The sequence below is a fragment of the Eumetopias jubatus genome, unplaced genomic scaffold, assembly GCF_037043125.1.
Source record: "Eumetopias jubatus isolate StellerSeaLion01/CBP00866 unplaced genomic scaffold, mEumJub1_p1.0 scaffold_27, whole genome shotgun sequence".
NCBI classification, from domain to species: Eukaryota; Metazoa; Chordata; class Mammalia; order Carnivora; family Otariidae; genus Eumetopias; species Eumetopias jubatus.
This window is the reverse complement of record NW_028274833.1, coordinates 797,943-870,031: the sequence shown is the minus strand read 5'-3', so window position 1 is coordinate 870,031 and position 72,089 is coordinate 797,943. Positions and strand designations below refer to the sequence as shown.

The 72,089-nt window shown below is 44.5% G+C and overlaps 3 protein-coding genes across 3 annotated transcripts in view; 2 read left to right on the top strand and 1 right to left on the bottom strand.

Moving 5' to 3' along the window:
- Positions 1–6,388, bottom strand: part of LOC148162010 (RNA-binding motif protein, X chromosome-like) — a 10,784-nt gene extending 4,396 nt beyond the window's left edge. Inside the window, exons 1-4 of the mRNA XM_088020465.1 lie at positions 6,280–6,388; positions 5,673–5,779; positions 3,012–3,186; positions 931–1,083 (exon numbers count right to left, since the gene is read on the bottom strand). Of these exons, the coding sequence (XP_087876591.1) occupies positions 931–1,083; positions 3,012–3,186; positions 5,673–5,779; positions 6,280–6,388 (544 nt within the window). The remainder of the gene's footprint in view (positions 1–930; positions 1,084–3,011; positions 3,187–5,672; positions 5,780–6,279) is intronic.
- A 14,936-nt stretch (positions 6,389–21,324) lies between these two features.
- Positions 21,325–32,349, top strand: LOC148162009 (uncharacterized). The gene is given in 13 exon segments (XM_088020453.1): positions 21,325–21,382; positions 21,703–21,865; positions 22,182–22,333; positions 22,336–22,368; positions 22,371–22,385; positions 22,388–22,414; positions 22,817–22,953; positions 25,906–27,729; positions 27,790–28,389; positions 28,392–29,765; positions 30,027–30,291; positions 30,294–31,492; positions 31,777–32,349. Coding segments are annotated over 13 exon segments (6,420 nt in total).
- Positions 32,350–32,743: 394 nt separating this feature from the next.
- LOC148162008 (uncharacterized) lies at positions 32,744–43,270 on the top strand. The gene is given in 8 exon segments (XM_088020452.1): positions 32,744–34,304; positions 34,307–34,407; positions 34,409–34,804; positions 34,806–35,106; positions 35,626–35,794; positions 36,679–36,938; positions 37,106–37,212; positions 43,214–43,270. Coding segments are annotated over 8 exon segments (2,952 nt in total).
- The last annotated feature ends 28,819 nt before the right edge of the window (positions 43,271–72,089 follow it).

Genomic DNA, 72,089 nt, shown 5'->3' with positions numbered 1-72,089 from the left:
TGGTGAACTTTTATCTTCCACATATGACATAACTAAATTACAATAGCTTCATAAATATATGCACTCCTATGATTTCCAATTTAGATTATTTAAAGTTTGTAAGTCTATTTATTTATTAAATTTTATTAAGTCTATCAAGCCTTGTTTAAATAACCAAAACCCACAGTGATCTCTGTTCATCTAGATAACAAAATATTTTCTATTTCTTTATCATGAATACTTAATATTAGATATTTCCTTCCTAATGAGAGAATTCTTGGAAGTAAAGAATGTATCTCACATGTATTTATATATTTCTTAGTATTCTCACAAAATGAAAAGAATGCCTTGCACATAATTATGATTTTAAAACTGAACTTTCTAGTAAGTTTTAGATTAGGACATCACTAGCGCACATACTTTCAAAGAACTCATGCTGAGATTAAGTGTGTATCCATCATCATCTGCATTTAAATCAGATCTTTTTAGTAAAGCACCATCATGGTCCAAACACAGAAATAAAAAACAATATGGCAAGTTGCATTTATTGTTTATAAACTAATTAATGACTAATAAACCCGGTGATCAAAATACACAGCTACGCTACACATCAAAATATTCTCATAGGACATTGTGATTTTCAAGAATATCTTGATCTTGAAATCATGCAAAAAACAAACAAACAAAAAACCTGCTGACCAAAGCATGTTATACCAGGAACTTTAAAAAATGAAGAGGGGTTCTACAACAAATGTAGACTTAATAGGAATGCTTTTCCCCACTGTTTGTTAATCACCTACTACACCTATAATTAGAAGCTGAAGAATTAGATCCTAACCAAAAATAAGTAGTGATCCATAAATACACCCATATACTTTATTTTCCATTGCGCTTCTTGAAATCAACTCCTTAAAATAGATGATTTTCATTCAGAAGGATTCACAGCATTACCTCTTCCTCCAATTCCTCTGTTGCTACGCCCGGGAGCAGAAGGAGCAGATCTTTTAGGAGGAGGACCTCCACTTCTTGAAGATGGGCCTCTTTTAACTGGAAAGCGTCCCTTGGAAGAACTCACGTTGAGGTTAAGAGTACATTCTCCAACATCTGTGTTTAAATGAAATCTTTTTAGGAAAGTACAATCAACATTTTTTAAATGATGAAGGTTCATTGTTTAAAAATCTTTACTAAACAATGTTATGGTCTTAAGGATTCAGATTTGTATAAATAACCTTGTTTTCTTACATGATATACATAAATACAAATCAAAGGCTTATTGTGAAAGTTATTTTGGAAAACCTAGAAAAACTCAAGAAACATTTTATATTCACATTAATGAGACACATTTGGGAAAAACTGAAGGGGTGGGGAAAAATGGTAAATAATTGCTCAAGTAATCCTCATGTCAAGAAATCTACTTTAAAATCATATAATACATAGGCACAAATCAAAATATTTTTAAAAATCTAAAGGAGAAGATACATCAAAAACTCATTACCTGAAAGTGTTAACATATACAATTCTTACAATGCACTTAATAGTCAACAAAAATTTATGTTATGTTCAATTTTACTGGTATTTTAAGAAATGCATATTAAATCATTAAAAATCATTTTACTTTTCTAAACTAGAAAAACGTTTAGATATATTCCCATTCCTTGGTATTGTCATAGGTTAAAAAAAATGAGTATTCTTATACACGGCAGAAATAGGTAAAATTTTTTCAGTATCAGCTTCGTGAATAAAACAAAATTGCTTCTAAATGGGACAAATCTGAGGCGCCTAGGTGGCTCAGTCCTTAAGTGTCTGCCTTCGGCTCAGGTCATGGTCCCAGGGTCCTGGGATCGAACCCCGCACAGGGCTCCCTGCTCAGCAAGGAGCCTGCTTCTCCCTCCCCCACTACCCCTGCTTGTGTTCCCTCTCTCGCTGTGTCTCTCTGTTTCAAATAAATGAAACAAAATCTTAAAAAAATTAAAATAAATGGGACAAATCTTACAATTCTACTTTAGGAGACAATTTCCTAAATATCACACTGATTTTCAAGAACAGAATCTAAACGTTTGATTTTTAAGGACCGGTTAACAGAAGGAACAAAGTTTATTCAACACACAGGAAGTGACCCCATTTCATACTGAGTAAAAAGTCTTCTCTGAAAAGTTCATAAATAGCATTTTCAATGACTCATTCTCCCTCCAACACACACAACAAAGATAAATTCGTATTTGTGTAGCAGTGGCTTTTAACCTTTCTCTGAGTAAAGACATCTTCCAAAATCTAAAGAAAGCTCTAGATATTTCCCCAAATGCAAGTTTCACTAACAAGAGACCAAGGCAGAAAACCTTCGCATTGATGTTTGCACAAACATATATGGAAAACAAATCCTGCAGTCTGAATTTAGTTTGAAATTTATGCCATTTCACTGCAAGGTTATATTTTTGCACACTATTTCAAGCATTTTAGAACTATAATTCCTTAGCCTTTAGAACATAACATAATAAAAAGAAAAAAGGAAAGAAAAAAGAAAAAAAATGTGATAAAATAACACTGTAAAGGAAATATCTATGGAAATATAAATAATCTGAAAAAATCATCTAATAAACAAATTTTCAAAGGAAGGATTACATTCAGTTAAATGAATACATTGATTTTAAATGATTAGGTATACATTTCTAAGGCAGGAATTTCTCTAAATTATCCTTTTGTAAAAATCATAAATTATTGGTCTGGATAATTATTGTAAATTTTCAACTCATCAGTTAGGTCTTGGCAAATGGCAATAAATACAATGATAATAAAACTGAGAAACCAAATTTGTGAGGCCATGTTTTGTCTGAATGGCTGAAGACAAATATAGCAATAAAGTGTCATGTTTTCATCATTAAAAAAGAGTAGTATTTCAATTATGATTGTTAATTCCTCATCTAATGAATCTTAGTTTATTATGCTCATAAAAGATGTAAATAAATACTGATGTATTTCCATACATTCAAACTTACTGTTTTCCAGTGTTCCATCCTTATATTTTAAAACATTACCCAAGTGTCCTCCACATGAGGAACGCCCTCTTGCTCCTCCACTTCCTCCTCTTCCACATCTCACACTTCTTGGATGGCCTCCGTTTCTTGGATGAGGTGGTGGCTTCCATCTTCCACCACTTTCAAAAGATAGTTTGTTGGCTTGCTCCACTTTAATTGTTTTTCCATCCAAAGACTAAAGACATTAAGTAGAATATCGGTAACATTACACCAATTTAACAAATTTTACAAATCTACTCATTACTGAAACTAAAATCAAGTTCAAATAAGAAAATAATGACCAGGTCCTTCACCTGCCAAATATGAGACATTTAACTAATAATTGCCTTCCATTAAGTCATCCAATACAACTGTATTATTAAAACTTCTTGAAATACCATCCAGCATCAAAAAGAATAGCTCTCACATTTCATGAAAATATACATTTTCTAATGTATAACTCACTTTATTTTTGGCTTTCTAGCATTTAAATTTTCCAGTGTCCCGAAGGTATATAAAACAATGTGTACTGTCATTTAGAAAAAAAGTTACTATTACTTATTCAAAATGATTGTTTATATTCTGTACAACTTTTTGGTATCTGTTCTGCTAAAAATTAAAAGGAAATAATCCTAATATGATTGCAGCTGTATTTACCGTAGTTATATTAACTTTCTTTGCTTTTCTCTTTTAATAGAACATTTATTTGGTCTTTAATGTTTTGCTATACTCTGTTCTTACCCAGCTTTGCTTTAAATATGTTCCTAGAAAACAACTTTTTAATATAGTACTTATTCTCATTTTTCAAATTAAATTTCTTAACTTCCCGAAAATTTCAGAATTGTTTATCTTTCACAGGGGCCAACACGATTTTTAATAACATAACTTTTAATAATTATCCCACATAAAACATTCTGGTCATTTTGTGTTACATACGGAAAAGAGTCTTAAATCCTAAATTCCTACCAAGACTTCTGGTAGGTATGGGCCCTAGGCCAATAGAAATAGCCACAAATAGCAGTCCCCACACAAGGGACTCATTTGGTATTTCTGGGTCCAAAATATTTCCTGCAAAGTTATTCATGGCTGCTTCCTTTATAAAACGCAGGATTCAGCTAACACCTCTTGATCTTCATGGATAAAAACACTGTCCACTACCCGTACAAGTTCTAACTAGATTACTAACTTTATTTCTTATCAAAGTTCTTGTACTAACCATATTAATTCTTATTTAAAGAGTTCTTATCTTTCATCCTCAAATACAAGAAAACAGGTACTTTGATTTACAACCATCACTCAGTTGCTTTATCAAAGGCTAATACCTAAGCACTCAATAAAATGTCTGCTGAAAAAAATTAGAAATAAAGTCTATACAAACTCACGGCCTTGTTCTTAAAAACCAGAACACAAAAGAATCATCAATTGCTTTAAATAATTTACCTCTGTACACAACACAAAAACCTCAGCCAAATCCAACTTCTACATGCTAACAATCATAAAATATAAAAGCAAAGTAAAAAAAGGTCAGTATGTAGTGATAGCCTGCTTTGTACCAGAAACCAATCTACAAGGGAAAAAAGAAAACCAACATATGTATTCCACACTGTGAACTTAAGAAGTCCTGCTAATAATTTAAAAATGAACGTAATCAATACAATAAAAATAAAATAAATTAAAAAATAAAATAACTGAAAAGTTTATAAAATGAACTTAATTTATAGTATTATGAGTATAAAAAGATACTACCTACAGATAAGAGATAAAATTTTGTAGTAAATATGCAATTTGAGTTTTTGAAGCTGAAAATGCTAGGGCTGACCCAGGTCTTGACCAGTCCAAAAAATACTGGGAATAGCTTAAAGAATAATAAAGCCATAAAACAGATTAGGATAATCTAAGAAATGAAGAAACCAAAAATTCTAGAATGGAGTGACCTGGAGTGCGATAAAGTATTCAGTATTTTAACAGAATCACTGAAAAACTTAAAAGTATATAGAAGACACGTAACTACTGGATTTTAAGGTCCAGAAAGAAAAAGAGTATCTGCTTTATTCATTAGTACATTAAAATCTGGATCAAAATAAACCCTCAACCACTATAATAAAATAATCACGTACCAAATTTACAAAAAATACTGGTAACTGAATAAAAACTTACTAAAGAAAGAAGAGCAAGATTAGGTGCAGGTGACCAGATAATTATTTTGATCACCACATCAACAGTTTACTCATTATTATTTTTTTTCCTCAAGAATTGAATGCCTGTATGAATGTAAAGTTTCTGCTCAAGTATTAACTTTTTCAAGAATTGTTTTCCCCAAAAAACAGGAATTAATCTTTCCTATTTGTCTTCCTAAGCTTTTATGCTACAGAAACACTTCCATGAATTTCAATAGCTTTTTCTGTTGTATTATTTTGTGCAGGTGTTTTTTTTTTTTTTTTTTTTCAATTTTAAATCCTGGAATACTAACATAGAAATACATTAACATACACCGCTAAAGCTAATGTTCATTTCACTCCTTCCAACCACGCTCTCCAGTATTCATGTAACAAAAAGAAGGGTGACAACTAAAGAATTTTGGCATATGCATTATGTGTCGTAAAATACTAGAAAAATAAAAACAATCTAAAAATACTATTCAATGAACAACAGAGCTGGAAAATTTTTAAGAGACTCTCTTACCTTCCAATTCATATCTTTGGCAGCATGTTTAGCATCAGCAGGGCTCTCAAATGTAATAAAATCAAAGCCTCTGGACTTATTTGTTTCCCGATCCTTCATCAGAAGAACTGTAGTGCATATAAAAATTTAATTGGATGTTACATAAAAGTGAACCTTCTTAATATTTTGAAAATTACCAATCCATCCTTGGATGATTTTTTGAAGTCCTTTTTAACTTAAATGATATCCTGGATAGAACAGTAAAAAAAATTTGCAAGTTATTTTAAAATCTTTACATTTTACATCATTATGAGTTGCTAAAAATTAACAGTGAGGAACTCTACAGTTAGCCTATCTTATCCCTTTTCAAAAGCCCACCTCCACAATATACATATTTTATTTATTTGCTCTTCCTTTTTCCCCTTCCCAATAGTAAGAGACTTGTAGGTGTACCCTTTCATTCATTGCTATTATGCTATCCCGATATATAACACAAATACTAATATATTAAAAAAAGGTGCTCAAGAAAGTTTCAAAAACAAAAATAGTTTTAGCTTAGCTGTTCAATTATATATATTTAATATAATTTACTTTGAACATTTACATAGATGTTGGTTTCAAAATTTACCTTCCACTATGTGACCATATTTTGCAAATACTGCTTCAAGAGTCTTTTCATTAGTCTCGATACTGAGGCCTTCTATAAACAGCTTCCCAGGTGTATCTGCTTCTAACATTTTGCTGTTAAATGCTTGAAAACATATACACATTGCAAAAAATAAATTATAAGCCAAAAAGTTGTATTTTATCAGTGTATGTGAAATTTAGGTGAAATACCGTACATAAGCTCTGTTTTGTTTCTTAAAATGAAACTTGGGTGTCTGCTTGTCTCAGTCAATAGAGCATGTTACACTTGAAAAAAAAAAGATTTTACTTAATTATTTGACAGAGACAGAACAAGAAAGGGAACACAGGGGGAGTGGGAGAGGGAGAGGCAGGCTTCTCGCCCAGCCAGGAGCCGGATGCGGGGGTCGATCCAGGACCCTGGCATCATGAGCTGAGATGAAGGCAGATGCTTAACGACTGCGCCACCTAGGCGCCTCTAGAGCATGTACTCTTGATGTCAGAGTCATGAGTTCCAGCCCCACACTGGGTGTAGAGATTACTCAAAAATAAATAAAAACTTAAAAATGAATGCCTGGGCAGTTCAGTCGCTTAAGCAGCCGACTCTGTATTTTCCCTCAAGTCATGATCTCAGGTTTTGGCATCGAGGCTCATCCCTCCGCTTCCTCCCGCAACTATCTCCCCTCAACGTGCTTAAGATTCTCTCCTCCTTTCCCTCTGTCCCTCCCCCCTTAGAAAGAAATGGAATTTGTAACCTAAAGAGCAAAATGTGCAGTGGCTTAACAAGAAAAATGCTCCACTATCTACAGACATCTGATAAAACCTTGGGTGCAGTATGCAGGCTTCGCTTTTAAAAAATAGTGTGGATTTTTTTAAAGACTTTACTATTTATTTTATTTTATTTGAGAGAGAGAGGGCAGGGAAGAAAAGAAACACAAGCAGGGGAAGCAAGAGAGGGAGAAGCAGGCTCCCCGCTGAGTTAGGAGCTCCACGGGGGACTCCATCACAGGACCTGAGCCGAAGGGAGGCGCTTAACCAACTGAGCCACCTAGGTGCCCATAGTGTGGATTATTTTTAAAACCAAAAAAAAAAAAAATGCATTTCTGTATCTAAGTTAACATTTTAAGTTTTCTTAAGTGCACATAAATACGTTAATTTTATTTAGTTTCCCCTCGCCCCTCTTTCCATTTATCTTGGTCACATATCAAATAGTCTTTCCTTATAGTAATGTCTCTCTCAAAAGATTTTTCAAATGCTAAGTCATAAAATTAAGGTACGAATTAAAACCTTCGTTAACGGAATTTAAGCCGCGATTACATAGAGAGAAAAGACTTTAGCAAACATTGGCTAAAGCAATTGTGAGATTTTTACCGGATGCTAAAAATTTGAGAATCCTGTGAGGTGAATCAATATTTGGTATCTGATCAGTAAAGTAGAAGTTTGTACTCACAGCGGTTAAATAGTGTGCATATATTTTTCAGTTACCCCCGCATTCAGAGAGAAAACTCGTTACAAAAAAAAAAATTCCACATGAATCAAAATGTCGCGCTGGCTATATATCCGACAAACAATCCGCGAGGACGCGCCATAATACAACCGAGAAAAGCCAAGTTAAAACAACAAAACATGTACATCAGGTCATTAAAAAAGCTTCTCAGCCCGACTATAGGGTTCTCTATAGTCGCACATTCCGTCTCAAACTAACATCCATGCATTTTTAACTCATCTCCCCACCATTCACGAACAAACCTCGAGAACTTCACGGACTTTCCACGGCGGCTGCAGGAACACATTGCCGAGCGAATGAAAACCGAAAACGTACTTTCCAATAAAAAGACACCTAACTCCTCTAGATATTCTATGCACATATATTTTTAACTTACATAATGTGTTCTTAAGATACACTGAAAACGCCTGAGAGAAAAATCAAAGTCTGAATTACCACAATTTATCAATTTATAAGACATGATATAGCACTGGCTATTTTTCCTGAGGTACAAATTTGTCTTTCGTCCCTAAAACCCCGAATTCCTCACCTTTTTTATCTCCAGCTCACCTAACGGCTCGCCTCAACCCTCCGCTAAGCGACCACCAGCTCATCTGACCGCTGAGAACAACTGCGCAACCAATTTAACCACGCTAAGGAACCCGGATGTGACTGGATGACGAGCCACAGAGGAAGTAGGGAATAAGGAGGGTGGGTAACGTGGAAGAGGAGGGAGCCGAGAAACTCCTGAAGGAAAAGCCTGAGGAAAGACAGAAAGAAAAAATGTATTTTCTACTTCCCTTTTATTATTTACTTCTTCCAGTTAAAGTAATCCATGTAAAGGAGAAACTAAATTTTTCCTATCAAATAATCATCCTTATCATTGTCTCAAATATTGGCAGTACACTATCACATGGCGTCTGGTAAAATTTTTAACACTGAAAAGAAAAAAATGATAACAGTGATGAAAAATATAGTAAGAGAAAGGAATAAAAATAGTAACAGTATTTAAGATTTCAAAGCTTCAGTATCTTTGAACTTCACGGATTTGAAAAATGTCATCTTCAATTATCCTCAATAAGTATATACATGTAATGTGTGACCAAACATCTAAAATTAAGAAAAACAACAAATCCCTGAGCTCAGTTTTTCTGACCTCAATCTCTGTGTAATAAACACAATCCTTAATAAATAATTATATGTGGTAAAATGAATTCCTATTCCTGAAAAAAAATACTGTTATTAGCTGAGATTATTCCTTCAATTATTCCTTTTAGGAATTCACTTGCAAAATGCAACCTGAGGGAACACACTCAAATAACTACAGAATAAAACTAAAACTTATTTTTGTGAAATACTCTAGAATTTGTCAACACGTATTTTTTTACTTTTTTTTTTTTTTTTACTTCAGTACTTTCACTAATAGTGTGCCTTAAAAAGCAATAGAAAGGAATGACAAAACACCAACACACATGACTGGAGTGGAGAGTAAATTAACAATAGAAAAAAATTAAAAAGAATTATAAAATCTTTGGCATCCTCTTGTAATAATTTATCTCATTTCAAAATGAGATGGCAGATGATTTAAAAAACATAATATTTCAAGAATTATCCAAGAAGAAATAGAAATCCTGAGATAATTATTTCATCGTGAATTCTAAGGGCTAGTCTGAAAAATTTATGCTGTTGATAAATGGAAATAAACACACACACATACATACAATTTTTATAGTATTTTGCTTTTCATATAACTCAGGTGACAAAATCTAAGTATGTCAATTCATTTTACAAACATAACCTCTAAAAATAAGACAAAAGAACAATATGATAATACAAATTATAAATTATGTCAACATAGACATAATTTGTATTTATCTCAAAATTTAGAGCTTAAATGATACTATAGATACCAATTTCAGTGCTCATATCTATTTTAAGAAACTTATGTCTGCTAATTTTTATAATATTTCTCAATTATGAAGTACTGAGAATTTTGATGTGTACTATTATAATGAATATACTGTGGATTATATTTGGACCAAAACCTTAATTTCTCATTTCAGTATTTTTCCTTCAGGTAAAACCCGCCAATGAATTTATGCACAAAAGGTAAAGTTATTTTTATACCTATATATTATTTTAGAAAATTGTTTTTAATGACAGATTGGTAAACCATTATTTTTTTTTAAGATTTTATTTATTTATTTGATAGACAGAGACACAGCGAGAGAGGGAACACAAGCAGGGGGAGTGGGAGAGGGAGAAGCAGGCTTCCTGTGGAGCAGGGAGCCCGATGCAGGGCTTGATCCCGTGATCCTGGGATCATGACCTGAGCCGAAGGCAGACGCTTAACAACTGAGCCAACCAGCTGCCCCTTGGTAACCATTCTAACATTATATCCCCACATGTATTATATTCTTACCAGAAATACATTAATTTTCCCATAGCCAGATCAACATTAACAATTACTTTTTTCTCATTTTGTATAGTTAATATGTGCCCTTTCTTGGAGAAATGGATTTTATTCATGAGTTTTACTAATAATGCTATAAGTAATTAAATAATGTATCACTACCAACTGATAATTAATACAAATGAACAACTACTATATAATGCAGTGAAAGGACCTCACTGGGAAAGCACACATAGAAATAATACAATGTGTTTGGTGCCATAAAAAGCATGAGAAAATGCTCCAGTTATTTTTAAAAGGTTATGCAAATAATAGTGACTGTCTCTTTTTTTTGGCTTTTACAACAAAGTTTATTAGCTGTTCTACTCTTTCTCATAAATGGAATGGATAATGTGGATAATCCTTTACAAACCAGTACTCATTTAAAAAACTGTAATGAGGAGGCTGTGAAAAACACATATTTAATAAACAACAACAGTGACTGTCATTTTGTAAACAATTATCAGGATCAGTTTTTTAGATAAAATATCTAAAGATACTGTCTTAGCCGGTTAATGTTTGGAACTCCTATAACATGTTCATTTTGCAAGAAAGGAAACAAAAAGAACTTCAAAACTTTTTCACAATTTCAGGGATCTATCTCTAGAAAAATTATGATTTAAATCTAATGATTAGAACCAGATACTTTGTTGTAAAAGAAAACTGCTAAATCATATATATGGTAAAAATTTACCGAGATGTGTTTTGAGCAAGACTTGAGAAAACGGATTATAACTTATTAGACATGGGGTGCCTGTGTGGCTCAGTTGGTTAAGCGTCTGCATCAGGCTGAGTTTATGATCCCAACATCCTGGGATCAAATCGTGGGGCAGGCTCCCTTGTCAGTGGAGGTACCCCACTCATATTCTTTCTCTCTCTGTCTCAAATAAATAAAATAAAATCTTAAAAAAATAACTTATTAGACATACGATATAAGGAGGATCTTAGGCAGAGATAGCATTCGGGGAGTTGCGGGATTACTAAAAATAGCGCGGAAGAAGACGAAAAAGGGAACATTGTAAAATGTGATTTGCCTGGAAAAAAGTACAGAAGCATGCAATGTTAAAGGCAAAAGACAACCTGCAGGAAAATACTTTTGACCGGAAATATGAATGTCTACAAAATAGAATGCGTCTGTTGATTAACACAACATTATAAAGTAGTCATGCTGACCAAGAATCTAAGCTTCAAAATGTAGGAGTTGTGTGAAATTGAATAAAGTACTTAACCTCTTAAATTCACTGAATCAGCAAAACAGAGATAATAATGGAATTATCAAATAGGACTGTTGGGGTAAAGTTAAATAATGTCCTGAGCACACCTTGAGCACAATACCTGAAACATAATAAAGACTCAAACAAAACAAAAGAAAACAAAGGGTGGAAATTATATGATTACCTTTCTATTAAGTGGAGGCCTAAAAGCAACACATTATTTAGGGACTGGTAAACACCATCGAAACTAAATAAGATGAGAATTGAGAGGGAGGCAAACCGTAAGAAATGCTGAACTCTAGGAAGCAAACTGAGGGTTGTTGGAGCAGCGGGTGAGGAGACGGTGGGTAACGGGAATGGGCGTTAAGGAGGGCATTTGATGTAATGAGCACTGGGTGTTAAATGTAACTGATGAATTACTAAATTCAACCTCTGAAACTAATTTTAAAGAACTATATTTTAAAAAGAATTAGCTGCTTTATGGGTGCCTGGGTGGCTCAGTACTTGAATGTCTGACTTCGGCTGGGGTCGTGATCCCAGGGTCCTGGGACTGAGCCCCGCGTAGGGCTCCCTACTCAGCGGGAAGCCTGCTTCTCCCTCTCCCACTCCCCCTGCTTGTGTTCCCTCTCTCACTGTGTCTCTCTGTCAAATAAATAAAATCTTAAAAAAAAAGAAAAGAGAAAAAGAATTGGCTGCTTTGGTTGTTTTGCATAAAATGAATCATTATTATGTACTTTCACTAATAATATGGATAAAAAAGCGATAGAAAGGAATGACAGAACACCAACACACATGATTGGAGTGGAGAGTAAATTAACAATAGAAAAAATTAAAAAGAATTATAAGAAATATTTGGCACCCTCTTGTAATAATGGATCTCATTTCAAAATGAGATGACAGATGATTTAAAAAACATAATTTGTCAAGAATTATCCAAGAAGAAATAGAAATCCTGAGATAATAAATTCATTGTGAATTCTAAGGGATAGTCTGAAAAATTTATACTGTTGATAAATGGAAATAAACACACACACACACATACAATTTTTATAGTATTTTGATTTTCGTAGAACTCAGGTGACAAAAGTTAACTATGTCAATTCATTTTAAAATCATAACCTCTAAAAATAAGACAAAAGAACAAGACGATAATACAAATTATAAATTAGGAAGAGGACCAGTTCCTAAATGGAAATAAATACTGCATACCCAATGTTAGAATAAAAGTAAAAATATAATAATTATTTTCTGCTGGATGTTAATAGGAAATGTCTTCCTTTACTTTTAACTTCGTTAACTCATTTGATTATTGCCACTATACTATGAACTACTATCCTCTTTTTTAAAACGAATTCTTATTCTCATTATAATCATTTCTTCTGGTTTGAAGAAAAAACCTGAAAAATCCTTGGAAATACATGAAGAATGTCTTGAGTATGTGGAGATGAGTATTATAAGGTGCCTTCAGTATGACCTTAAATAATGTGAAAATAATATTGAAAATGTGACTGGGTGTGCCTTGGTGTCTCAGTCAATTTAGCTTGATTTCAGCTCAAGTCATGATCTCAGGGTCTTAATATCCAGCCCCACGTTGGGCTCCCTGCTCGGTGAGAGTCAGCTTGGCCCTTTCCCTCCACCCCTCCCCTCACTTGAGCTCATGCCCACTCCTATGCGCTCTCTCTAAAATAAAGAATGGGTTGGGGCGCCTGGGTGGCTCAGTCGCTAGGCGTCTGCCTTCAGCTCAGGTCAGCACCCCAGCGTCCTGGGATTGAGCCCCACATCAGGCTCCCTGCTCCGTGGGAAGCCTGCTTCTCCCTCTCCCACTCCCCCTGCTTCTGGTCCCTCTCTTGCTGTGTCTCTCTCTGTCAAAAAATAAATAAAATCTTTAAAAATAAATGAATAAATAAAATAAAGAAGGGGTGCCTGTGTGGCTCAGTCAGTTCAGCATCTGCCGTCACCTCAGGTCATGATCCCAATGTCCTGGGATCGAGTCCCACATCAGACTGCCTGCTCATCGGGGAGCCTGCTTCTCCCTCTCCCTCTGCTTGTGCTCTGTCAAATAAATAAATGAAATCTTAAAAAAGATATAAGAAAAACAAATCGTTTAGAAAAAGGTGATTGAAAATATTAAAATTGTCACATATATACACCTAATATGAATGTACATGTATTTACTTATATACATTTCTATGTGGGGATATATATGTTATGTCTAAGTATATGTGTACATACAGTTTTTATGCATAATAGTTTTTATGCATAATAAAAATATATAGGGGTGCCTGAATGGCTCAGTCATTAAGTGTCTGCCTTCGGCTCGGGTCACGATCCCAGGGTCCTGGGATCGAGCCCCACATCGGGCTCCCTGCTTGGCAGGAAGCCTGCCTCTCCCTCTCTCACTCCCCCTGCTTGTGTTCCCTTTCTCACTATGTCTCTCTCTGTCAAATAAATAAAATCTTTAAAAAATAAATAAAATAAAATAAAAAATATATAATAACTCATATATATGTATGTTGCATTTCCAGTCAGATTTTACAGTTTGTTTAAAAAAATCAACATTTCAAAAAAAATCAACAATCAAGAATAGTTTATTTTCTTATTTTTTATTTTTTTAAAAGATTTATTTATTTATTTTGAGAGAGTGAGAATGAGAGAGAGAGAGAGTACATAAGAGCGGGGAGGGTTAGAGGGAGAAGCAGGGCCCTCACCGAGCAGGGAGCCCGATGCGGGACTCGATCCCAGGACTCCAGGATCATGACCTGAGCCGAAGGCAGTCGCTTAACCAACTGAGCCACCCAGGCGCCCCACAATCAAGAATAGTTTAGAGAACATTGTGTATTAAGGAGGATTATAGAGTTATAGTAAATGAAATGACTTGTGTGTACATTATCAAGAGTGACAATCAAAAACTGTGTACATAATAATAAAAGAACAACTGATATGTTACATTATTAGAAGATAAAGCAGAATCAATATATTTTGCTAGGGATTTTGAAGAAATATTGTGAGTAGAGGAAGGTGTTGAATTATATTACATGAATAAATATAAGGAACAAAATTCAAACAATAAGGAACTATATAGGATAATTAACCTGGCTTAAAATCAAATAGAAAAAAATAAGAATTGAAGGGGAAAGCTTTTTTAAAAGACTCTTTCTTAATAAAATATTTTATTTATTTATTTGACAGAGAGAGTGGACAAGCAGGGGGAACTGCAGGCAGCGGGAGAGGGCGAAGTAGACTCCCCACTGAGCAGGGAGCCTGATGTGGGACTTGAACCCAGGCCCCTGAGATCATGACCTGAGCCAAAGGCAGACACCCAGCTGACTGAGCCACCCATGTGCCCCTTAAAAGACTCTTAAACGTATACAAGCCAATAACAATGTTCAATTCTTATTGGATTCTATTTCAAAGAAACCATTGAAATGTTTGCCATGTATAAGAAAAAAATAATTTGAGTACACATTATATTGAATGATGTTTTAGAGATTATAGTTTATATGTTTTCAGGTCCTCTTCTGGTCATGCAATAACCAAATGCCTACAGTTTCCCATTACTTACCTATGTACTTGACTTGGTGAACTATATATAATCAATCTTTTCTCCTGCTCAGAGTCCCTTAAACTTTGGCTTGCCCATTTTGGTCAAGCACTAACATATCAAGGTCAAGACATATTTCCTAACAGCCCATTCTGAGTATCAGCTCAGAAACATTTCCTATTAAAACACCCCTATTTTGCTTCCTGTTCATCAATCTGCTTATCCCCCAGGAAGTTCCTATGAGCTCTGTTTATCCCTACCTCTTTTTTATTTATTTATTTTTTATTATGATGTTGTGTTAATCACCATACATTACATCATTAGTTTTTTTTTGTTTTTTTTATACACCACATCTCTTTTTTCTTAAATTTTTTATTGTTATGTTAATCACCATAAATTACATCATTAGTTTTTGATGTAGTGTTCCATGATTCCTTGTTTGCGTATAACAACCAGTGCTCTATGCAGAACATGCCCTCTTTAATACCCATCACCAGGCTAACTTATCCCCCCACTCCCTTCCCTCTAGAACCCTCAGTTTGATTTTCAGAGTCCATCGTCTCTCATGGTTCACCTCCCCCTCCGATTTCTCCCCCTTCATTCTTATCCCTACCTCTTATGAAAAGACTTTTTCTGTTTGATTTTGAGATACGTGTGGATTCTAACATTGGAGCATTATTATATTAAGCAGTTTTGTGCTTTCTTAAAATGAAGTCTTTACTTACATAAATCCCAATTTGTTTTTTGTTTGTTTTTGCAGTTTTCTGCTGTTTTGAGTTAGAACAAAATGCTTATGGCCTTTTAGTCTTCATCCTCCTGACAGTGCTGCCAAACTTTCAGGACCCAACTTTGGATTTATGGTTCTTAACTGAAAAGGTATAAAACTACTCTGAGTGGAAGGCCACTCCAGCTGGAAACCTTAAAACTGAGTGCCCGTGAAGTAAACAGCTTTCTCAAAAAGTTGGAAATGAGTGGATGACGTCAAGAAGGGCTCAATTTCTACCCCAGGTACCAGAACAAGCGCACACACCACAGGAGACTCTTCTCCTCCAGTACTCACTTTTTATCTTTATTTGCTGTTCTTTCATCTCTATTCACTCCAGCATCCCTTTGCTAGCCATGTAATTTTTCCCATTGCAAATGTAGCTTCCCATAATGACACTTACATTGTACCATCTCTGGCTCTTCCTGCTCACAATAGCTGCTTTCCCCTTAAAAATTCCTAAAAATTCCTCTGTCGCTCCAAAGATGCCCAAATCTATGGAATGCCTTTACACAACACAGAGCAAAATCTCACAGTCCTACTTCTGATTCCTGTTATTACTTTGTTTCAGGAACCTCCATTTCCCCCCAATCTCCTACACCCATATCAGATTTAAAGGCATCCATTTTGTTGACACTTGAAGGGGGCTTCACATTTTCTCTCTAGACTTTGAAAGGAACCTCCATAAACCTCAATACTTTTTAGAAAGGGCAGTGTATACTTCCACTGTAATATAACCAAGAGTCCTTTCAGAGATACAGGCATTTTCGATTACACTACTTTGCCAATACAAATACTTACAAATGCAATACAGATACACTCTTATTATGGGGGGCAAAAGTACATATTCCTTGCATTTTTATATTGTCTAATATACCCAGATGACCTTAAGTATAATTTCACCTTTCCTTGAGACTATGTTCTAAAAACAAAACCTCTAGAAATTTCTCTCCCTAATTAGATGGGATAACATCCATCCAGAGGAATCAGATAAACTCTAAAATACAAATACATTGACAATTTTTCTTAGAAGCCCTAAGTAATTGCTAATAAGGTGTATCTGCCTACTAATTGGGCTGCCATCTATTATTGTACTGATCCTATTTGTTTCTATGAAATCTTTAACAAGACTGCCTTTTTTTCTTACTTTAACAACTTGTTTACTTGTGGTTTAAGTTTTCTAGGCACTAGGTTATAAAAAAAATAATCTGCAAAACGTGTGACAATTACAAGTTAGGTACAGAAACCCACCTAACTTGGATATGACCTCTGTTGCTTACCTTGTTTTCAAGAAGCCGTAGGGAAAGAGAACAAACGGGGACACCTGGGTGGCTGAGCCGGTTAAGCTTCTGCCTTTGGCACAGGTCATGATCCCAGAGTCCTGGGATTGAGCCCCGCATCAGGCTCCCTGCTCCGTGGGAAACCTGTTTCTCCCTCTTTTCTCTGTCCTGCTCTCTGTCAAATAAATAAATAATATCTTTAAAAAAAAGAAAAAAGAATGAGTGAGTGCATGTAAATCTAAAAGAGTTCACTGCACCAACATATTATCTATGGGCCACCTTTGGAAAGAAGTCCTTTCATCTTCCGTGGTCTGATTCAGGAAATAACTATGACTGTGAGCAATTTTCCAAAATCACCAATATCATCATCATAAAATTCCAAAACCTCAGTGAAGGTCCTTCATAATTGTCTGGCATTGGACATGATTCTGCCTTCATGAGTTGGAGATAACTGCTATATAAGTTTCCTGAAACCACTCTGATGTCTGCCATCAACCACACATTCACACGGCAAACTCGGAAGTTCATTATAATAACCATTACTCTCCTCGTTCTGCCATCTAACACTTTGGGCTTCATGTCCTAGGATTTTCTTCTTTGGCTCCCTTCAAACTCAGTTGTTACTTTTACATGCTTTTCCAGCCTTAAGTAATAGTCCTGTTTCATTATATTCCAAGGTAACCTTATCAACAATTGTCAGTCTAGCAATACACACCACAGAAAGTAGAGCTAGTCTTTTGAGGACAACAAGAATATGAAGACAAATGTATGTTCCCCTGAAATGAGTCTGAGATCTCAGGTTGACTCTGGGTGAACTGAACTGGGTTGGGGACTTTTAAAGTGGGTTTAGGGCTGCTTGAGGTGAGAGGGGGATCTTATTGAAGTTGGTCTCAAGTTCTGTGTTGAGCCTGGGGTCCCCTAATTCCCTATATATCTCTTTGAGTAGAGTTTGATTCCGTTGGAATGGGTTTATGCTCTTCTGGGGAGGGTTTGGCAAATTAAGAATTTGTTCTGGGTTCTCTGGACTTAAGTCTGGGTCCCCTGATGTATCTGGGGTCTCTGGCATGTTTCCTGAGATGCCCAAATGTATCTAGTTTACTGATATGAGTCTGTGGTTCCCAACAATAGGTTTGAGGGCTCTTGAAATGGTTCTGGATCTCTTGAACTGGAACTTGGGTCTTCTAAGCTGAGGCTAGTTCTTTTGCTTTTGTCTGAGCTTAGTTTGCACCCCTTTCTTAAGATTTTATTTAAATTCCAGGGTGCCTGGGTGGCTCAGTCGTTAAGTGTCTGCCTTTGGCTCAGGTCATGATCCCGGGGTCCTGGGATCGAGTCCCACATCGGGCTCCCTGCTCCTTGGGAGCCTGCTTCTCCCTCTGCTTCTCCCTCTCTCTCTCTCTCCCTCTCTCTCTCTCCTCCTCTGTCTCTCATGAATAAATAAATAAAATCTTTAAAAAAAATAAATTCCAGTTAGCATAAAGTAAGATTAGTTTCAAGTATGCAATATAGTGATTCAACACTTCAGTACAACACCTGGTGCTCATCACATGTGTACTCCTTAATCCTTATCCCTGATTTAACCCCTCTCCCCTCTGGTACCCATCAGTTCTCTGTAGTTAAGGGTCTGTTGCTTGATTTGCCTCTCTCTCTCTCTTTTTTCCCCATACTCATTTTGTTATGTATCCACATATGAGTGAAATCATATGGTATTTGTTTTTATCTGACTGACTTATTTTGCTTAGCATAATACTCTCTAGTTATATCCACATTGTTGCAAATAGCAAGATTCCATTCTTTTTTTAATGGCTGATTAATATTTCATTGTACATGCATACCATGTTTCCTTTATCCATTTATCAGCAGATGTGCGCATGAGCTGTTTCCATAATTTGGCTAATATTGATAAACATCATGGTGCTTGCATTCCCTTGAATTAGTGTTTTTGTATTCTTTGGGTAAATTCCCAGTAGTGTGATTGTTGGATCATTGGGTAGTTCTATGTTTACTTTTTGGGGGGAACCTCCACACTGTTTTCCAGAGTGCACCACTTTGCATTCCCAACAACAGTGTAAGAGGGTCCCCCTTCCTCTACATCCTTGCCAGCGTCTGTTGTTTCCTGTGTGGTTCCTTTTAGCCATTCTGACTAGTGTGAGGTGGTATCTCATTGTAGTTTTGATTTGTATTTCCCTGATGTTGAGTGACGTTGAGCATCTTCATATACCTAGCGGCCATTTGGATGTCTTCTTTGGGAAATGTCTATTAATGTCTTCTACCCATTTCTTATCTGGGTTATTTGGTTTTTGGGTGTTGAGTTTGATAAGTTTTTTATAGATTTTGAATAGCAACCGTTATCAGTTATGTTACTTCCAAGTATCCTCCCCTATTCCATCGGCTGAATTTTAAATTTGTTTGATCATTTCTTTATAGACTTTGGATACTACCCTTTATCAGATATGTCATTTGTAAATATCCTCTCCCATTTCATTAGTTAACTTTTTGGCTTGTTGATTGTTTCCTTCATTGTGCAGAAACTTTTTATCTTGATGAAGACCCAAAGTTCATTTTGGTTTTCTTTCCCTTGCCCCCAGAAATGTGTATAGTAAGAAGATGATATGGCCATGGTTCAAGAGGTCGTCGCTTGTGTTCTTCTCTAGAGTATTAAGGAGGGCAGGTGTGATGAGCACTTGGTGTTATATGCAACTAAGGAATCATTGAACACTACATCAGAAACTAATGATGTACTATATGATGGCGAACCGAACATAATAAAAAAGTAAACTTAAAAAAAGAAATTGATCCCATTTACAATTACACCAAAAACTATAAGATACCTACGAACGAACCTAATCAAGAGGAAAGAGATCTGTACTCTGCAAAAGTTGAACACTTCTGAAAAAAAATTGAAAGGGAAACAAAGAAATGGAAATGTTCCATGCTCAGGGATAGGAATAAAAACCATTGTTAAAAGGCCCATATTTCCCAAAGCAACATACACATTTAATGCAGTCCCTATCAAAATACCACCAGCACTCTTCACAGAGCTAGAATAAACTAAACTAAAATTTGTATGGAACCGGAAAAGACTCCCAAGTAGCCAAAGCGAGCTTGAAAAAGAAAAGCAAAGCTGGCGGCATCACAATACCGGACTTCAAACTCTATTACAAAGCTGTCACCAAGACAGTATGCTACTGGCACAAAAACAGACACATAGATCAATGGAACAGAATAGAGAGCCCAGAAATGGACCCTCAACTCTGTTGTCAACTAATCTTCGACAAAACAGGAAAGAATATTCAATGGAAAAAAGACAGTCTCTTCACTAAAGGGTGTTGGGGAATTGGGCAGCCACATGCCGAAGAATGAAACTGGACCATTTCCTTATACCATACACAAAAACAGACTCAAAATGGAATGAAGACTTAAATGGAAGACATTAGATTTTGCCTTTGCCCTTCTTTCTCTGTTTTTAATTGCTGTTCTGAACAAGGACATGGTAGAGATAAAGCATTTTTTAGGCATTGTCAGAATGGAATTCAAATAATAAAATTGCTGACCAGAATGATAGAAAGAACTCAGATAAATTCATGAAGCTGAATTCACAGGTATCTCACGACTCCTATCATATGAAATATATATTTATTCTTATATAATTGATTTATATTTTCTGTCTAGTCCAGCAGAAACTAACCTTAGCTAATATATTCCTCTACTGAATTAAAAAACTTAGGAAGGCCAAGGCTTCTTGTCCTCAGATTTGTGTGTTCAACTTATGGCACACTCCATATGAGAGTAGGTAAGTATTTATTGAATTGTTGCTCTTTGCCCAAGATTGTCGTCAGAGAGAAGGGTTTGGAGCTCTTGAGTTAATTTTCTACAATTGTAGTTTCTATCATTTTCATACTGATTTGTAAGTTATTTTAAACTATTATTGATCGGTATTTCATAACCTTCTGTGTTAGATCATTTGGAACTAATTCTTTTATTTAGTATGTATATGTGGCAGGTACGTAAAGATACATGGTAATGCCAGATAGATTATATTCTTTACAAAGTGTGGGAATGGGATATTTCATTGTCTCACTCCAAAAAATGAAAGTTAACATTGAACTAAATAAAGGTTTGTTTCATTTTTAAGTTACATTTAACTTGTGTAAATATGGGTAACATTTCTAGTTGGGTGATCATGATAGAAGAATGCAGTTATCTCATAAGTAGGTATTATGATATCAGACATTCTATATGCTATAATTTCAATCCCAACCCTGGCATCTACTCGACTAGAACCCTATCTTGCATTCACATCCACTTGAGCCAACATGAGATCTCCACTTGGCTTCTATCAGTTTTGGGGACTGTTTTTTCACTGCTGTGGTGGTAAGTTACAGACAATTGGGAATTTTTTTCTCCTCTGTTTGTCTTATTACTGGGGAAATAATTTTTATTTTCCTTAACGTTTTAAAATATCTTCTGTTTTTGTCCTTGATGTTTATTTCATTTCCTACTTCTTATCATGTTTGTCTTTCATCTAATCTTACATTTTGCCACTTTTATTTATGTTTCTCATTCTTCTCTATATTCTCTTATTTCACATCTTCAACAAGTGAAAGTTAGGATGACAAATCTCAATAATCATTCAGCAAGATGAAGTTTTTCATGTTATATTTACCTTTTCTCCTCCCTAGCTGGCCTTTTAGTATCCAATTCTCAAAAGCAGTTGTTAATCTCATTGACCCCAACGATTGCCCCATTGACAGCATCCAGCAACTTCCCATGGCTAATGTCCATGGCTGAAAACTGCCAGGGCATTATTCTGAGTCGGTGGTGGATCCTCTCCACAGCCAGCTGTCTGAATAAACTGTAAGTACAGCTAGAATCATGGTAAAGGGATCATAGTTACATATACATTTTATATTTCTTTGTCAAAATTAATTTTATTTGCGTTGGATAATGATGCATTCAAGGGACATTGTCTTTGGAAAATAACATATTAAAAATGAAGCTTGGAGTTCTAAAAGTCAAATTCTATTCAGTGTGCAATGTAGAGCATCATTTTACAGGGATGTAAATAGAAAATTGTTGGATTACATTAACATTTCAGGTTAAATGAAGTTTAATGAAATGTTTTTCTCAGTCCAATTTCATTATGCTCTTCTGCACTTTTCTATTCCTTTAGGAAACATTTGGACTCTGACATTTCAGCAGTCATTGACCAAGAAGATATCTTACTTGGCCATACAATATGCCTGCACCCCAGTTTTGGTCCACAAGTTGGAATGGATCCAGTCAAAGGAGACATAGGAGTCATCCTGCTACAGTACCCTATCAGGGTGGGGCGATACCACTTTATCACACTTATAACATCTCTGGAAGAGCTGTTATAACACTGCAGGGTATACCAATATCAGAGTAAGCTCAAGTGTCATGTTCTGTCATATCATAAGTGTAGCTCATATAATGATATAGAAAAAAACAAAGCAAAACAATGCAAAAATAAAACAGGATGTTAAAAAATCTTGTAAATAATTAAGGCCGTATTACTCCACTTCACATGGTGTAAAGAAGGAAAAGTGACAATATCCTGGGTTATAATATTCTGTGTTCTATTACTTAAGAGGGATTTAGGAACAGCTAAAAAATACAAGAAAGTATGAAATAAGTGTGTATGAGATTAGATGGAAGGGAAGGAGGAGTCAGAGTATCTCAGTAATTTTGTGTGATTAAAAGATTGAAAGTTGTACCAACCTAGTAGTAAATCATAATAATATAATAACCCATATCTCATAGTCCTTTCTATCTCTATTCCCTCAGACCACAGTAACTTTGGAACCAGTATCAAAAAGCTGTCAGTTAAGCTGCTGGACCTCTCATTCTGCCACCATCAACATATCCACCTACCTAAAAGTAACAATTTATGCATCTGGAGTCAGCCACAAGGAGACTGCTGGGTACTTACTGTATAAGGGCAGAGTTACCATTGGGGGGAGATGTAAAACTATATGCAAAATGTAAAATGGATACAATTTCATTTATGCAAGATGAATAAGTTCTGGAGATCTGCTGACCAACCTAGTGTATATAGTTAACAATCTTACACTGTACACCTAAAAATTTAAGAGGGTCAGATAACATGTTGACTCTTACTCCCTTAATAAAAAAAGAAAGATTCTTTCCTTTCACATGCAATCCACCGGTGTAATGTTTATGTGATTATATAATCATACGTACATTATGTCAAATAAAGATTCAAAGATATATTTATTCTTAAGGTGACAAACAAAGCAGGAATATTTTCATCAATAAAATTTCAGAATTAGAAATTTTGCTAAAATATATTCGAAGCAATGGGAAGAACAGGTTATCTTTGGATTGGGTTGTTAGAATACAAATAGAACTCAGTTTTACAAAAACAAACCGAGTACTTAAAAGTCTTTGGTTATGAGGTATAATTATTATCTCTCCATCCTGAAGCTACAAAAATATTGTAACTGAACTAGTGATGAGGAGTACCTGCTACCAATATATATTTTTAAAGACTATTGTGACCTTATATTCCCAAAGCTCAACCTAGAAGATATGTAGTAATATTTGTGTTATATACTACATATAGTAATATTTAGTTTGTAACAGATAAAATTTAAGAAGTCACAAATGGCTACAAAGAAATTTAAGGCAAAAAAAGTGAGAGGCAAAAATAAAAACGTTTGAAATTTACAAATAAGGAAGATGTTAAAATCTGTGATGCAAAAGGAATATAGGTGATATCAAATTCTTCTTAATACACATATTGCCAAAACTTTGTCAAGCCCAAAAGAACAAAGAGCTGAAACCAATATTTGAGAAATTTGAAATTAAGAAAGACAAGGTAACCACAGCGTGGTAGACTACAAATTGACAGGGTACATAGAGGAAACAGGCCTGGTCCCTGTTCTTAGAAAATCCCGATTTTCTGGGCCCGGTCACCGGAGTTTATGATTTGATACGAGAGATTAGTGCAGTAATTTAGTAAAAATAAAATTTTGTTCACCGTAGCACATACCCTCCCCAATATCTATCACCCAGCCACCCCATCCCTCCCACCCCCAACCACTCCAGTAACACTCAGTTTCTTTCCTGAGATTAAGAATTCCTCATATCAGTGAGGTCATGTGATACATGTCTTTCTCTGATTATGAGAGATGATGGACTCTGAAAAACAAACTGAGGGTTCTAGAGGGGAGGGGGGTGGGGGGATGGGTTAGCCTGGTGATGGGTATTGAGGAGGGCACGTTCTGCATGGAGCACTTGGTGTTATGAACAAACAATGAATCATGGAACACTGTACCAAAAACTAATGATGTAATATATGGTGATTAACATAACAATAAAAATTAAAAAAATAAATAAATAAAATAAAATTTTGTTAATCTTTTAGAAATCTTTATTGTGAACATTGGAGATAACAATTATATCTACATTTGGATAGATGAAGGCATACTTAAAATTTTGAGAGGAAAGTAGCTCTTCACAATAGAAATAAGATGTGCAAATGTAATGAACATTTAATGCATAGAAAATATTTGAGTTTTAAAATTTGTAAGGGGCACATGATGGTAAAAAAATATTTAAAAAATGAGAAAAGAAAATTCCTTTGGACCAATTATGAAGTAATGGTGCCTGGAGTTAGTTGTTGAAGTCCTTGGAGTCACAGAAAGATTTTAATGCAAAAAAAATATATTTTAGAAGAATCAAATATTTTCTGTTCTGGAAGGTGGGATGAAAGATGGCCTTTAAAATTAAATTAAAGAAGTCAGATTTATTTAGATATCTAACCAACAAAGTCTATTAAAGTACCTTTGTACTCTTCACATTTATTCCTACAAAATGGTATGGCATGAACTGCAAAAACAATAAGGAATCATTCATTCATTAAATATTGATTGCCTAAACATGATTTGGTGCTATGCTAAGATGCAGCAGTTTAAAAAAGCATATAATTATCCTTATCCACATGAAGCTTACTCAAAAGCTAACAATTGTTTCCCAAGAAAATAATGAAGGTGTGCTATTAAAATAGGAGAAATGCAGAAGATCTTTAAAAATGTTCTATTTGACCAAAAACCTAAAGGCTTGAGAAATCAACCCAAGTAAATCCCATGAGGGAAGCCAATTCCAGGCAAAGGATACTACTGTGGAAAAATTTCCGTGAAGAATGAAACAAATATGATGGTAGCAAAATGAACAAAGGAAAAATGTTGAACTGAGATCAGAAACTAATTAATAACACCTTTGGATTTTACTCTGAATATCATCCTGCCTGCCAGGAGGAACAAAGCATGGAATAAGTTTGGGTATGAGAGAATAGCAGAAATGAGAATGGTTTGAAAACAAATGAGGACAACTTGAACCAGAGTAATGACGTGGAGTGATAAGGATAAACACAGTCATTACATATGATTGTGTAAGTTGTGCCCTGCCTAGAAATACTCAGCAAAGGGAATAAGTGATATCCAAATAAAGAATGTTGAATATGTAATTGCTATTTAGAGCATGGGAATTTTCTCTAAATATCCTTTGTGATTTGGTTTTTCTCCTTTAAATGGAGTTACAATTATGTGTGTGTAAGTTATTCTGGAGCTTTAAGAAGTATGTACCAGGTAACATTTATTATTTTTCACCATGTCATATGGATATATGGTAGAAAAATATATAAATCTTATGTATTTCAATGTATTTATTGATAATATGTATATAATATACAAATATTATTTATGACAAAAGTGTAGCCATATATTTTATAATTTATATATTATATATTTACATATAACTTATGTTACATATATTTTAATATATTCTTACGATTTATGTTTGTCTGCCCGTTTGTCCCATATAAATACGGCTTATCTTTTTTCCTCATTCAGGTACAGCAGGGTAGTCCTGTTCTCTGCCTCTGTGGCAACCACTGGGAACTGGTAGGCCTGGTCAGTGAATCCTCAATGGCCTGTTATGACCCTGTTCTTGTCATCAAGACAGCCCCATATTTATCTTGGGTGAAATGGCTTATCAAGACATCTCAGAAGCCACTGGATCCTATTTTTTCCCTACCCTGCAATTTTACTCCTGGGGTAGAACATCGTCCACAAGACAGGCTTAGCCTGAACAGGGGTACTGCCATTTTGACCTCCCACAGACTCTCTGTACAGTCACGGAAGAGAAGATTAGGCACTTTCCCACTGAACAGACAACACCGGAATCCTCCTCCAGTATTTTTTCGTTTAAATAATAGAGACTCTTTTCCTGGCAGTAGACAGTTACACCTTCAAGCTAGTCAGCTCTCCTCAACTAGCAAATTCCCAATGATACAATCTTGGACGTCTCTTGTTATCAAACAGCGGGATCCTTCTGATATTTCTGAGCCCTGGAATACCCCAATAGCTGGTACTTCTGAAACTTTGGTTCTTTCTGGACCCCCAAAGCCTCCAACACCTGATAAATCTATACCCTTGGACCTTCCTCAGAAAGATACAATGAAATATCGGTACCAAAGGATGACCAATTCAGTACACCCCTGGGTTAATCCTTTAGCTGGTATCATTGGGCTTCATACTCTACCATTAGTTAGTTCTGCTATATCCTGGGTTTTGTTTTCAAGTGGCATAGATGGATCCCACCTTCTTTCTGGGGTTAATACTGTACAGTTTCAAGTTCAGTCTAGTAAGGTTCCTTTCCATGGTCAACTTCTAGCTAGACCCTGGCTAGAAATTACCCCTGACATTGGACCTTGGACACATTCTGTACCTGATAAAACTGGAAGAGTGATGCAGATACAATCAAGTGAAGAGAATATTGGAAGCCAAATACACCATGTAGTCGGTAGAGTTCACACTGCTTTTAAACCAGTAACTTATAACTTGAATGCATGGGTTCCTTTAACAGTTAATAAAAATGAATTCTGGACTCATTCCATGCTAAATGCAGATGGATCTCAGTATCCTACAGTAACTCTTAGGTTGGAACCCTGGTTTCAGTCAGTCTTAAATTTAGATGGATCCCAAGAAATTACAGAAAAGACTAATGAATACTGGATTCTCCCTGAATCTAAGTCAGCTCAATTGTGGACTTCTTCAGCACTTAATATGCCTTTCACTTGGATACCATCTGCAAGCAACACTATTAAGTCTTGGGCACAATATAATACCAGTCTGGGCAAAGCCTCAAGTCAAATGGAGAGAATAAGTCCATTGAGTAAACGTGAATCTGTTATGGTCAAACCCCAGATTCAAACTGCAGATACAACCTGGTTTTTGATACATACTATTACAAATGTAATTAAGCCTTTTTTTCAGTCTAAAGCTGATACAACCAGGCCCTGGAGTAAACCTGAAGCTGCCATAATCCAAACCTGGAAGCAGCCAGAAACCCAAGCAAGAAAACCACTGACTCAGCTGAAAGCAGAAATCAGACCATGGTTACAGACTGAAACTGAAAGAATCAGATGCTGGATTCAGCCTAAGTTTCAAATAGTCAGACCTAGAGCCCAGACTGAAAATGGTAAAGACAAACATTGGACCCAGTCAGAAGCATGTATAATTAGATCCGTGACACACACTGAAATTGAAACCTTCAGACTTGGGAACAAGCCTATAGCTGGTACAGCCAGATCCTGGTTTTGGACTCAGTCTAATCAAATGAGAGCAAGGTCTCAGCCAGACTTGCAAACACTCTACCCTTGGACTCAGCCTGAAGTTGACATAGTGAGACCATGGACTCAGTCCGAAGCTAGTAGCATCCAACCATGGATGAAGCCTGAAGCATTGACATTCAGAATCTGGTCGCAGTCTAAAGTTAATACAATTACACCCTGGACAGGGCCTGAAGCTGATGTAGCTAGACTTTGGTTGCAAATACAAACCAATACATTCAGAACATGGAACCAACTTGAATCTCAGACAACCATTGCCTGGTCTGAGCTTGAAGCTGTTAGAGTCAGACCTTGGTTGTATACTCAAATGCATAAATTCAAACCTTGGATTGAGACAGAATTTCAAACAGCGCATTCCTGGACCCAACCTGAAGGTGATATACCCAGGCTTTGGACTAAATCTGAGGCTGACAATGTCAGACATTGGTTCCAGACTCAAGTGGAGACACCCACAATGTGGACAGAGCCAGTATTCCAAGTAGCCCACCACTGGATTCAGTCCAAAACAGAAATAGTTAGGCCCTGGAACCAACCTGTGGCAGACAAGCTAAGAGCCTGGATACAACATGACATTTACACTGTGAGGCCCTTGGATGAGCTTGAAGGTGATAAAGTTAGATTCTGGACACAATCTGAATCTGACATAAGACCTTGGATTCAGCCAGATGTGGGTATAATCAATCCCAGGGCACAAAATGAAGCCCATCAACACCATGGGCATGGGGACAGGCTGAGACTCCAGAAGTTAATCCCTGGGCACAGTCTGAAACCGAAACAGTTATACTCTCAACACAGTGAGAAGCTTCAGCAATTAATCACTGGACAGATATTTTAGCTGACACTGTCACAACATGGGCAAAGACTGAATTTCCAGGACAAAGGCTCTTGATGTATCCTCTGTCTCATATAGTCCCACACTGGACTCAGCCTGAACTGCCAGTGGCAAATCTCTGGACACAGACTATAGATGATACAGTCACTCATTGGAACCAGGGTGAACCTTCAGAAATAAATTCCTCAACAAAAACTGTAGCTGACACAGCCATCTGGACACAGGCTGAATCTCCAGCAGTGAATCCCTGGTTACAGTCTGAAAATGATACAGTCATATCATGGACCCAGGATGAGTCCCTAGCGGTAAATCCCTGGACAAAGCCTATGGCTGATACAGTCACACAATGGGCCCAGGGTGAACCTTCAGAAGTACTTCCTTGGGTGAAAATTATACGTGATACACAATGGTTGCAGGCTGAGTCCCCAGCAGTAAATCCCTGGATACAGTCTGAAACTAACACACTCCTACTGTGGACGCAGCCTGAATCTCCAGCAGTAAATCCCTGGATCGATACTGTAGCTGGGACAGGCACACAATGGACTCAAGCTGAATCTCTAGCAGTAAATTCTTGGACCCAGCCTGTAGCTGATACAGTCACACTATGTACTCAGAATGAGTCTCCATTATTACATTCCTTGAAAAAGTCTGAAACTCATACATTTATAACATGGACTCTGACAGAATCTTTAGCAGGAAATTCCTGGAGACAGTATGAAACTGATAGTGCCTCAATGTGGACCAAAAAAGGAAATCTAGAAGTAAATCCCTGGGCACAATCTGAAACTGATACAGTCACAACTTGGACCCAGGCAGAAACTCCAGGAGTAAATTTATGGCCACAAACTATAGCTGAAATACTTCCACCATGGACCATGGCGGAGTCTCCAGCAGTAAATCCCTGGACAGAGACTGAGACTGTATTTGATGGTGTTATACCATGGACCCAGGTTGAATCTCCAGCAGTAAATCCTTGGACACAATCTATAGCTGATGTAGACACACTGTGGACCCTGACTGATTCTATAGCACTAAATTCTTGGACAGAGCCTATATCTGATAATGTTATACAATGGACCCAGAGTGAACCTCCAGCCATAAATCAGTGGACACAAACTGTGTTAGATACAATCACATCATTTACTGAGGATGAATGTCATGCAGTAGAGACCTGGACAGACCCTTTGACTGATGCCACACTGGGGACCCAGACTGAAACTCCATTAGTAAATCCCTGGTCAGAGACTGTAGTTTTCACTGTCACACCATGGACCCAGACAAAATCACCAGTAGTAAATCCACTGATAGAGGCTATAGCTGCCACATTATTACCATGGAATCAGGCTGAATCTGCAGCAGTAAATCCATGGATAGATGCTGTAGGTTTCACAGTAACACTATTGACTCAGGATCAGTCTCCATCAGTGAAAACCTGGACAGAGGTTGTGGCTTTCACAACTGCATCCCTGACTCAGGCTGAATCTCTAGTAATAAAGTCTGTGTCACAGGGAGTATCTGATACAATCTTACTGTGGAACCAAGCTGAATCACCTCTAGTCTATCCCTGGACACAGTCTGAAACTGATGCAATTACACAGGGGACTCAGGGTGAATCTCTAAAAGTAAACCCTTGGACACAACCTTTGGCTGACACAATCACACCATGGACTCCTGGTGAGTCCCCAGTAGTAAATCCCTGGACAGATGCTGTAGGTGACACAGTAACACCAATGAACATAGTTGAATCTCCTTCAGTACATCCATGGAAAAATTTGAAATTGATACTGTCACACTCTGGACACAGGCAAATTCTGAAATCATAAATCTCTTGACACAGGCTATAGTTGATATAGTCACACGGTGGACCCAGGCTAAATCTCCTGCAGTGAATCCCTGGACACAGTTTGAAACAGACACAGTCACACCTTGGACCCAGGCTGAATTTGCTACAATAAATTCCTGGACCAAGCCCAAAACTAATCTCGTCACACTGCAGACCCATGGTAGATATCCAGCATTAAGTCCCTGGGCACAGCCAGGACCTGACACATTTACATCATGGTCTCAGGTTGAGTCTCCAGCAGTGAATCCATGGACACAATCTGAAACTGACACAATCACAACATGGACCCAGGCTGAATCTCCTGTAGTAAATCTCTGGACACAACCTGAAAATGTTACAGTCACACCTTGGATCCAGGATGAATCTCTTGCAGTAAATACCTGGACACAGACTAAAAATAACACCATCATACCATGGACTCAGAATGAATCCCCAGAAGAAAATACCTGGACAGAGGCTGTTTCTGAAACAGCCATACCATGGACCATGGGATTTTTTCCAACCATGAAGCCCTGGATAGAGACTAAATTTGATAAAGTCACACCAGGCACCAAATCTCAATTTTCAGAAGTAAAACTTTGGACACAGCAGTAGCCCCAAACATTGGACACTGAAACTGGTACAGTCAAAAGGTGGACTCAGTCTGAATCTCCACCCTTAATTCCCAGGATAGAAGCTATAGCTTCCATAGTCCCATTATGGACCCAGGCTGAATCTCTAGCTGTAAATCAGTGGACACAATCTATAGCTTATAGAGTCACAGAATGGACACAGACTAAATCTCCATCAGTAAATACTTGGACTCAGGTTCAATTTCTGGCAGTAAATACCTGGACACAGTCTGAATCAGAGTACAAATCTCCAGCCCTAAAACCATCAGTTGAGCCTGAGGCTAGTATAGTCATATTGTGGACTCAGACTGAATCTCCAGAAGCAAATCCTTGGATAGAGCCTGTAGCTTCCTTAGTCATGCCATGGACACAAGCTGAATATCCAGCAGTAAGTTCATTGACACAGGCTGTAGCTGATACAATTATCCTGTGGCCTGAGGCCGAATCTCCAGCATTAAATCCCTGGACAAAGTCTGTAGCAGATAGAGTCACAGTGTGGGCCCTGGATGAATCTTCAAGAGCAAAACCTTGGACACAGATATTAACCTCATCAGATATATTTTGGACCCAAGCCAAAACAGTAATTCCTTGGTCTACTTTTGAAATATTCCCACAATTCACCCTTATTCAATCTGTAACGGTTAAAACTTGGACACAATTTGAGAGTGACACAGTCACAGCCCTAACTCAGGGTCAGGCTCTTGCTGTGAATCCCTGGACAGAGATTATCACTTCCAGAGTCACACCATGGTTCCAAGCTGAATTTCCAGCAGTAAATCCCTGGACAGAGGCTGTTGCTTCCAGAGTCACATCATGGACCCAAGCTATATCTGTAGCAGTAAATCCAGGGACAGAAGCTGTCACTTTGAGAGACATACCATGGATCCAAGTAGTATTTCCAGTAGCAGTAAATACCTGGACAGAGGCTGTCACTTCCAGAGTGATGCCATGGACACAATCTCCTACAGCAGTAAATGCCTGGACAGACACTGTCACTTCCAGAGTCACTCCATGGACCCAAGCTGTACCATCCTGGACAGAGGCTGTCACTTCCAGAGTCTTGCCAGGGACCCAAGCTGTACTTCCAGTAGTAAATCCCTGGATAGACACTGGTGCATCCAGAGTCATTCCATGGACACAAGCTGTACCTCCAGCAATAAATCCCTGGACAGAGGCTGGTGCATCCAGAGTCACATCATGGAACAAAGCTCTTCCTCCAGCAATAAATCCCTGGAGAGAGGCTGGTACATCCAGAGTCACATCAGGGACCCAAGCTGTATCTCCAGAAGGAAATCCCTGGACAGACGCCGGTGCATCCAGAGTCATGCCATGGACCCAAGCTGCACCTCCAGGAATAAATCCCTGGACAGAAGCTGATGCATCCAAAGTCACTCCATGGACCCAAGCTATCCCTTCAGAAGTAAATCCCTGGACAGAGGCTGGTGCATCCAGAGTCACTCCATGGACCCAAGCTGTACCTCCAGCAGTAAATCCCTGGACAGAGGCTGGTGCATCCAGAGTCACTCCATGGACTCAAGCTGTACCTCCAGCAGTAAATCCCTGGACAGAGGTTCTTGCTTCCAGAGTCATGTCATGGAACCAAGGTGTGTTTCCAGCAGTAAATCCCTGGACAGTGACACTTGTTTCTACCGTCACAACATGGACCCAGGCCTCCTCTCTTCTAAATCCTTTGACAGACACTAAAGCTTCTACAGTGAAAATATGGACTCATAATGAATATTCATTAGTAAAAACCTGGACACATTCTGCAATGTCCACAATTATATCCTGGACTCAGTCTGAATATCAAGCAGGATATTCTTATATACCGAGTGTAACTGATACGGTTATATTTTGGACTGTACTTATATCTGAGTCTAAGAAATCATGGATACTGCCTGAAGCTGGTATATTCAGTATTTCATTGCATCCTCAAAGTGATTCTACTCAATCCTTGATTCAAGGAGAAAATCAAGCATCTCTTCTGTCGACACAACCTGGAATTAATAATGTTAATACATGGCCTTTGCCTGAATTTGAAACACTGGTATCATGGAGAGTGCCTTTGTCACAATCAGCCACACTCTTACCCCTATCTGAAACTGATATTAGCAGATATTGGTTTAAAACTGAAACAGAAAGAGTAAGTACCTCGGCCTGCTCAAAACTTCAAACAGTGAGAACTTTGACCCAGTTTGAAACTGATAGATTTGAGCCCTTGGCCCAACATGAAACTCCTACAGTCATATCATGGATTCCAACAAAAACTGGTATATCCTACCCATGGAATAAGTCTGAAAAAGACAAAGTAAGAACCTGGACCCTTTCTGGAGGTGATGCCTTGCGACCATGGATTCACACTGAAGCTAGTATATTCAACCTCTGGATCCAGTCTAAAAGCAGTACAGTCACACCCTGGACCAAGCCTGGGTCTCAGTCAGTCAATATCTGGACTGAAAGAAATACAGGCACATTTTGGTACCTGACTCAAAATGATGCAGTTAGGCCTTGGTCCCAGCTTGAATCTCAAATGACATCTTCTGGGACCCAAAATGGTATAAGTAGCTCTTGGACTCAGTATGAAACTAGTACAGTCAGATCCTGGACCAAGCTTGAAATCAGTACAGTGCAACCCTGGATTCAGGTTGAAACTGCTACAATTAGATCACGGACCCAGTCTGAAAATATAGAAATATACCCCCTGACCCAGTTAGAAGCTGGTACAGTAATAAGACACTGGTTCCAGACTAAACTGGATTCAATAAAACCTTGGAACCAGCCTGAAGCCAATACAATTAGATCATGGACTCAACCTGAAACTGAAACAATCCAAATTTGGACCCAGACAGAGGGCAAAGTAGTAAAACCTCCAACTTCATTGGAACTTGATACAATTACATCTTGGTTACAGACTCAAAAGTGATACAGTTCAACATGGATTAAATCTGACTCCCAATCTGTCAGTCCCTGGAGTCAGGCTGACAGTATAAATCACCCCTGGATTCAGCAAAGTGGTACTGTGAATCAACCCTACTCAGAAATCCAAACAGTCAGACCCTGGATGAAGCTAGAACCTGATGCACTTAGATCTTGGTTCTACATTCCAATGAATAAAGTCAGACCATCGACCAATTCCGAATCTCAGATCTTCAGCTCCGGGTTGCAGCCTGAAGTTGGTACGTTTCACCCTTGGATCCATCCTGAAACCCAAGCAGTGAGATCCTGGGCCCACCCTGAAACTGGTATGATTGCATCATTTGCTATCCATAAACATGACAAAGTCAGAACATGGATCCATACTGAAGTAGAAATCAGACCTGACAGGCATTATAAGCCGATAGAATTATATCATTTGTTCCTTCTGAGGTTGAGCCAGATAGAGCAACTCCCTTAACTAGCCATTTCAGTTCCTGGTCTAAACATGTACCTTTTTTAACCAATAGAAATAATTCCTTCCCCACATCAGTATTTTATAGCTTTGTCAACTGAGATAGGTACAACAGAAAGCCAATATCAAATCAATTCTCTCCGTTTGAGTGAGCTCACAAACATTCCCTTTCTTCCCCTTGCAAGTACTTGGCTTCCTGAAAGACTTCATTACCTGAAGTTTGTCAAATTACAAATTACAAAAACAAATGGAAGCCCTGGTGTAGCATCTACATCTCTTAGCCCCCTCTCTCCATCATTTTCCTTTCTTATTCCTTGTTCTCTCCCATCACCATGTGCATTGCCCCATTCCTATTTGGTCATTTCTTCTTGTATATTGCCTTTATTCTATATTTTCCCTTCTTGCTCCATTCTTTCTCCAGCAGCCTTCTCTCCTGTTCTCCTGCTTAGCCTCCTCTTCTGATAGCTCTGTCAAGGAAATTTCTTCCTTAAAATTTACTGAAGAGAACATTCTTTCTCATACTTTTTCATATCTGCTTGCTGCTCCAGCCACCCTTTTAAGAAAAGAACCTTCTCTGATGCCTGGGTCTCAATCTGGAACCAAGTCTCATCAGCCTGAACAAGATCCTCTCAAGTATTCACAACTCAACGTTTCTTTGGCTGAGTGTCACCTAGGTGTGGCCTGGAAAGGGAGGGTCCAGGCTTTCTGGCTCTTCAAGACAGCTGTTATTTCTCATGAAGCCACAGGCAAGTTCAGTGTAGTCATCTATTTGAGTTATTATCCTTAGGACCAAGGTCTTTGTTAGAGCCTAATTACAAGAGTTTCTCTATAGGTCAGAAGTCATGCCCTCATACTTGGGCAGGACACAATTCAAACCATTATTTAGATCAGAGAATGGGGAATGGATAACAAAATCTTAACAGATGTCTACATATTCGGAGAAGACTAATTTTTGCTTGAAACAGTTTTTTTATAAGTATAGTTCCTTTCAGAGCATATTATAAAAATGCTTTTAGTGCTTAGAAATGGTTTACTGTTCTATTTGAGGAGTGAATAGACATATGTTATTTTCAGAGAGGTGTATTCAGACAATCTCTGTTCCCATCCCCAACTATATAGGGTTAAAATTCATATTTCCAAGCACTTTCCTAAAGTTGAAAATTTACAAGCACTTTGATAAAGTAAAAAATAGGAAATCAAACTGTTCAGGTAAAGGAGGTAATAATACTTCCTTCACCTATTGAAAATATGGATTCCTTCTGCAGAGTGTGGATTACCACCTGGCCTTGTGCCCCACTGTCCCAACTGCTGGGAGGCAGACGTGGGTGAATTTCCTTGGATGCTTTCCCTGCAACTCTCTTTCTCCCATTTCTGTGCTGGCTCTGTACTGAATGAACAGTGGATCCTTACCTCAGCTAGATGTGCAAATTTCATGTCAGTCTGAGTATGTCATTTCAAGATTCTTTAAAGACGGTACATATTCTTTGTTACAGAAATCAAATTCTGTGTATCTTCCTGCAGTAGTCACATCTGATACATTTCCTTAACTAAAGAGAAAGCATCTCTACTTGTATCTTGTCATATCTCAAGTATCCATAAATGGGTGCTTTACCTGTTTTTCAGAGATAATTTCAGGATCCAAATCAATAGAACTGTAAAAAGATACCCTATTTTTGTATAATTTTACCTATAATAAAATGATGGAAAGTTTAAATAGTAAGGTTCACAGTTTTCCACTTTCTGACTTCAAACATGTTATCTCTTAAATATATGGATCTGTAGAAGAATTATACCTCTTTGAAAAATATCCTTTTGAGCATAGTTTTATTTCTTCTTTTAGCATAGTGAAGTAAGTCTTTGGACAAACAAGGAAAACAAAGCCCCCAGAAAGGGAGTAACTGTCCAAAGTTATTCATATTATTACTATACAATATTTCAACTCCTAACTTTCAAAATGTATTTCACTAAGTGTTTTTTTTTTTTATTATTATGTTATGTTAGTCACCATACAGTATATCATTAGTTTTTGGTGTATTTCACTATTTGGTGTATTTGGTGTATTTTACTTTCACGATAAATATTAGGATGCCTAATAATTTAAGTTAGGAATTTTCAACAAAGAAATTGTTTGCATTGTAAAACTTACCTCATCATTTCTGAAGGTGTCTAAACATAGTGTTCCTAATAAGACAGAAGTAGTGAAGGGAATAGTAGCACTTTAATGCTCACCTGGACTAAATTTTATTCATGTTAACTCTAGAGTTCTTTTCTACATTGAAATATGTAATAATAAAATGCTTGATAAATTTCCCTCCCAGAAAGAACTCAGAAGCACTAGCCCTGGTCCAAGTGGGGCTTACTGATCTTCAGGAGCCTGCTCAAGCTCAAACTGTAGGCATTCCCCGTGCCATGCCCTAACTAGGTCCCAAGGGAGCTTTGGGTCCTGGGCTAATCTTCCTGAAACAGCCCATACATTTTCAACCCTTGGTGCTTCCTATCTGTCTAGAGGAGAACCTGGAGCAAGAGAAAAATATACAGCTGTATGACTGCTGGCTACCCAGTTGGTCCCTCATGAGAGGTGAGTAATGCAGTATATTTACATGAGCATAAGTATGATATATTTGAAAAGAAGGAGTAGTATGCTTTCATGTAATAGAAGGTTTGTGATTATCTTTTCCTTCAGCCATATTTCTCCCTCTAACTAGGGTAAACCTAAAATCCTCTCTGTTCTCCCTTTTCCACTAGGAAGTCCTGGAATTCTGCAGAAAAGGCATCTAAGAATACTGCAAGTCAGCACATGTGCCCAGTTTTGGCCCAAGCTGAATGAATTCATATCATTTGTTCCTTCTGAGGTTGAGCCAGATAGAGCAACTCCCTTAACTAGCCATTTCAGTTCCTGGTCTAAACATGTACCTTTTTTAACCAATAGAAATAACTCCTTCCCCACATCAGTATTTTATAGCTTTGTCAACTGAGATAGGTACAACAGAAAGCCAATATCAAATCAATTCTCTCCGTTTGAGTGAGCTCACAAACATTCCCTTTCTTCCCCTTGCAAGTACTTGGCTTCCTGAAAGACTTCATTACCTGAAGTTCGTCAAATTACAAATTACAAAAACAAATGGAAGCCCTGGTGTAGCATCTACATCTCTTAGCCCCCTCTCTCCATCATTTTCCTTTCTTATCCCTTGTTCTCTCCCATCACCATGTGCATTGTCCCATTCCTATTTGGTCTTCACTTCACTTTCCTAAGTTGCAAACCTGAAAATCATATTTAAAGTAACAACTGCACATCACACTAAGGTTTAATTTTTTAAAGTTGTTATTTAAATTCCAGTTAGCATACATGGTAATATTACTTTCAGGTGTACAATATAGCGATTCTGCACTTCCATACAACACCATGTGCTCATCACAACAAGTGCATTGCTTCATTCCCATCACCTGTTTCACCCATCCTCCACCTAGTTCCCCTTGGTAACCATCAGTTTGTTCTCTAGAATTAACAGTCTGTTTCTTGGTTTGCCTCTCTTTTTTCCCCCTTTGCTCATCTCTTTTTTTTTTTTTAATTTCAAATGTGAGTGAATTATATGGTATTTGTCTTTCTCTGAATGGCATATTTTGCTTAGAATAATACCTTCTAGTTCCATCCTTGTCATTGCAAATGGCAAGATGTCATTCCTTTCTGATGGCTGAGTAATATTCCAATGTATATATGTACCACATTTCTTTATCCATTCATCTGTCGATGGGCTGCTTCCATATCTTGGCTATTGTGGACATTGCTACTATAAACATCAGGGAGCATGTACCCCTCTGAATCAGTATTGTTTATTCTGAGGGTAAATACCTGGTACTGCAAATGCTGGGTCATAGTGCAGTTTTACTTTTAATGTCTTGAGGAACCTCCATACTGTTCTCCAGAGTGGCTGCACCAGTTCTCATTCCCACCAACAGTGCAGGAGGGATCCTCTCTGCATCCTTGCCAACATCTGTTGTTTCTTCTTTTTTTTTTTAATTTTAGCCATTCTGACTAGTGTGGGGTGATAACTCATGGTGGTTTTGATTTGTAGTTCCTTGATGATGAGTGATGTTGAGCATCTTTTCATGTGTCTGTTGGCCATTTGGATGTCTTCTTTGCAGAAATATCTTTCATATCTTCTGACCATTTCTTCACTGGGTTTTTGGCTTATGGGTGTTGAGTTTAACAAATGCTTTTTATATTTTTGATACTAACCTTTTAGCACATATATTGTTTACAAATATCTTTCCCCATTCTGCAGGCTGCCTTTTAGTTTTGTTGATTGTTTCCTTTTCTGTACAGAAGCTTTTATCCTGATGAAGTCCCCATAGTTAAATTTTGCTTTTGTTTCCTTTGCCTCAGGAGATGTGTCTAGTAAGAAGTTGCTGTGGCTTATGTCAACAGAAGTTACTATCTGTGCTCTCTTCTAGGATTTTAATGGTTTCAGCTTTCACATTTAATCCATTTTGAGTTTATTTTTGTGTATGCTGTAAGAAAGTGGTCCAGTTTCATTCTTCTGCATGTGGCTGTCCAGTTTTCCCAACACCATTTGTTGAAGAGACTGTCTGTTCCCCATTGGATATTCTTTTCTGCTTTGTCAAAGATTAGTTGACCACAAAATTGTGTGTTTATTTCTGGATTTTCTATTCTGTTTCATTGATCTATTTTTGTGTGTTATGTAACTGTATATTCTGTACCAATGCCATACTGTTTTGATCACTACAGCTTTGTAATATAAATTGAAGACTAGACGTACTGCTTCCAGCTTAGCTTTTCTTTTTCAACATTGCTTTGACAATTAAAGCTCTTCTGTATATGTTCACTAACTGAACATAATAATAAAAATATATATGTAAAATAATTTAAAAACAAAGTTCTTCTGTGGTTCCAAACAAATTTTTGGATTGTTCCAGCTCTATGAAAAACCCTGGTGGTATTTTGATAGGATTACATTAAATTTGTAGATTGCTGTGGGTTAGAGACATTTTCACAGTAATTTTTCTTCCAGTGCATGACTGTGGAATGTTCATCATTTTTTGTGTGCTCTACAAATTCTTTCATCCGTGTTTTACAGTTCAGAGTACAGGTATTTCAACCCTTTGGTTAGATTTATTCCTAGATATCTTATTGTTTTTGGTAAAACTGTAAATGGGATTGCTTTCTTAATTTCTCTTTTTGCTGCACATTAATTGGTGTATAGAAATATAACAGATTTCTGCACATTGATTTTGTATCCTGCGACTTGACTTTATCAGTTCTACCTGAATTTTTGTTGGCGTCTTGTCAGTTTTCTGTATGTAGTGTCACGTCATCTGCAGGTAGTGAAAGTTTTGCTTCTTTCTTGCTGACTGGATGCCTTTGATTCTAGTGCTTGTCTGATTGCCGAGGCTAGGACTTCTAATACTATGATTAATAACAGTGGTGAGAGTGGACATCCTTTTTTTTTTTTCCTAAATAGGGAAAGAGCTCTGTTTTTTGCCATTGTGGTTGATGTTATCTGGGGTTTTCATATATGGTCTTTATTTTGTTGCAGTATGTTCCTTCTAAATCTACCTTGTTGAGGATTTTTATCATGAATGGATATTGTACTTTGTCAAATGCTTTTTCTGTGTCTCTTGAAATAATCATATGGTTTCATCCTTTGATTGATGGTATATAACATTGATGTGTGATAATTGAACCACCTACAACTCAGGAATAAATCCCATTTGAGTGGGTGAATGATTTATTTAATGTATTGTTCTATTTGATTTGCTAGTATTTTCTCAGGAATTTTATCATCCATGTTCATCAGATATTGGCCTATTGTGTTTTTAGTGGAGTGTTTCTCTGGTTTTGATTTTAGAGTAATTCTCTCCTCATAGAATGGACTTGGAGGTAATCCTTCCTTTTCTGTTTTTTGGAATAGTTTGAGAAGAATAGGTATTAACTCTGAATGCTTGGTAGAATTCATCTGGGGAGCCATCTCGTCCTGGACTTTGGCAGTTTTTTTTTTTTTCATTATTATTACTGATTCAATGTATATGTTCGTAATCAATCTTTTCAAAATTTCTATTTCTTCCTGTTTCTAGGAATTTACCAATTTCTTCCAGGTTGTCCAGTTTCTTAGCATATAGTTTCTCATATTTTTATAATTATTTGTATATCTGTTTGTATTTTTGTGGTGTTGTTTGTTATTTCTCTCTCATTTGTAATTTTATTTATTTTAGTCCTTCCTCTTTTCTTCTTGATAAATAGCCTGGAGGCTTATCAATTTTATTAGTATTTTTCAGAGAACCAGCTCTTGGTTTCATTGATCTGTTCTGTTGTTGTTGTTTTTAGTTTGTATATCATTTATTTCTGCTTTCATGTTTATAATTTCCTTCCTTCTCCTGGTTTTAGGCTTTGATTATTGTTCTTTCGCTAGCTCCTTTAGGTGTAAGGTGAGGTTATTTGAGACCTTTCTTGCTGGTTGAACTAGGTATGTATTGCTATGTACTTCCCTCTTAGGACCACTTCTGATGAAACTCAACAGTTTTGGACAGTTGTGTTTTCGTTTTCATTTCTTTCCATGTATTTTTTATTCCTTCTCTGATTTCCTGGTTCACTCATTCATTATTTATATTTAGTTTAACTTCCATGTATTTGTGGTCTTTCCAGATTTTTTTTCTTGTGGTTGACTTCTCATTTTATAGCATTGTGGTCAGAAAAGATGCATGGTATGACTTCCATCTTGAATTTCTTGAGGCCTGTTTTGTGGGCTTACGTGTGATCTATTCTGGAGAATGACCCATGTGCCCTTAAAAAGAATGTGTCCTTTGCTCTTTTAGGTTGGAATGTCATGATTATATTTGTTAAGTTTATCTGGTCCATTATGTCATTTAAAGCCCTGTTTCCTTGTTGATTTTCTGTTTGGATGATCTGTCCATTGATGTAAGTGTGGTGGTAGAGTCCCCTACTATTATTGCATTATTACCAATGAATTCCTTAATGTTATTAACAGCTTTATGTATTTGGGTGCTCCCATGTTGGGTGTATAAATATTTACAAGTTTTAGATCTTCTTGTTGGATTGTCCCGTTTATGATTATATAGTGCTCTTCTTTGTCTCTTGTTAATAGTCTTTGTTTTAAAATCTAGTTTGGGGTGCCTGGGTGGCTCAGTTGGTTTGGCGACTGCCTTCAGCTCAGGTCATGATCCTGGGATCCGGGGTCCTGGGATGGAGTCCCACATTGGGCTCCCCCAGATCCGTGGGGAGACTGCTTCTCCCTCTGCCTCTGCCTGCCACTCCCCCTGCTTGTGCTCTCTCTCTCTCTCACTGTCAAATAAAAAAAATTTAAAAAATCTAAAATCTAGTTTGTACAATAAAAGTATTGCCACTCCGGCTTTCTTTTTATAGCCATTTGCATGATAAATGATTTTCATCCCCTCATTTTAATCTGCAGGTGTCTTTAGGTCTCAAATGAGTCTATTATAGACAGCATACAGATGGGTCTTCCCCATGGAAGGACACAACCATTGTGTCACTCTTTGTCTTCCAATTCGAATAGTCAGTCCATTTACATTCAACATAATTATTGATAAATACATATCAGTGTATTTGTTTTGTGGTTGTTTATGAAGATTTTCATTGATACGTTCTTGTCTTCCTTTAATGGTTTGCTGATTTTCTTTAGTGATATACCTGGGTTATTTTCTCTTTATTCTTTGCATATTTATTAGTGGCTTTGATTTGTAGTTACCATTAGGTTTGTATATAACATCTTCTACATATAGCAGTCTATATTAAGTTTTTGATCATTTAAGCTTGAAACCATTCTTTACTCCTTTCCTCCTCTCATTTTAATATCTGCTGTTATTTATCTATCTATTTATTTATCTATTTGTTTATTTTTTGAGAAAGCATGAGCAAGAGGGGAGGGGAGGGACGGGGGAAAGGGAGAGAGAGAATCTTAAACAGACTCTATGCCCAACATGGAGCTGGACTTGAGTTCAAACTCAAAACCCTGAGATCATAAACCAGGCCAAAATCAAGGGGCTTAACCAAATGAGCCACCCAATCCCCATATGGTGTCATATTTTTTTTATTTTTTAAAGATTGTATTTATTTATTTGAGAGAAAGAGAATGAGAGATAGCACGACAGAAGAGGGTCAGAGGGAGAAACACACTCTCTGCCGAGCAGGGAGCCCAATGCGGGACTCAATCCCCGAACTCAAGGATCATGACCTGAGTTGAAGGCAGTCGCTTAACAAACTGAGCCACCCAGGCGCCCTGCTATCATATTTTAAATCCTTTTATTTTCTGAGTTCCTTGCATGACATTTTATAGAAGTGTTAATTTTTACTGCTTTTATGTTTCCTACCTTCATAATTTTGGTCTCCTGTTTCCACTCAAAGAGTCCCCTTTCAATATTACTTGCAGAACTGGTTTACTGGTCATCCACTCCTTTAGTTGTATTTTGCCTGGAAAACTCTATTTTTTCCTTCTGTTCTGAGGATAGCCCTGCTAGATAGAGTATTCTTGGCTGCAGATTTTCCGCATTTAGCACTTTGAAAATATCATGCAACTCCTTCCTGCTGGAAATCCACTCTTATTCTTATGCATTTTTCCTTGTATGTAACTGTCTTCTTTAGTCTTGTTGCTTTCAAAATTTTGTCTTGTCACTGTATTTTGCTAGTTTAATTACAGTATATCTTGGTGTCGGTCTACTTTTGTTGATTTTATTGAGGACTTCTGTTCTGCCACAGTTCATCAATCTGCCACAGCTTCAGAGTAAGGCTTCCAGCCTGGTGGGACAAAACTTGCCCGCATGGAAGCACCCCCCCTGGATGTGTGCTCTGAGTTCCCCCAGTTTCCCTTCCACCCTTCCCACTGCTACCTGGGCCAGCTGGGGCCCAGTCTCCTCTGAGCCTCAGTTTCCCCAGCGCTAATCTGCTTGTCCCCCGGGGACCTTCCACACACACACGTCAGGACACAGCACCCCGGCTCTTCATCAACAGACCCTCTTCTCAGTTCATTCCCTTCAGCTGCCTTCCTGCCTCAGGTAGTACTGCAGGGGATTTTGCCACAGGTCCTCCCTGACGACCTGCTAGGGGAAACAGGCCAGCTGAGCACGGGGCCCTGGCCCCATTCCCAAGCAGCTGGGGCTCAGGCATCACCTCTGCTGACGAAGGCTGCAGGGGCCCCACCTCGGTGATCCCCGTTAGACCCGGGCAGCTGGGGTCACACAACGAGTTGAAGAAGTTAAGGCTGGTGATATCGTGCCTGCGGCTGGCAGCTCCATGTTCATAGTCACAGAACCATGGGACTGGAGTAGAATGAGATGCCCTCTATCCTAGAGGACGGGAAAATTTCGAAGAGGCTGTCCACAGCCTAGGACCCACGCCCTCTCACCTTCTCTCCCCCTCAACCTCCCAGCCTCTCTCCATCCTGAGTCAGGTCCCGCCCCCATGATGGGGACCCCGCGCACCTCCCCTCCCGATCCCAAGTGCCCCCTGCCTGCCCCCCAGCATCCTCGAAGCTCAAGCCCACTCTTAACAGCAAACCTAAGCTGATAATCCTTAACAATCACTTTGTTCTGGAAGTAGGGTTTGCTCCCAAAGAAAAACATCAACCTGCAGCAGTACTTGGGATAGCACAATTCCTCCACCTGCCCCGCCGAAGAAATAGGAGGGGAAGGGAGAACATATCTTCTAGTTGTCCCGAGCTGCTTGCCTGGCTGCAGCACTGAACCACTTTGCCGGGCCTCCTCCTGCTCAAACCCTGCTCCCAACGGGCCCCCCAAGGCTCCGTTTCCCAGGACTGACCTCCAAATTGGTCATGTAGCTGAGCATGTCCCTGTCCTGATCACCCGTCACAGCTGATATCTTGGGGTGATTCAGGATCTGCCTTGTGTCAAGGAGCCTCGCCAGCATGTGCTACGGAAGGAGAGCCAGGAGCAACCCAGGACTTCCTGGCTGAGAGCAAGCGTCCCGAACATGCAAAAGTGCAGAAACATCAGGCACTGCCGCCCTCCCATCCTCGTCAGTTCCTGCCCTTTCTTCACACCTGCTCCACCCAGGGGAGTCCCTTGGCTTCCAGCACCTCGGAGGAAGCCTGCGCCCGACAGGGCAAGGCCAAGGGCCTGATTGCTCTCCGTTCCCATGGTTCCCTGGCCTGTGCATGTAGCCTGCAGGCAGTCACAGCTTTGGATGCCTGGATGTGCTCCATCCCATGCTGACAGCTGTGTTTGCTTGTGTGTTTGCCTGAAGCCCCGTGGTTTGAAGGGCGCCCTATGCCCAGAAGGGGGCCGCTCGGCTCACCCGGAGCCTGGCTGGTCACGCACGGCGCAAAGGGTGGTCCTGGCAGAGTCAGCGAGTGAGGGAGGGAAAGGGGTAGGTAGGAGCAGGAGGGAAAAGAAAAGAGAGACAGGGACAGAGAGACCCCACACCAGGAGGAAGGGACACAGAGGGAGGGCAAAGAGGACAGAGTGAGGGGGCGGGCGAGGACAGAGAGGGGGAGAGACAGGCAGGGAGGAAAGGTGCTTGTAGGTGCCTGGGCCTGGGGCCTCGGCCTGGCTGTGTGGGGCTTGTGGAGACAGAGTTTGCAGCACCGCCGCTGCGCCGTGTCTGAGGTTACGCGGTCTGCTGAAGCGAGGCGGCCCGCTGAATGACTTGCAACCCATGAGCGGACGAGACTGTGGGTCTGCCCTGAACCCTTTGGAAGACCACGCAAGCTCTGAAGGACAGGGAAGGGGGGCGGGCAGCCTTTCTGTCTGCCCCATGTACCCAGCAATCTTTTCCTTCCAATATCTGCTCTGAGTCAAGGGTTTTTGGGGCTCCACTACTTGTCGTATAGTTTTGTCCCCTGTTCCCTGATGCCCGCAAGGCTGTTGGGAGTACTGCAGCCCCAAGGCTTTGACCCAAAGCTTCTGCTCAGATACATCGGGACAGGTCCCAGCCCCTATGTTCTCACCCCCGCCCCGCCCTGAACCTTGCCACTGCCTATGCTGTGCATAGAGGGAATGGGGTCCCACTCCACCCCGGGCGTTTGAGGGAAGATCCCTTCACCCCAGCACTCATGGCCCTGGCCGTGGCTCTGCTCCTGCCCTCCTCCCAGTGTTCCTCAATAGCAGCCAAACCCCACCAGCCGGAGGAAGGATACAGCCTGGGCCCAGAAGCCAGGGATGCACCAGATGATGGCCCTCCAGCAAGCCAGATAAGAACTCCGCCGCTGATCATCCTCTGCTTGAGCCTTAAATAGTCCCTGGTAGCTTGGGTGTCCACTGAGACTAGCGCTAACTGAACAACCTCCAGCATGACAAGTGGGGCCCCCGATGTCTCGGGACCCAGCACTGGCTCTTCCTGTGGCAGCTCCTATACCTTCTTGTCCTGCTTGGGTTGCGGCACCTCCTTGTCTCCTGGCGACAGGACCTCCACCACTGCCATATCCTCCACCACGATGACCAACTCCTCCCCCGGCCAGACTCACCTCTGCACTGCTGGGCCTCACCCTCCTTCACAGCCTGTGCTGCTATTCCTCCTAACGTAGGGCCTTCGGCACCCTCACCTCACCTCAGGCGCCTGCGTCCCCATTGGCCCCCGCCTCCTCATGACACCCTCTGCAGACTAAGGTGGTCCAGGATTCCGGGGCAGCCCGGGGTTCCCCGGACCACACCTCACTCTCCATTTGGACATGGAGCTGAGCCTCGGCACTGAGCCTCGGCATAAACAGAGGGAATGAGCTGGAGGTGTGAGCACGTGTCTTCCTCAAGCTGTCGGCAAGTGGAGATTTGGCGCCCAGGTCTAGAGGCAGGCACCTATAAGAGACCGCGTGCCTGCGGGATGCATGCACAAAGTGGTTTGGTGCCAGGTGGCTTCTGGGTCAAAGGGGCGTGGGCTCCTGGGACTCGGCCTTGCCTGGATGGAATCCCATGCCCAAGGCCAGGATGCTGAATTGACCCTGGGATAACCCAGTGGCAAGGCGGTTGTCGTGGCTTTAGCCAGGCCTGCACCTCGCCCCAGTGGGAGCCAGACAGCCAGGAAGGGAACCTGACCGCGTGCCCATTCCGGGGGGGCCTTGGGGTCCCAGCTGCAACAAACACCCTTCGCTCACCCACTCCCATGCCGAACCCCCACCCCACCCCCACCAACAACACTGGCGTGAACCGTTCCTGCGGCCCCGTCGAGCATGCAGTTGCCTGGTATTTTACAGCCAATGGGAAGCTGTCCCTCGCCGTTCCCGAATAGATTCCTGTAAGACTTAGGACACTGTGTGCCCCCGGGGAAAGCCTGGTCGGGTGTGCATGGAAAAGTTCAGCCCAAGTCCTGGGGTATCAATAGTGTGATTTCAGGAAACAGAGGCCCCGAAGCCATCTCCTGGCAAGGGGAAAGGTGCGGCTACAGTTTATCCCAGTGCATGCCCTTTGCTGGTCAGGAACAGAGCGACGAAAAGTGCTCTGGCCATCCATCTGCCTGTCCTTTCCTCACGCTCTCCTCTATGTCCTCCTCTCTGACATTCTCTTCCGGTGCTCTTTCTCTGTCACTCTGGCCACACGGCCTCTGGAACATAAAGGCTTTTGGAAGGAAGATGCAGATGCATCTCTGTGCAGCTCCTTTCCCGGGAATTCAAAGCCCTCTCCCCCTTTTCGATCTGGCAGCCAGGCCAGTGAGCCTCGGAAAGGTGCCAAGATGGTGCCCACACAAACCCAAGCTCACACTCACACAGACACGCAGTGTGTTTGGCATGGAGGAGAGAGAGACCCCTGCCTTTCCCGGAGCCAAGAGCATACAGCAAAGGGGTCCCAGATACCCCACTCTGAACAGGAAGACTGGGTGAACCCTTTGGAGAGGGCAGCAGGTGGATGCTGTCTGCCGGCTCGGTGACCTCAGTGCCCACACATTGGAAGCCCAGGCAGCAAGGAGTTGAGGACGGCACCCAGGTGACAGGCAGCACGAACACCTACATCAGCAGAGATGGAGCGTCTTGTGTTGCATGCTGCCAAAGGCACGAATGTCCCGGGAAGGGGTTCCCGGCTCATCTGACCTGCAGAGGAGAAAGCATCCACTCTCGACTCCCCCTGTCTGGGCCAGCTGGGTGAGACCATTAGCAGAACACCAAGTCAGGCCATCATGTCCCCAGAGCTGGCCCACAAATGTGGTGAGAGAATGCCCAAGTGTGTTTTCGAGTCAGAAAATTAGGCCTGGGCCTGTTGGTCTGACGCCAGTGCAAGCCAGTCTCTCCAGGCATCACTGACAAGCAGGTGATATCTGCATGAGTTTGTGTCTGCATTTGTGTGTGTGGCCATCTTCTCTTCCATGTGTGGAGCCCGGGGGTCTGGCTGTATGTCATGTGTGTGTGTATGCATGAGCTCATGTGTGTGTTGTGTGTCGCTCTGTGTTTCCAGTCATTGAGTGTTTCCGTCTCAGTTGGGGGAAGCGTGCACATATATCCAGGCACATTCCCCGACCAGGTCTCCACACGTTTCCCCCAGAGTGGATTTCATATGTGCCCCACAGTCTTGGACCGTGGTTACCATCTGTTCACCCTTCACGTGGATGCTATCCACGTCTACTCCCACTCCCGGGTGACATTCGTGCAATGACAGACCTCTGGCATTGTCCTTGCCGGGGAGGGAAGGTGAGAGGGGCCACAGGACAAGAGGAGAGTCGCCTGGGAATGAGACTCTTGCCCCTTTCTCCATCTTTGGCAGAGCTGGAAATCCCACAGTCCCTCTCCTTTGCTGCCTGGGGTCTACACACACACAGTCATACACATGTGTGCACATGCAAACCCTTGGACACACGACACACACGCATACGGTCTCCACACAGAGGCATGCACCGTTGGCCACACACTCTCACAATCACACGTGACTGGAAACACACAGAGACACGAAACCCACACACGAGGTCATGCATACACACACAAACGACACACACCCACACACCCGGGCTAGACGCACGGCAAAGATGGCTGCATGCACACACAGAGACAGAAACCCATGCAGACCAGCACTGCTCTCGCTCTCTCACACAGGTGTGCGCACGCACACACACACAAACACACACAATCTGTGGCCAAAAGGCATGCATGTTGGCTCACACTTCCACTCCCACACACCCCTGTGCATGCACACAGTCAGACCTAATAATACAAAAACACACGTGTCCTGCACACCGGCATGCGCAATTGCCCGGGCAAACACACTCAGCTGCGCTCACAAACACACGCACAACACCTACACAAGGTCTACGTCACAGCCATACCCGCTTGCCCCTGCACTAACCCACACACTCCCTCCACACAAGAAATCACTCAGACACACGTGCAACAAATACACATGGTCTTAGACACACAGGCATACACAACTGGCCCTCACCCAGACACAAAACACACACCTGCCCTCAGGATACCCACAGGGAACAGAAACACACGTTCTGCATCACAAAGGAATGCAAACTGGGCTGCACCGACACACACACATGCATGTGCTCATGAGAACATGCACACACGCACCCCACACAAACTCTCTGACTCACAGTCATGTGCGGTGAGCTTCCCAACACACACAAACACACTTTTGCGCGTGTAATCCCACACCCACAACATACACAGCCCTTCTCCAGTACAGAAGAATACAAAATTGGCCCCCAAAACATACACACACCTACCGACACACACAAAAACACACACACACACAGTGCATACTGCACAGAAACACTCAAGGAGGACACATGGTCCTCACTACACAGGCATACACTGCTTGTCCCTCACTGAGAGACACACACATGCACACATGTGCCTTGTCAATACACATATATGCAATGCACACAGAGCCACACTAGTTTTCAGCACACAGGTGTGCACACATGACCACCCAAATACACACACAAGTGCTAATGCAACACACACACACCAAGCCCACACACAGTCTCCAACACAGAGGCATAAGCGGGTGGCTACAGACATGTGCACACACGCCACCCACACACACACAATCACTGAAAGGCCTGCAAACACAGACACACAATAGACACCATTGAGCATGCAAACACACATACACTCAACACTCACACAGAAGTTCTCTGGCACATGTCCAAACATATGTAGGCCCGCAGAATGTCACACACACACCATACAACCATGGACTAGCACACTCAGCCAGGCAGATTTCTGTTCTCATGCACACACAAGTTCACATGCACTGGGAAACACACACAACACACAACACACACAGGGTCCCCGCACACAGGCACTCACACATGGCCACACAAGCACAGACCACCATGCGTGGGCAAAGACACCCTCAGGAAACACACACCCAACACATATGATCTCCAATGACTGGCATGCACACTTGACAGGAAAACACACTGATGTGCACACAAAACACACACAAACACACACACAATCCTGGGAATCACAAACTATCACTGGCACACAGGCAAGCACAATGGCCACACACATACACACACACGCACACAGGCAAACACACCTGTACATGAAATAGAAACACACACGGTACCCACACACTGGTATGTGCACTTGGCCGCACACACGCACAACACACCCATCCGTGTGAAAACACACTCAGGGAACACCCACCAACTCAGAAGGTCTGTGACACACAAGCATTCACACTTGGCCACACACACCAACACATACGTGGGCATGCAAACATTCAACACGTAAACACCCGGGGTCCCGACACAGTGGCACACCCATGTGGCCTCGCAAATACACACACCCGTGCACCTGCAAACATGCCATCCTGTTACACATGAAGACACATGGTCCCCGTTCCACAGGCAGGCACTCTTGCCAAACTCACACATGCACACAGAAACTCACACACACCACACAAACAACATAATCCCCGGCACAGAGGCATGCTCAGGTGGCCACACGCGCAAGTACACACACACACACGAACGCAAGTGCAAACACACAGCCGAACGCAGACCTCCCTCACACACAGCTCACTCAAAAACCGCAGTGCCTTCCACAACTCACACCTTCCTTCCTTCACACGTCCTTGGAAATGTCCCCACTGGATGGGTTTTGAGGCGTGGGAAGATGAGGGTCCACAGGGACCATGTGGGATGGACTCCTCCTTCGTCCTCCTGGGATACATGGGTTTTGCAGTGCTCCTGACTGGACACTTGCATGAGATCGCATGACAGCAGTGCGGGCCTGCATCCAGTAGCAAGGGTGTTGGGCCAAGCTCCCTAAGCAGTGTCAATGCGCTGGGACCAGGAGCCACAAGACCACGAGGGCCCCGCTCCCCAGGCCCCTTTCCCCCATTGTGCTCTACGCTGAAGAATAAGGTACACATGGACAGAGGTCTGCCTTTTCCGCCCTCCTCCTAGAACGTGCCTCGGGTATCCTGATGCCATGCCATGCCCTGCCCTGCCCTCATGCTGAACAACACCGACACACAGGCAATCCCAAACTTCACGGGTTGGAGAGCCCCACCAGGTAGACTGCCTCCTCACCATGTCCTGGCTCCAAGGACAAACCCACACACAGACACAAAGCACTTCTTAAATTGTTTATCTCTCCTTTCCCGTCCTTTCAGACATGTGCTGGATACTCTCCAGAGCTGCCAATGATGATCCTTGCCCCCATTTCTGTCCTGTGCATGCAAAGCACCACGTAGACTTGTCCACACATCTCTCACAGCGGTGAACTCCTCCTGAAATTCTTGTGGTTGGCCAGACTCTGATGCTCGGCGGGGTCCATGTCCACAGAGCTGCCGTGCCCCAGACACACACACACACACACACACACACACACACAAACACGTTAGGGATTCATGAAATTGCATAATACCAAGGATAGCCAAGGTGGGTTGAGGGTGTCCTCTGTCCTCATGGGATCCCCCTTCCTCCTCACCTAGAGACTCAGGAGATGCCAGCCTATGGCCCAGTGCCATTGCCAAAAATGGCCAAGTGGCTGTGGGAGGCCACGAGGTGGTCGGGAACATGGAGGGACTTGGTGGATTCTCAGCACAGGAGCTGGATGGGACAAGGCAGCCCAGCTGTCTCAGGAACTAGCAATGGCTCTTCTAGTGGCAGCTCCTGATGCTTCTCGTACTGCTTGGCTCGCCCCACCTCCTCATTTCCGCCGCTACGACCTCCACCACCCCATGATATCCTCCACCATGACGTCCAACACCTTCACCGGGCCAGACTCACCTATGCGCTGCCGGGCCTCACCCTCCTGCACAGGCTGTGCCGCCATACCCCCTAATGTAGGGCCTTCGGCACCCATGCCTAGCCTCAGCGCCTGCCTCCCCATTGGCCCCCGCCTCCTCACGCCTCTCTCCGCGGACAAAGGTGGTCCAGGATTCCATGGCAGACCGGGTTTCCCAGACCACGCCTCCTTCTCCATTTGGAAATGGAGCAGAGCTTCAGCACAGAGCCACGGTCTCGGCAGAGGGAATGAGCTGGAGGTGTGAGCATGGGGGTTCTGCAAGCAGCTGGCAGGTGGAGATTTGGCGCCCAAGCCTAGAGGCGGGCACCTATCAGAGGCCGCGCGCCTGCGGGATGCATGCACACAATGGTTGTGTGCCATGTCGCTTCTGAGTGGTGGTGCAAGGGCTCCCAGGACGTGGCCTTGCCTGGATGGAAACCCATGGCCAAGCCCAGGATGCTGACTGGACCCCGGGACCACCCAGTGGCCAGTCGGTGGTTGGGGCTGTACCCGGCCCCACCCCTCGCCCCATAGGGAGCCAGACAGCTGGCCAGGGAGCCGGACCATGCGCCCCCTCCAGGGTGGCCTCGGCCTTCCAGCCACAACAAACACCCCTCGCACACCCACTCCCATGCCGCAAACCCACCCCTACCCACAACACCAGCGCGAGCTGTTCCCACAGCCCCATCAGGCCCGCAGTCTGCCTGGAATTTGTACTGCCAGTGGGAAGCGGTCCCTCATCCTTCCCGAATAGATTCCTGTAAGGCTCATGACACTGTGTGCACCACTGGGTAGGCTGGTCAGATGTGGGAATGTTCAGCCCAGGCCCTGGGGTATGAATAGTGTGATTCCAGGAGAAGAGGCCATGAAGCGGTCTGCCTGCTAGGGGAAATGTGCGGCTACATTTTGTCCCAGTGCATGCCCTTTGCTGGTCAGGAGCAGAGCATCAAAGAGTGCTCTGGCCATCGGTCTGCCTGTCCATTCCTCATGCTCTCCTCTCCATCCTCTTCTCTGACTTTCTCTTCCAGGGCTCTTTCTCTGACCCCTCTGGCCACATGGCCTCTTAAACCTAAAGGATTCCGGAAGAAAGATGCAGATGCATCTCTGAGCAGCTCCTTTCACAGGAATTCAAAGCCCTCTCCCCCTTTTCTTACCGGCAGCCAGGCCGGTGAGCCTTGGAATGGTGCCAAGCTGGGTGCCCACACAAACCCACTTTCACACAGTCACACTGACATGCAGTGTGTTCGGCAAGGAGGACAGAGGGACGCCTGCCTTTCCCGGAGCCAATTGCATACAGCAAAGTGGAACCAGATGCCCCACCATGAAGAGGAAGCCTGGGTGAAACCTGTGCAGAGGGCAGCGGGTGGATTCTGTCCACCAGCTTGGTGACTTCAGTGCCCACTCTTTGGAAGGCCAGGTGGCAAGAGCTGAGAACAGCACCCAGGCAACAGGCAGCACGAACACCTTCACCAGCAGAGACGGAGCATCTTGTGTTGCATGCTCCCAAAGGCACGAATGCCCCGGGAATATGTTCCCAGCTCGTCTGGCCTACAGAGGATAACACATCCACTCTCGACTCCCTGGCCCCACGGCACCTGGTTTAGACCGTGAGCGGAAAATCAAGTGGGACCATCATGTCCGCAGAGCTGGCCCACAAATATGGTGAGAGATTGCCCAAGTGTGGTTTTGAGTCAGCAAATTAGGCTTGGGGCCGTTGGTGTGGCGCCAATGCCAGACAGTCTCTCCAGGCATCACTGACCAGCAGGTGATGTCTGCATGGGTTTGTGTCTGCATGCATGCATGCCGCCATCTTCTCGTCCATGTGTCGAGCACAGGGGTCTGGGTGTGTGTCGTGTGTGTGTGTATGCTTGAGCTCGTGTGTGTGTTGTGTGTCTCTGTGTGTTTCCATTCACTGAGTGTTTCCATCTCATTCAGGGGAAGCGTGCACCTATATCCAACCATAGTCCCTGACCGGGTCCCCAAGTGTTTCCCCCAGAGTGTTATTCATATGTGCCCCCATGGTCTTGGACCTTGGTTACCATCTGTTCGCCCTTCATGTGGATGATTTCTATGTCCACACCCACTCCTGGGTGACATTTGTGCAATGACAGACATCTGACATTGTCCTTGCCAGGGATGGAAGATGAGAGGGGCAACATGACAAGAGGTGTGCGGCCTGGGAATCAGCCTGAAGCCCTGAGCTATTTCCCACACCTGGGACCATTCATGCAAGCAGCACAGATGGGTGGTGCGCCTCACACCCACCTGCCAACTAAAACCTGTCCCTCCTTGCCTTGGCACCTTTCTGTCTCTGCAAGGACATGGGAGACAGACCCCTGACGATCCCCGGAATGCATTCGAAACCTGTGTGTCCTGAGGGACGTGTCTGCACTCAGCCTCTTGCCCTTTTCTCCATAATCAGCAGAGCTGGAAATCCCACAGTCCTCCTTTGCTGCCCGGGACCTACACACACTCTCATACACATGTGTGCACATGGAAACGCTTTGACACACGACACACATGAATACGGTTTCCACACACAGGCATGCACCAGTGGCCACACACACTCACAATCACACGTGACTGGAAACACACAGAGACACGAAACTCACATGAAACTCACACACGAGCTCATGCATACACACACACATGACACAAACCCACACAACCGGGCTAGACACATGGGAAATATGGCCGCATGCACGCTGTCTCACACAGGTGTGCGCCTGCACACACACACACACACACACACACGGCCCACAGGCATGCATGTTGGCTGCACAATCCACTCCCATGCACACCTGTGCATGTACACAGTCAGATCACATAAAACACAAACACACGCGTCCTGCACACAGCCATGCGCACTTGCCCATGCAAACAGACACAGCTGCGCTTGCGAACACATGCACAACACTCACAGAAGTTCTCTGGCACAGCCATAAATGCATGACGTGGCACTATCACACAGGCCCCCTCCGTCCTAGAACTCACACACACACATGTGCAACAAATACACACAGTTTTAGGCACATATGCCTAAACAACCAGCTCTCACCAAGACACATGCACTCACACTTGCCCTCACGATAACCACAAGGAACAGAAACACATGGTCTGCGTCACACAGGAACGCACACTGGTCTGAACCAACACAACAAACGCACCTGCTCATGCAAACACACACACATGCAATCCACACAAAGTCTCTGGCTCACTGGCGTATGTGCTGACATTCCCAAACCACACACACACTTTTGCACATGTAGTCCCACACCCACAACATACACAAACTGTCTCCAGTACAGAAGAATACACAAATGGCCCTGGAAAAACACACAGACACAGACACAGACACAGACACACACACACACACACACACACACACGGTCCATACCGCACACAGACAATCAAGGAACACACACGGTCATCAGTACACAGGCATACACCGCTGGTCCCACACCCACAGACACGCACACACAAGCACATGCCAACACACATACAAGCAATGCACACACAGTCACACGTGTTTTTGGCACAAAAGTTTGCACATATGACCACCCAAATACACATACACGTGATAATGCAACACAAACACCCCATGCATGCACACTGTCTCCAATATAGAGGCATGAGCAGGTGGCTATAGACATGCGCTCACACAACCCCCACACACACATCACCCAAAGGCCTCAAACACAGAGACACACAACAGACAAAATTGCGCATGAAAACACACATACACTCTATACTCACACGGAAGGTCTCTGGCACACGTCCGTCCATATGTAGCCCAGCAGAAAGTTACACACCCAGGTGCGCCTGAAAACATACAGACATGCCATACACCCATGGACTAGCACACACAGCCATGCAGATTTCTGTTCACATGCACACACATGTTCATATCCACTGGGAAATTCACACCACAGAACACACACACGGTCCCCGCACAGAGGCACACTCACATGGCCGCAGAAGAACAGATAACTGTGTGCGGACAAAGACACACTCAGGATCACATACCCAACACATATGATCTCCAGGGCACAGGCATGCACACTTGACAGGAACACACACTGATGTGCACAGGAAACATGCACAAACACACTCACACTAAACTGGGAAGCACACATTATCGCCAGCACACAGGCACACAGACATGTCCACACACATATACACATAGGCACGCAGGCAAACAAGCTCACACATATGTAATAGAAACACACACATTGCCCACACACATAGGTATGTGCACTTGGCCATACACATGCACACACACACATGCCCATCCGTGTGCAGACACACACTCAGGCAACACCCACCAACTCACAATGTCGGTGGCACACAAATATGCACACTTGACCACACACACCAACACATACGTAGGCATGCAACCACACAACACATAAACACCCAGGGTCCCGACACAGTGGCACACACATGTGGCCTCACAAACACACACACCAGTGCTCCTGCAAACACACCCTCCCTATACACACACCAAGACACATGGTCTCCTGTCCATAGGCATGCACTCTTGCCACACTCACATGTGCTAATGCAAACTCACACACACCGCACAAACAACATGATCCATGGCCCAGAGGCATGCTTGGGTGACCGCACACGCAAGCACACACACACGCATGCATGACTCTGCACACACACACAGCCGAACGCAGACCTCCCTCACACACAGCCCACTCAGAATGCCACAGTGCCTTCCACCACTCACACCTACCTTCCCTCCCACATCCTTGGAACTGTCCCCTGTGGGCGAGTGTTGCGGCGTGGTATGGCGAGGGTCTGTAGGGACCATGAGGGATGTCCTCCTCCTTAGTCTTCCCGGGATATGTGGGTTTTCCGGTTCTCCTGACCGGACACATAAGTGGGACCATATCACAGCAGTGCGGGGCCCGCTTCCAGGAGCAATGGTACTGGGCCAAGCTCCCTAACCTGTGTCAGTGTGGCGGGACCAGGAGCCACCAGGCCACGGGGGCCCCGCTCGCCAGGACCCTTCCCTACCTGTGTGCCCTGCCCTGAAGAATAAGGCTCCCATGGACAGTGGTCTATATCTTCCGCCCTCCTCCTAGACCCAGTCTAGGATGTCATCATGCCATGCCCTGCCCTGCCCTGCACCCACGCTGAACGTCACCGCCACTCATACAATCCCACACTTCGGAGGTTGTAGGGCCTCACCAGGCAGACTGCCTCCTCGCCATGTCCTGGCTCCAGGAACTATCCCACACACAGACGCAAAGCGCTTCTTAACTTGTTTATGTTTCCTTTGCTGTCCCTTCAGATACGTGCTGGATACTCTCCAGATCTGGACTGGTGATCCTTTCCCCCATTTCTGTCCTGTGCAGGCAAAGCACCACGTAGCCTCGTGCACAAACCTCTCACAGCGGTGAACGCCTCCTCAACTTCTTGTTCTTGGTCAGACTCTGATGCTCTGCTCTGTCCACGTCCACACAGCTGCCATGCCCCAGGTGCACACAACACACAAACACACTCAAACTCACACACACACACACACGTTAGGGATTTGTGAAATTGCATAATGCCAAGGATAGCCAAGGTGGATGAGGGTATCCTCTGTCCTCGTGGGATCCCTGTTCTTCTTCTCCTAGAGACAAAGGAGCCTCCAGCCCACGGCCCAGTGCCATTCCCAAGAATGGCCATGTGGCTGTGGGAGGCCACGGGGTGGTCGGGAACATGGAGGGAAGTGAGGGATTCTTGGCACAGCAGCGGGATGGGACAAGGGAGCCCCACTCCCAAAGACTGGCAGGTCATCCCCAACAGAACAAGCGGCCAGAGACCTGACAGAGGGGCTGACGGGCACGGGTGACAGTTCTGAGAAATGGGGTGAAGGAGCTTGGCCTCTCCCGAGTGACCTGGGATGTTCCAGGTGCCAGCCTGGGAGGCCTGAACTTGCCCTCGTGGACGCACACCCCTGGATGTGTGCCTGCATTGCCACAGGTTCCCTTCTCACCCTGCCAACAGTTCCCTGGGCCAGCTGGGGTCCAGGCTCCGCTGAGCCTCAGTTTCCCCACGACTAATCTCCCTGTCCCCTGGTAACTTCCACACACATACACATCAGGACCTAGCCCTCCTTGCGCCTCATGGACAGGCCCTCCTCTCAGTTCATTCCCTACAGCTGATTCCTGCCTCGGGTAGTACAGGAGGGGTTTGGGCCACAGGTCCTCAATGACGACCTGGTAGGGGAAACAGGCCAGCTAAGCATGGGGCCCGGGGCCCTCTCAGGCATCACCATGGCTGACGAGGCCTGCAGTGGCCCCACCTCGCTGATCCTCTTAGACCCGGGGCAGCTGGGGTCACACAAGCATTTGAAAAAGTTACAGCTGGTGTTGTGCCTGCAGCTGGCAGCTCCACCTTCATTTTCCCAGAACCACTGGACTGGCATGGAACGAGACACCCTCTATCCTGCAGGAAGGGAAAATTTAGGAGATGCTCTCCACGGCCTAAAACCCATGCCCTCTCGCCTTCTCTCCCTCTCAAACTCCCGCCTCTCTTGCTCCTGGACATGGTCCCACCACATGCTGGGGACACAGTGCACCTCTCCACCCACTCCCAAGTGGCCCCCTGCCCCTCTCCACCATCTCAAAGCTGAAGCCCACTCCTACCGGCAATGCTAAGCCGATACACCTTAATGATTACTGTGTTCTGGAAGTAGGGGTTGCTCCCAAAGGCAAACATCAACCTGCAGCGATACTTGGGATGGCCCATTTCCACCACCTGCCCCTCCGAAGAAAGAGGAGGGGAGGGGGAATGTGTCTTCTAGGTGTCCCAGCTGCATGCCTGTCTGCGGCACTGAACCACTATGCCGGGCCCCCTCCTGCTCAAACCCCAAGGCCACCGGGCCTCCCCAGCCACCTTCGCCCAGGACTGACCTCCCAATTGGTCATGTAGCTGAGCACGTCTCTGTCCTGGTCACCCATCACGGCTGATATCTTGGGGTGATTCAGGATCTGCCTTGGGTCAAGGAGCCTTGCCAGCACCTGCTATGGAAAGGGACCAGGAACAACCTGAAAATTCCCAGCTGAGAGCAGCCAACTGAAAGTGCAAAAGTGCAGAAACAACAGGCACTGCCGCCCTTCCAACCTCGTCAGCTCCTGCCCTTTCTTCCCACCTGCTCCACCCTGGGGAGTCCCTTGGCTTCCAGCACCTCTGAGGCTGCCTGCACCGGACAGGGAAAGGCTGAGGGCATGATTGCTCTTTGTTCCCATGTTTCCCTGGCCAGTGCGGGCAGCCGGCAGGCAGTCACTACTTTGGATGGCTGGATGTGCTCCGTCCCACACTGACAGCTGTGTTTGCTTGTGTGTTTGCCTGAAGCCCCGTGACTTTGAGGGGCCTCCTGTGCACAGGAGGGGGCCGCTCGGGTCACCTGGAGCATGGCTGCGCACCCACGGCACAAAGGGTGGTCCTGGCAGAGTCAGCGCAGGAGGGAGGGAAAGCGGTAGGTGGGGGCAGGGGGAAAGCAAAAGAGAGAGAGGGACAGAGAGACCCCACACCGGGAGGAATGGACACAGGGGGAGGGCAGAGAGGACAGAGCGAGGGGGCGGGTGAGGACACAGAGGAGGAGAGACAGGCAGGGAGGAAAGGTGCATGTAGTCGCCTGGGCCTGGGGCCTCGGCCTGGCTGTGTGGGGCCTGTGGAGACAGAGTTTGCAGCAACCCAGCAGCACCATGTCTGTGTTCCTGGGGTCGGCCCAAGCAAGGCGACCCACTGACTGACTTGGCAACCCGAGAGTGGACGACATTGTGGGTCTGCCCTGAACTCTTTGGAAAACCACAAAGGCTCTGAGGGACAGGGAAGGGGGGAAGGCAGCCTCTCCGTCTGCCACATTTCCCCAGCAAACGTTTCCTTCCAATACTGCTCTGAGCCAAGGGTGCTTTGTGCTACACTACTTGTCTAAGCGGGTTGACCCGTGTTCCCTGAACCCTGCAAGGCTGTTGGGAGTGCTGCAGCCCCAAAGCTTCGGCCCGCAGCTTCTGATCACACACGGTCTGCACAGGTCTCAGCCCCTGAGTTCAAACCATGCCCCGCCCCGCCTTCCTCTGCTGTTCATTTAGGGATCGGGGCTCACTCCCAACACAGAATGGGGCAAAGAGCTTTTCCCCCCGCGCTCATGGCCGTGGCCATGGCTCAGCTGCTGCCCTCCTCCCGGTGCTCCTCCACAGCAGCCGAGCCCCACCAGCCAGAGGAAGGATACGGCTTGGGCCCAGAAGCCAGAGATGCCCTGGATGATGGCCCTCCGGCGAGCCAGGTGAGAACTCCGCTTCTGATTCATCCTGTGCTTGTGCCACAAGTAGGCCCTGGTAGCTTGGGCATCCACAGAGCTGAGCGCTAACAGAACAACATCCAGTGTGGAAAGACGTGCTCTGGGTGACTCGGGACCTGGCACTCGCTCTTCCTGCAGCAGCTACTGCATCTTCTCTCTGGCTCAGGTCGCACCACCTCCTCATCTTCCGCCACCACGACCTCCACCACCGCCATGATATCCTCCCCACGATGAACAACTCCTCCCCCGGGCCGCCCTTGCCCTGCGCTGCTGGTCTCAGCCCCCTGCACAGCCTGTGCCACCATCCCCCCTCACTTAGCGCCTGCGGCACCTCCGCCTCGCCCAAGGTGCCTGCCTTCCCATGCCCTCCCCATCCTCACGGCCCCCTCTGTGGACTAAGGTGGTCCAGTATTTCAGGGCAGTCCTAGGGTCCCCTGACAATGCCTTATTCTCCATTTGGACGTGGAGCCAATCCTCAGCACTGAGCCGTGAGAGCGGCAGAGGGGGTGAGCTGGAGGTGAGAGCACGTGTGTCCCGCAAACAGCCGGGAGGTGGAGATCTGGCGCCCAGGCCTAGTGGCAGGAACCTAATAGAGGCTGTGCGCCTGCGGGATGCATGCACAAAATGGTTTGGGGCCAGGTTTTTTCTGGGTCATGGGAATGTGTTCTCCTGGCACTCGGCCTTGGCTGGTTGGATCCCCATGGCCAAGCCCAGGATGCTGACCAGACCCTGGAAATACCAGTGGCAAGGCGGTAGTGCATGTGAGCAGAAATCTGCATGGCTGTGTGTGCTAGTCCATGGGTGTATGTCATGTGTGTGTGTTTTCAGGTGCACCTGGGTGTTTGACTTTCTGCGGGGCTACATATGTATGGACGTGTGCCAAAGAACTTTCGTGTGATTATTGAGTGTATGTGTGCTTTCATGCGCAAGGGTGCCTATTGTGTGTCTGTGTTTGCAGGCCTTTGGTTTATTGTGGGGGGGGCGATGTGTGCGCACATCTTTAGCCACCTGCTCATGCCTCGGTTTTGGAGACTGTGTGCATGCTTGGTGGGTGTCTGTTGTCGTAGCACATGCGTGTGTATTTGGGTGATCATGTGTGCAAACTTGTGTGCTGAAAACACGTGTTGGTGTGTGTGCGTTGCATGTATATGTGTTGGCATGAGCTCATATGTGTGTGCGTGTCTGTTGGTGTGGAACCAGCGGTGTATGACTGTTTACTGATGACCGTGTGTGTTCCATGAGTGTCTCTGTACCGTAGGGGCCAGAAGGTGGAGGGGCTGTACCGTAGGGGCTTTGTGTTTGTGTGTGTGTTTGTGTGTTTTCCTGGGGCCAATTATGTATTCTTCTGTACTGGAGAAGTTTTGTGTATGTTGTATGTGTCAGACTCTACATGCAAAAGTGTGTGTGTGGGTTGGGAATGTCAGCTCATATGCCAGTGAGCCAGTGACTTTGTGTGGAGTGCATGGGTGCGTATTTGCGTGAGCAGTGAGTATGTTGGTGCGGAGCGGTGTGTATTTCTGTGTGACATAGACCATGTGTTTCTTTTTCCTGTGGTTATCCTGAGGGCAGGTATGTGTGTTTTTCGGTGAGGAAAAACTGTGTATGTATATGTGTGTAAACCCGTGTGTATTTGTTGTACGTGTGTTTGCGTGAGTTCTATGGTGGAGGGGCGTGTGTGATAGTGCTGGGTCATGCGTGTATGGCTGTGCCAGAGACCTTCTGTGAGTGTTGTGTGTGTTTTTACGAGCGCAGCTATGTGTGTTTGTAAGGGCAAGTGGGCATGCATTTTTGCGTGATGGGTGTGTTTGTGTGTTATGTGATCTGAATGTGTGGACATGCATAACTGTGCATTTAAGTGGGTGTGTGTAGCCGCATGCATGCCTGTGGGCCACAGAGTGTGTGCATGTGTGTGTATGCACGTACATCTGTGGGAGAGAGAGAGAGAGAGCGGAGCCTGTCTGCATGGGCTTGAGTTTGCATGCGCGCGTGTCCATCGTCTTTCCTGTGTGTCAAGCCTGGGTGTGTGGGTGTGTGTTATGTTGGTGTGTATGCATGAGCTCATGTGTGTGTTGTGTGTCTCTGTGTGTTTCCAGTCTTGTGATTGTTAGAGTGTGTGGCCACCAGCGCATGCCTGTGTGTGGAGACCGTATGCGTGTGTGTCTTGTGTCTACACATTTGCATGTGCACACGTGTGTAGGAGGGTGTGTGTAGGCCCCGGGGAAGAAAGGAGAGGGACTGTGGGATTTCAAGCTCCGCTGATCATGGAGAAAGGGGCTAGAGGCCGAGGGCAGCCACGTCCCTGCAGACACACAGGCCTCGTGTGCATTCCGTGGTTCTTCAGTGGTCTGTCTCCCCTCTCGATGCACAGATGCACAGGGGCCAAGGCAAGGAGGGAGGGGTGGGAGTTATCAGGTGGGTGTGAGGCACACCACCCATCTGTGCTGCTTGCATGGATGGTCCCAGGTGTGGGAAATAGCTAGGGGTTTCAGTCTCCTTCCCGGGCAGCACACCTCTTGTCATGTGGCCCCTCTCATCTTCCCTCCCCGACAAGCACAATGCCAGAAGTCTGTCATTGCACGAATGTCACCTGGGAGTGGGAGTGGACGTGGACAGCATCCACATGAAGGCCGAACAGATGGAAACCAAGGTCCAAGACTGGGGACGCATATGAAATCCACACTGGGGGATAAGCGTAGAGAACTGGTTGGGGACTATGCATGGATAAATGTGTATGCTTCCCCCGACTGAGACGGTGGGGTGGGGGGCATGCAAGGAGACGCTGCTTGTCGGTGATGCCTGGAGAGACTGGCTTGCATTGGGGCCAGACCAACAGCCCCATGCCTAATCTGCTGCCTCGAAACCACATGGGCATTCTCTCACCTCATTTGTTGGCCAGCTCTGTGGACCTGATTGCCCGGCTAGTTGTGCTGCTCACGGTATCACCCGGCTGGCCTGGAGTGGGGAAGTTGAGAGTGGATGGGTTCTCCTCTAAAGGCCAGATGAGCCGGGAAACCCTTCCCGGTCATTCGTGCTATTGGCAGCATGCAACACAAGATCCTCTGTCTCTGGTGGTGAAGGCATTCGTGCTGCCTGTCCCCTGGGTGCTGTCTGAAGCTCCTTGCCACCTGGCCTTCCAAAGAGTGGGCCCTGAGGTCACTGACCCGGCGGACAGAAGACAACCTCAACATGCCTTAGCTATCCTTGGCATTACGCAATTTTATGAATCCCTAACATGTGTGTGTGTGTGTGTGTGTGTGCACGCACGTGCGTGGGGCATGGCAGCTGTGTGGGCAAGGACCCCACAGAACATCAGAGTCTGACCAACCACAAGACGTCGGGAGACATTCACCACTGGTGAGAGATGGGTAGACAAGTCTACGTGGTGCTTTGCCTGCACAGGACAGAAATGGGGGAAAGGATCACCAGTGGCAGCTCTGGACAGTATCCAGCACATATCTGAAGGGACAGGAAAGGAGACATAAACAAGTTAAGAAGGGCTTTGTGTCTGTGTGTGGGTTTGTCCTTGGAGCCAGGACATAGCGAGGAGACAGTCTGCCTGGTGGGACCCTCCAACCTCTGATGTTTGGGATTGCCTGTGTGGTGTTGGTGTTCAGTATCGGGCAGGGTAGGGCAGGGCATGGCATGGGAACACCCGAGGCAGGCTCTAGGAGGGGGCGGAAAAGGCAGACCTCTGTTCATGTGTGCCTTATTCTTCAGCTCATGGTACACAGGTGGCAAAGTGTCCTGGTGAGCGGGGCCTCCGTCGCTTCATTGGCTCCTGGTCCCGGTGCATTGACACTGCTTAGGGAGCTTGGCCCAGTACCCTTGCTCCTGGAAGCGGGCCCCTCACTGCTGTGATGCGGTCTCATGCATGCCTCCAGTCAGGAGCACCGGAAAACCCACGTGTCCCAGGAGGATGAAGGAGGAGGCCATCCAACACGGTCCCTGTGGACCGTCGTCAACCCACGCCGCAACCCTGCCCACTGGGGACATGTTCGAGGAAATGTGAGGGAAGGTAGATGTGAGTGGTGGAAGGCACTGTGGCTTTTTGAGAGGGCTGTGCCGGGGATCATGTTGTTTGTGTAGTGTGTGTGAGTTTGCATGGGCTCGTGTGTGTGTGTGGCAAGAGTGCATACCTGTGGACAGGAGATCAGGTGTCTTGGTGTGTGTATCAGGAGGGTGTGTTTGCAGGTGCACAGGTGTGTGTGTTTGCGAGGCCATGTGTGTGTGCCACTGTGTCGGGACCCTGGGTATTTATGTGTTGCCTGGTTGCATGCCCAAGTATGTGTTGGGGTGTGTGGCCAAGTGTGCATTTTTGTGTGCCACAGACCTTGTGATTTGGCAGGTGTTCCCTGAGTGTTTGTTTGCACATGGATGGGCATGTGTGTGTGCGTGTGCGTGGCCAAGTGCACATAGCTGTGTGCGGGCACCGTGTGTGTTTCTGTTTCATGTATGTGCGTGTTTGCGTGTGTGCATATGTGTGTATGAGTGTGGCCATGTGTGCGTGCCTGTGTGCCAGCGATAGTATGTACTTCCCAGTGTTGTGTGTGTGTGTGTTTGTGTGGCACCAAAACATTGTGTGCCTGCATCCCGCAGGCACCCAGCCTCTGATACGAGCCCGCCTCTAGGCCTGAGCGCCAAATTTCCAACTGCCGGCTGCTTGCAGAACATACATGCTCACACCTCCAGCTCATTCCCTATGCTGAGACCGTGGCTTGGTGCTGAGGCTCGGGTCCACGTCCAAATGGAGAGCGAGGCGTGGTCCGGGGAACCTCAGGCCACCCTGGAATCCTGGACCACCTTAGTCCACAGAGAGGGTCATGAGGAGGCAGGGGCCGATGGGGAGGCAGGCACCTGAGGCGAGATTCGGGTGCCGAAGTCCCTATTTTAGGGGCGATGGCGGCAAATGCTGTACAGGTGCGCGAAGCCTGGCAGCGCATAGGCGAGCCTGGCCCAGGTGAGGAGTTGGTCGTCGTGGTGGAGTATATCATGGCAGTGGTGTAGGTCTTGGGGGCGGAAGACAAGGAGGTGGCACTTACCGAGCAGTACGAGAAGATGCAGGAGCTGCCGCCGGAAGTGCCAGTGCTGGTAACCGCGACAGCCGGGCTCCCTTGTCCCATCCCACCCCTGTGCCGAGAATCCCCCACTTCCCTCTGTGTTCCCGACCACTCCGTGGCCTCCCACAGCCACATGACCATTCTTGGAAATGGTACTGGGCCATGGGCTGGAGGCTCCTGAATCTCTAGGTGAGGATGAAGAGGGATCCCACAAGGACAGAGGACACCCTCATCCCACCTCGGCTATCTTTGCATTAAGCAATTTCATGAGTTCCTAATGTGTGTGTGTGTGTGTGTGTGTGTGTGTGCGCGCGCACGCGCACGCCCGGGGCACGGCAGCTGTGTGGACGTGGAACCTGCAGAGCATAGGAGTATGACCAACCACAAGAAGTCGAGGAGGATTTCACCACAGTGAGAGATGGGTGGACGAGTCTTCGTGGTGCTTTGCCTGCACAGGACAGAAATGGGGGAAAGGATCACCATTGGCAGCTCTGGAGAGTATCCAGCACGTATCTAAAGGGACGGGAAATGAGACATAAACAACTGAAGAAGGGCTTTGCGACTGTGTTTGGGTTTGTCCTTGAGCCAGGACATGGTGAGTAGGCAGTCTTCCTGGTGGGACCCTCCAACCTCTGACATGTGGAATTGCCTGTGTGGCAGTGATGTTCAGCATGGGGATAGGGCAGGGTAGGGCATGGCATGAGGACACATGAGGCAGGCTCTTGGAGGAGGGCGGAAAAGGCAGACCTCTGTTAATGGGTGGCTTATTCTTCAGCGCAGGGCACACAGGTGTGGTAGGGTCCTGGTGAGCGGGGCACTCGTGGCCAGGTGGCTCCTGGTTCCGGCGCTTTGACACCACTTAGGGAGCTTGGCCAATTACCCTTGCTCCTGGAAGCGGGCCCCGTGTGGCTGCAATGCGGTCTCATGTATGCGTCCAGTCAGGAGAACCGCAAAACCCTTGTATCCTGGGAGGACCAAAGAGGAGGCCATCTCACACGGTCCCTGCGTACTCCTGTCATACCGGGCCGCAAAACCCACCCCCTGGGGACAGTTCGAATGACGTTTGAGGGAAGGCAGGTGTGAGAGGTGGAAGGCACTGTGGCTTTTTGAGTGGGCTCTGTGTGAGGGAGTTCTGCGTTTGGCTGTGTTAGTGTGCGCGTGTGTTCGTTTGTGTGTCTCTGAGTGCGCGTGTGACCACCTGAGTATGCCTCTGTGCCAGGGATCATGTTGTTTGTGTGGTGTGTGTGAGTTTGCATATGTGCACGTGTGAGTGTGGCAAGAGTGCATGCCTGTGGACTGGAGACCATGTGTCTTGTTGTGTATATCAGGAGGATGTGTTTGCACGTGCATGAATGTGTGTGTTTGCGAGGCTACATGTGTGTGCCACTGTTGGGGATCCTGGGTCTTTATGTGTTGCCTGGTTGCATGCCCAAGTATGTGTTGGGGTGTGTGGCCAAGTGTGCATTTTTGTGTGCCACAGACCTTGTGATTTGGCAGGTGTTCCCTGAGTGTTTGTTTGCACATGGATGGGCCTGTGTGTGTGTGTGTGTGTGCGTGGCCAAGTGCACATACCTGTGTGTGGGCACCATGTGTGTTTCTATTTCATGTGTGTGCGTGTTTCCCTGCATGCATTTGTGTGTCTGTGTGTGGCCATGTGTGTGTGCCTGTTTGCCGGTGAGAGTGTGCTTCCCAGTGTAGGGTGAGTGTGTGTTTGTGTGTGTTTCTTGTGCATGTCAGTGTGTGTTCCTGTCAAGTGTGCATGCCTGTGCACTGGATATTCTATGTGTTGGGTGTGTGTTTCCTGTGTCTTTGCCCACGCATGGTGGTCTGTGTTGTGCGGCCAAGAGTGATTGCCTGTGTGCAGTGACACTGTGTGTGTGTTGCGCGGTGTGTGTGTTTCCCAGTGCACGTGAACATGTGTGTGCATGCGAACAGAAATCTGCCTGGCTGTGTGTGCAAGTCCATGGGGGTATGGCATTTGTGTATTTTCAGGTGCACCTGGGTGTTTGACTTTCTGTGGGGCTACATATGTATGGAAATGTTTCAGAGAACTTCCATGTCAGGGTTGAGTGTATGTGTGCTTTCACGCGCAAGAGTGTCTGTTGTATTTCTGTGTGTTTGCAGGCCTTTCAGTGATTGTGTGTGGGGGGGTGGACATTTCTTTAGCCAACTGCTTATGGCTGTGTGATACTTGGTGTGTGTGTGTGTAGCATTAGCACATGTGTGTGTATTAGGGTAGTCATGTGTGCACACCTGTGTCCTGAAAACAAGTATGGCACTGTGTGCATTGCATGTATGTGTGTTTGCATGAGCTCATGTGTGTGTGCATGTCTGTTGTTGCGGGACCAGCAGTGCATGCCTGTGTAATGAGGACCCTTGTGTTCCTTGAGTGTTTCTGTGCAGTATGTGTCGTGGTGTGTGTGTGTGTGTGTGTGTGTGTTTTCGGTGACAATTTTGTATTCTTCTGTACTGGAGAAGGGTTGTGTATGTTGTGGATGTGGGATTACCCGTGGCAAAGTGTGTGTGTGTGTTGGGAAACTCACCGCATATGCCTGTGAGCCAGAGAGTTTGTGTGGGGTGTGTGTGTGCATGTTTGCATGGGCACGTGCCTGTGTGTGTTCAAAGCTCTCTCCCCCTTTTCTTACTGGCAGCCAGGACGGTAAGTGCTCATGTTGTCGTGCACCCGGAACCTCCCACCTGAGAGCAAGCTACCTGAAAGTGCAAAAGTGTAGAAACACCAGGCACTGCCCCCTCCCAATATTGTCAGCTCGTCAGCTCCTGCACTTTCTTGCCACCTGCTCCACCCCGGGGAGTCCCTTGGCTTCCAGCACCTCTGATGTTGCACCCAACAGGGCAAGGCAAGGGTCTGAATGCTCTCCGTTCCCACGTTTCCCTGGCCTGTGCATGGGGCTGGCAGGCAGTCACAGCTTTGGGGTTTTGAGGCAGCAGAGTAGACTTGGGGATGTTGGTCGGTGCCAGTGGAAGCCAGTCACTCCAGGCGTCACTGAAAAGCAGGGTCTTCTTGCATGAGCCTACCCCCTATCTCAGTCAGGGGAAGGATGCACATATATCCAGGCATATTCCCCGACCGGCTCTCCACGCATTCCCCCGGAGTGGATTTCATATACTCCCCAACGGTCTTGGACCTCGTTTTCCATCTGTTCGGGCTTCATGTGAATGCTGTCCATGTCCACTCCCACTCCTGGGTGATATTCGTCCAATAATAGACATCTGGCATTGTTCTTGCCAGGGAGGGAAGATGAGAGGGGCCACATGACAAGAGATGTGCAGCCTGGGAAGTAGACTGAAACCCCAGGCTATTTCCCACTCCGGGGACCATCCATGCAAGCATCACAGATGGGTGGTGCGCCTCACACCAGCCTGACAACTCGCCCCCCTCCCACCTTGCCTTGGCCTTTGTGCGTCTGTGCATCGACAGGGGAGACAGACGTCTGAAGAACCATGGAATGCACACGAGACCTGTGTGTCTGGATGGATATGGCTGCACTCGGCCTCCTGCCACTTTCTCCATCTTTGGCAGAGCTGGAAAACCCGCAGTCCCTCTGCCTTGCTGCCCGTGGCCTACACACACACTCATACACACATGTGAACATGCAAACGTGTGGATACATGACACACAAGCATACGGTCTCCACACACAGGCATATGCCGGTGGCTACACACTCTCACAATCACACATGACTGGGAAACACAGAGACACAAAATACACACATGAGCTCATGCATACACACACACACGATGCACCCCCACACACCGGCTCGACACACAGGAAAGAAGTTGACCGCACACACCCACACAAACACAAACCCATGCAGACAGGCTCCGCTCTCTCTCTCTCCCACAGACATACGTGCGCACACACACATGCACACAATCTGCGGCCCATAGGCATGCATGTGGCAGTACACGTCCACTCCCATGCACAACTGTGCATGCACACACACTCAGATCACATAACACACAAACACACGCGTCCTGCACACAGGCATGCGCACTTGCCCGTGGAAACACACAGCTGCGCTCGTAAAAACATGCACAACACTCACAGAAGGTCTCTGGCACAGCCATAAATGTGTGGCTTGGCACTATCACACACGCCACCTCCGCCCTACAACTCACACACACACACATGCAAAAAATACACACGGGTTTAGACACATATGCATACACAACTGTTCTTCACAGGGACACACGCAAACACACCTGACCTCAGGAGAACCACAGGGAAGAGTAACACACAGTCTGCGTCACACAGGAACACATACTGGTCCACACCAACACACACACATGCACGTGCTCACGGAAACATGCACTCATGCACTCCACACAAAGTCACTGGCTCACTGGCATATGCGCTGAACTTCCCAACCCACACACACACTTTTGTACATGCAATCCCACAACCACAACTTACACAACCCTTCTCCAGTACAGAAGAATACACAATTGGCCCCAGAAACACATGCACACAAACAAACACACGGCCCCTAATGCACACAGACACTCAAGGAACACACACGGTCATTAGTACACAGGCATACAATGCGGGACCCGCAGCTACAGACATGCACACACACATGAGCTCATTCCAAAACACATACATGAAACACACACACAGCCACACATGTTTTTGGTACACAAGTTTGCACACATGACCACCCAAATAGACCCACATGTGGTAAGACAACTCACACCCACCAAGCAGGCACACAGTCTCCAAAATTGAGGCGTGAGCAGGTGGTTACAGATGTGCGCACATATCCCCACCACTACACACACACACACACACACACACACACAATCACCCAAAGGCCTACAAACACAGACACACAACAGACATCCTTGTGCATTCAAGCACACACACACTCAACACTCACACGAAAGTTCTCTGGCACACATCCATACATACGTAGCCCCGCCGAAAGTCACACACCCAGCTGCGCCTGAAAAAACACACATGGCATGCATCCATGGACTAGCACACACAGCCATGCAGATTTTTGCTCATACCCACACACACGTTCATGTGCACTGGGAAACACCACACCATGCAACACATACACGGTCCCCGCACACAGGTATGTACACTTGGCTGCACAAACACAGACCACCGTGCATGGGCAAAGACACACTCAGGAAATACAGACCCACACATATGATATCCAGTGCACAGGCATGCACATTTGACAGGAACACACACTGACGTGCACAAGGAACACACGCAAACACTCACACAACCCTGGGAAGCACACACTGTCACTGGCACACAGACACGCACACATGGCCACACACATACACACATATGCACACATGTAAAGATGCACACACATGAAATAGAAACACACATGGTGCCCGCACACAGATATGTGCACTTGGCCCTGCATGCGCACACACACATAACCATGTGTGTGCAAACACACACTCAGGCAACACCCAACAACTCACAAGGTCTGTGGCAAAGAAGGATGCGCACTTGGGCACACACACCAAATCATATGTGGGCATGCAAAGACGCAACACAAGAACACCCAGGTCCCTACACAGTGGCACACGAACGTGGCCTCACAAACAGCACTCCTGTGCACCTGCAAACACACCCTCCCGATACACACACCAAGACACATGCTCTCCGGTCCACAGGGATGCACACTTGCCACACACACATGGCACATGCAAACTCACACACACCACACTAGCACACACGATCCCAGGCACAGAGGCATGCTCAGGTGCCCGCACGTGCAAGTACACACACACGCACACATGCACACACACACACACAACTGAACACAGAATTCCCTCACACAGCCCACTCACAAACCCGCAGTGAATTCCACCACTCACACGTGCCTTTCTTCACACGTCCTTGGATCTCTCCCCTGCGCAAATGTTTTGCGGCATGGGATGGCGAGGGTCTGCAGGAACCACGAGGGATGGGCTCCTCCTTCATCCTCCCGGAACACGTGGGTTTTGCGGTGCTCCTGAACAGATGCATGCATGAGACCGCTTTGCAGCAGGGCGGGTCATGCTTCTAGGAGCTAGGGTACTCGGCCAAGCTCCGTAAGCGGTGTCAATCCAGTGGGACCAGGAGCCACCACGCCACGAGAGTGCCGCTTGCCAGGACCCTTCCCCACCTGTGTGCCCTGCCCTGAAAAATAAGGCACCCATGAACAGAGCTCTACCTTTTCCCATCCTCCTCCTAGTCCCTGCCTAGGATGTCCTCATGCCATGCTCTGCCCTGCCCTGTGCCCACGCTGAACATGGCCGCCTCTCATAAAATCCCACACGTTGGGAGATGGAGGGCCCCACCAGGCAGACTGCCTCCTCGCCATGTCCTGGCTCCAAGGACAAACCCACACACAGATGCAAAGCGCTTCTTAACTTGTTTATGTCTCTCTCACTGTCTATAAGATATGTGCTGGATACTCTCCAGAGCTGGACTGTTGATCCTTTCCCCCATTTCTGTCCTGTGCAGGCAAAGCACCATGTAGACTCGTCCACCCATCTCTCACAATGGTGCACGCCTCCTAAACTTCTAGTGGTTGGTCAGACTCTGAGGCTCTGCACCGTCCATGTCCACACAGGTGCCATGCCCTGGGTGCACACAACACAAACATGCTCACACACACACACACAGACGCGTTAGGGATTTGTGAAATTGCATAATACCAAGGATAGCCACAGCAGGTATAGGGTGTCCTCTGTCCTCGTGGGATCTCTGTTCCTCCTCCCCTAGAGACTCAGGATCCTTCAGGCATAGCCCAGCGACATTCCCAAGAAAGGCTTTGTGGCTGGGGGAGGCCACGGGGTGGTTGGGAACACGGAGGGTATTGGGGGATTCTCGGCACAGCAGCGGGATGGGACAATGCAGCACCACTCCCAAAGACTGGCATGCCATCCCCAACTGAACAAGCAGCTGGGGTCCTGACAGAGGGGCCAACAGGCACCGGTGAAATGGGGTGGAGAAGCTTCACCTCTCCCGTTTGACGTGGGATGTTCCGGCTGCCAGCCTGGCGGACCTGAACTTGCCCGCGTGGACACAACTCCTGGATGTGTGCCTGCATTCCCTTAGGTTCCCTTCTCACCCCACCACTTGCTCCCTGGGCCAGCTGGGGTCCAGGCTCCTCTGAGCCTCAGTTTCCCCACCACTAATCTGCCTGCCCCCAGCT